The sequence below is a fragment of the Coffea arabica genome, chromosome 1e (genome assembly GCF_036785885.1).
Source record: "Coffea arabica cultivar ET-39 chromosome 1e, Coffea Arabica ET-39 HiFi, whole genome shotgun sequence".
Lineage (NCBI taxonomy): Eukaryota > Viridiplantae > Streptophyta > Magnoliopsida > Gentianales > Rubiaceae > Coffea > Coffea arabica.
Window position 1 is genome coordinate 12,159,686 of NC_092311.1, and position 71,206 is coordinate 12,230,891.

The following is a 71,206-nucleotide window of genomic DNA, read 5'->3' on the forward strand; positions in this document are numbered from 1 at the left end:
AATTACAGGTTACTTATAATCTATCTACATCTGCTTTTGGACAGAACTCCTGATGTCCCAAGTGTAGGAAAAATGAATCTGAGGAATTAAATGATCAAAGGACTTAAGGAAATAGGACTTACACAGGAAGTAAAACTGTGGTTAATCCAGTGGAGGAGTGGCCTTTGTTATCTTTAGAATTGTGTATGAAGTATGATGAGCTGGGGAAATGATGTCTTTAAATGTCTAAATGCCATTAAATAGATTGTGGAAATTTTGAAGGGTTAGCATGATTATGAGCATGCTTCATTGGTGGGGGATGTCATGTTGGTGTATTATACTCCCTTATTTCTGGTATTTGTGTTTTAATGTTTGAATTGATGTAAAATTTGGGTAACTTATCCAAAAACAATTGCGTTCATCAAGGGACAGCAGAGATGCTTAACCAATTGAAATGATGCGTTGAGTTTAGTATTTATATTGCAAAACTTGGCCATTGATTTAATTGTGGTTGCAGCAGTCTGCTTGCATGTGCTAGTTATTCACATCAGTTAGATGTTCTATTCTCGCAGTGTGCATTTATGGAAGTCAACATTATTGTTAATCCAGTAACACATGGAGTGAAGTCTTGCATTTGAAACATATGTACTTTGAAAACAAACTCCAATCTTTTATCAGTGTTTGTGTTATTGATTGTGCTTTATACAACTTGTAGTGTGAAATTGTACAAGAAGAAGAACATGGGCAGAGAAAAGGTTTCTGCACCTGGAAAATTTAGTGGAGTACCAACTTTAGCCTTTTTAATCTTTTCCTTTCTATTCTTTCGGGTGGCTATTCAGCTTTTATTTCTCTATTTCATTGGTCATTGTTCAATGAACAGCCATGTATTTTCTTTTAACTTGAGATTTATAACTCAGCTTGTAAATTATCTCCATTGAAGCTTCAAAATTGGCATCATTATGCTTCTTTTCTTGTATATATTAATTGATATCATCTACTCATTAAGAGCTATGCTCTTTTTTTTTTCCAAGATTTACCAACCTAAGGAAGTTGAAGAGGTCAAAATAGTTGTCCCAAAGACTGAAGAAGACAGGATGAAAGAATATCAGACTGCAGCGAGACGCCTTGATAGTGCTAAGTTGGTTTGTGTTCTCTATTTATGCTTTTTCTGTTGAAGTTAACCATAAGAAAGCGTTTTATTTGTTGATTATTTGTTAGTGAATGAAATAATAGATTGACAACTTTGATTGCCTAAAGCTGGTTTATTTTTTTGTTAGGGAATACTCTTGTCGCCTAACATAAAGTGCTTCCTTTTGTGTTTCACGTGTACTCTAAGTGGTGTTTGACAGTGTCCTGAATCAAATCAATCAATACATCTCCTTATCCTTCTTTGTTTGGTTTAATCTGATTAACAATCTTCTAGGTTCTGCGGAAGTTAACTACAAAGGATAACGAAGTGCGTGAACCTGTGACGAAGGATGAAATTGTAGCTGAGGTAATTTCTTCCTATCCATGTTTTCTGGATATTTTTTGGACTTGTCATGTCGATCGCTCACTTTCTTTATTTGGAGAACATATAGATTGGTGAATGCACAAGTGTCTGGCATTATAATAACTATTGGGAAGAAGTGACATCTGATTAATAGTATGACTAATTTTGAACAACCTGGTTACTCACTGTATTAAAGATTTTTATTCTTCCGCCTCTGTGTGCATTTCTTTGTGTACCAAAGATATGTGCTAATGTACAATCAAACTGCAGAGATGAGTTCTTATATAATGAGCTGTGAGTATGTTGGAATGTTCTTTCGTTTGAGCAAGAGAAAGAAAATGAACATGTCACTTAAGTAGGATAGACTCTATGTGCAGAAGTATTTTCATCATGGGCTTGAAGAGTGCTAGTTGTGTTCTTCACTGTGAGTGCTACAACTTTCTCAAATGGAATTTGAAATTTTTCGACATTAGGTAAACATGATGGTTGAAAGAGACCTTTATGCCAACTTGGACACTGCAATAGCATTAGCCCTTGGACCTTTCATTGCACTTCTTGTTAGAAGAACCTGAACATGGACTCCTGAATATTTAGCAGTTGGAAGATTTCCCTGTAACATTGCAACAAGGAAACAGCCAGGGTGATTGGTAGTGGTAAATAGGTCCATGCCCTTGTATCTGTGTAGAACGTCATACAAATCTTAGGGGCAGATACTTTTTCACTTAGTGCTGCATGATGATGCTCAAAATGCTGACATTTATCTGCCATCCCTACCCTTGACAACAACCACCACCAGCACAATTGCTGGAGTGTAAAGTCAAAAACTCGAAAAAGGAAGAGTTTGGGATGTCTGTTCGATGAAAGTAGATTTGTTAATTTTGAAGGTTAAATTGCTGCTTAGAGCCATCAGCATTATATGGTTAGCGTGAAAAACAAATCTCTCAAACCCTTGTTATATGCTGACTCTCTTTGATGGCTTGTTAGGTTGCAAGACAGCTCTCAGTGCGCATTGAACCTGAAAGTTTGCATCTTCCAACTCCTTTGGCAGCTTTTGGAGAGTTTGAGGTTCCACTGCGCCTACCAAGGTCCATTCCTTTGCCAGATGGGAAGCTTCAGTGGGCTCTTAAGCTCAAGATTCGCCGAAAATGAAGGGCCTTATTTGCACTAAAATGCTGTGATGGAAATTATTTTGAATTTCAAGATCCAAAACCTTTTGCTTCAGGCAGGCTAAAGTGGATAAGTCTGTAACTTGGCTCTTTGATGTTGTATCCTTGTCCTTAGAATGGGGTGCAATCTGGTTGTCTAGGGAAACTGCATGCGAGTTGTCTCAAGGACAGGCTTGTGAATGAAAAAGGTTTCTAGGTCTGAATTCTCTTCATTAGGGATTCATACCAGTTGGTCGCTAACATCACTTCCTGCTTCTGATCATGGAATCATGGGCCTAATTGTTTGGTGATTGCAAAGCAGAAAGTTTTTGCTCCTTATTTCCTGCGAGAAGGACTAGCCTATGACACTACGGAATCGAATCATTTGCTTCTTGACCATTATATTGACCCTGTCCTAATCTGGTTGGTACAGGAACATATAGCTTTTAGAGCCCATAATGATTGCTTAATGTTCATTCTCCGCCGGAGCTTTGTCTCGGAGTTTGGACTATGGAATTATGCGTGTATTGTCGTTGTTTCGCAACCCAATCTTTTGCATCTATTTTTGTCGTGCCGTGTAGGATTCCAGATGATATCTAACTTATTCTGTTCCTTTTCCCTTTTGACAAAAGTTCCGTGCTTGAAAGAAAACCTTGACAGTGCTGATCCCTTCTTGTTGTGAGTGCAATGTATCTAACTTATACTCCCTCCATTTCACTTTGATAATCCTAATTTTTTTTTTCATACAGTTTAAAAAAAAAAGTAGTTAACTTTGTTGGAACATTAGGGGGAGTGTCCGCGCATCACGCGGGTGTTTGGTGCCTGTGGGGAAGGAGGTTTTTTTATTGAACAAATAATAGTACATTGTGAAAAGAAATAAAACTTAGTATGAAAAGATAAACGATATAATCAATCAATTTACACAGCGTTACAATAAAATTGTGTCAAATTGAAGGTCGTTGATAATGCAGAAAGGCAGAGCAACACAGAAAGCAAATTTTATTCCAGAATTCCCACCAAGAGTTCTTTCTTGCTGTTGCTCCAAACCTATAAGATTATAACCAACCCAGGCCAATTGGAGTTAGGCAACGCGAAAAATGCTATCTTGCAGCTAGATAACGCGATAAGAGTCGCTAATTGTAGGTACTAAAAACACACCGATAAAATTAAGGGAGGAACTAAAAAATTTGGGGGGATGAAATCTAACCTCACGCTGAACCACCAGGGGTAGTTGGGACTAAAAAACATTCTGAGTTGAAAAGTATGAAGCCAAGTAAAATTATCCCAATCCTAGAATGCGAACAATGAGAAACTGATAATCAACCGTTTAGGCATTAACATATCAACGGTTCAGCAATTGAATTGGGTGTAATTAATGACGAAATAATAGGTAATTTCAGAGTTGAACTTAGATGGAAGAGAAAACGATGAGGCAAATCGGTCTAGACAAAGGCAAAAATGAACTCCTGACTCTGAAAAGGGATAAACTGACCAATGTTTGTGGCTCATAAATGCAGATTATAAATGATAGAGAAATGGATTCCTACCATTGATAGAGAAATCGTTGGCTCATTTCCTAAATCCGATTGCTATTCAAACGTTTCAGACAAAGCAACATCTCAAACGGTTATCTGCGGCTGAAAAGGGGAATTATTGGTAGCTAAGGGATATTCCGATAATTACACCAACACACAAGCATATATGGGTTGTACAAAATGCAAAAACGGTTGCACACTAATTACACATTCCATCAATACCCAGATGGCTCATCAATGACAACTTTAAATGTATTAAAATGGGATCATTTCAGTAAACATATTCAAATACATGCTTCCTTAACTTGTACCTAAAACTTTTAAACTAATACACAATATTTCACATTCCCAGAAAGCCCCATCTATGCGGTTGAAATTCAACCTATTCTTTGACCAAAACTCAATCTTATATATTATAAGGAATCAATTTAGGTAGCTATTTTCTTAGAATACCCTCATATTAATTAGAGTACAACTTTATGGGAACTTGAATTGATGGTAAAAAAAGAATCAATTCTCATTAAATGGGGTAGGTTTATAGTAACAATAACTTACATTGAATATGGGTATTTTAGAAAAATTAAAATATAATTACATTTTTCAATTGAAAAGTGGACTGCAATTTGGGACAAACGAAAAAGAAAAATAGAACTATCAAAGTGGGACAGAGGGAGTATTAGAGATCCTAGTTGGTTCATTTGACGGTGCTGATGTGAAACTTTCTATAGCATAGGATGAACCGTGAACGACACTTGTTAATCCCCAAAAAACAAGGAAGGAGAAGCCGAGAAGATGGACTATCATTTCAAAGCACGAAGTGATACTTTAAATGCTAAAATATGCTACTAAATATATTGCACTCCATGCAATATGGGACCTCTTAATAATAAAAAAGAATTTGTATAAATAATCTACACATACTTTTTCTTTACCACGCAGCAAGTCCATAAGGGCTAATTTCACCTTAAAATATTAAATGGCAATAGTTCACCATTAGCACGTTGCCAACCTAATAAGAATTCAGGTATGGATCTCCATTGAAAAAGTGCAACGATTTGTAGAAACCATTCTAAAAAAAAAAAGTTTGTTTAAATCCACCAATGTTTTTGTCGTGCTATATAAGCATGTGAATAAATTACAAATTGTGAGAGTTACATATAGCCTCGTTTGACAAATGAGTTTTTGGATGTTTGTCTAAAATTTTACTTTAATTTACTTTAGAAGTTGTGGAAAAAAATTTTAAGTAGTAAAACTTTTTTTCTTTCCTTTTTCTTTTTTTTCTTTGTTTCTTTTTCCTTTTCTTTCCTCTCCTTTTCTTCTCCCTCACCTCACCACTTGCCGGCCGCCAACGTCGGAACCGCCACTGGCAGCCACTACAATTATTATTATTTTTTGCTTTCTTCTGTCTTTCTTTCTCTTGTGACGCCCCCACTTCTCCCAAGAGCGAACCCAAGGGTATCGGCGGGACGTCTGCTCAACTCTCGTCAAGACTTGGTACAATCCATAATTCAAAAGTTTGGAATATTTCAAATAACTTCAATACATAATTAAAGTATTCCAAAATATCTCACACTTACAATTAGTTAGCTTTCAAGCTTAAATACACCCAACGGAATAAGTACTATAACTATCCGTTATAATACAACTTAAAATCTTCAAAAAGAAAACAATCTAGCACTATTCACGAGCACTCTTGGTCTCAAACCCTGTTAAGGAAAACAAAAACGTGAAATGAGCTACACAGCCCAGTGAGGTTCCAAGACACTCTAGCAGGTCTAATAAATCAAGTAATTTGAGCATACCACACGTATGGTTCAAGATTTCACATTAGTACATTAAAATGCGACGGTTATCATGTACAAGTAATTTGAGTATATCACAGGTATGGCTCAGGGTGGCACGTTAGCATATTAGCATGAAACAGTTATCATTATGTGAAATAAACACACATTGAAGGATACGGTGTTCCAGTGGAACCATTTCGGTCAACTGTATCTTATAACTTCAGAATCTCCTCGGTTTGTTTGGCCATCACCTTATCCCTCCAATGGTAGTACTCGAGTATACCGAAACGGTGTCCCAAGATTCTAACCTACCCGACCGAACCCAACCCTGACTCGAGTAAGTCAGTAATCAAGGGCAGGGCCCAATTCAACTTAGAACTTACAATATGCACAAGTAATCAAGTAAATCGGTAAACAGTAAAAATTTATCAATTTTGTAGGTCGAGTGAGATGAAATACACACTCGCCGTAAAACTGTGGAAAAGTTCATATGAACACGTAATTTACGGTAATCACATAATCAAGTAGTCAAGTAATCAGGTAAGCAGGTAATCAAGTAAATAATCAGGTAAACGGTGAGATTTATCATTTTAGTAGGTCGTCCATTGGCCGTTTCCCACTTTTACTACTTAAGAGTCGAGGAGATTCACTCCAATTGACTTATGCAGCCATAGCATAATTAATCATTGAAACACTTCACGTAAATATGCATTTCAAGTATTTCATGTCAAATAATTCAAGTACATTTTACTAAGTGAAAACGAGTGCGGTAAGATACACACTCGACTCAAAATGGTGGAAAAGTCCATAGAAACAATTATCGGTAGCATTTAACAATTAAATACATAATGACCATGGAGTAAACATGTCATAAAATTATTCGAATCACGTATTCCTATATGGAACACTCACCAACCAAAATAAGTGAGTAAAGAAAGTCGTCAATAATCCATTTCGGGATTCTCTTCGAGACCTTCTTGATCGCCTGAAGAAAAGTGACCAAATATCACCCTCACAATTTCACAAATTCCTTATCAAACAAGAAATAATGCATACTTGCTTTAGAATTCAAGTCAATGTCTTCATAAGGGTTTTATTTTATCGAAAGTTAAGATTCAAAAGTGTGGATTTTAAAGTTACTGAGGAAACTCATATCTTCTACGAAATCGGGTTCAAAACGATAGATTAATATCAAGATAAAAAGTCAAGTATCCAAAATTTCATTTTCTAAGAAATCGGCAAATTTTGGCTTTGTGCGTCAAATTTAAAAAAATCATATCTTGCACTCAATAGGTCAAAAAATGGAAAATCTTATACCGTTGGAATCTTGTTTCAAAGTACAAAAATTTCCTAGAAGAACTTTTCTAAGATTCAAATTGGACAAGAATCATTTTTCAGCTCAAAGAGGCTGATCTGAACAGGCAAGATAGTTTTAGTCATGTTTTTTGGCAAACTTTGGAAATTCGGAAAAATTCACAAGAAATGAACTAGCCTCCGAAATTTGTACCTCAATTAGAATTCCAATCAAGGTTTAAAACACAACAAACGGAACTGAAATCAGAGTTTTGAGTGTCAAAATATAGTAGTTCAAAGTTGGTCGCAATTTATAAACTGTTTTGTCATTTTCCAGGTTTGAAAGGCTATCTTTGAAGTATCATTTGGCCATCGATTTGGCATTGGAAATACACCAAACTTGATACACTAAGTCTTCCATGTGTGAAAAACATTTCTACCAAGTTTCATACAAAAACTCCCACGGGAAGGCAATCATTAAAACAACTAAAGTTCAAAAAATGTTCCAAGCCTAATCTGCCTTCTCACGTTTCCTTCCTTTTTAAAAAACTTTGATCCACACCATCAACCTCAATTAATTCAAATGTTGTAACCAGGGTTTCATAAATATCCAATAAGCAATTTAGAGATAATTGACATCAAGGTTTTTGAAATATAACTTCTCAAATCAGATTTGACCATTCAACCAAGAGCAAAGGAAAAATTTTCCAGATTTGAAGAGCAATTTTGGGACATCGTTTGGGTATCAAAATAGTCTTAGAATAACACCAATTTTGGAACACTAAAACTTCCATATATGAACTATATCTCTACCAAATTTCACGCAAAAACTCACGTGGAAAGGCAGTTAACAAGATGACTGAAGTTTGTGAAATTTTCAAAGCAAATCTGCCAATTCAAGCTTCTCTTTTCTTTTCAAACACTTTGTATCATGAAATCAGTCCAATTTGATTCATTTGTGAAACCAGTGTTCTAGAAACATTCGATAAGTACTTGACAAACAATGGATATGAAGAATTTCGAAACAAAACCTCCCACATCAAGCTAAACCTGTCGGCTAGCATGAAGGAAAGGATTTTTCCAGATTTCCAACTTTATCACATTTTCAAAATCAGGCCATAACTCACTCAATTCAAATTAGAATTGAGCGTGGTTAGTGGCGTTGAAAACCAGATTCATAAAGATACAATTTCTTAGAAGAAATCATTTCCAAAATCTGTCCACGGCTAGCTCATATTTGGGCACAAATTCGCTGCTCAAAACAGAGCTCCCAGTGTAGATGCGAAACAGGACAGTCATGTTCAAACAATTGGTATAGACTACTCAGGTAGAACTAGGATGTGCATTTTATACCGTTGGAAATCTGGGAATGTCTAGTTTCCAGTGCCATAAATGGTACTCAATTTCGATATTGAAACAAAAAGTTATAGCCAAAACAAAAACACTGCCAAAGCAGTTATGGGAAAATTTCCAGTTTTTACTGACTTCCGAAAACACATCATTTGGTCAACTAAATCATGAAATTTTTTTGATGAAACTTTCTACACAACCCACACAACATGTATACATCATAAACAAGTCAGTAGAACCACAAAATTTTGCTCTAAGGGTCATGGACATTCACAGGGGCAGAAACGGAAAGTTTTCCATCTTCACTCCCTTTGAGCTTTCATCCATAACATCACTCATTTCTACTAATTTAAACACTAAACCAACATTAATAATATCAAAACACCACAAATCAGTCCATATATCCATTGTGGGATTTCATAGAGCCCACTCCAACATTTTTCATCCAAATAACAACACCCACATGAAGCTACAAGTTTCATATCAAAGATCCATCCACTAAAACTAAGACTAGAAGATTAGATGATTACCTCCTAGTTTTTGAGATGAAACGAGAAATTTTACACCTCCAAGACCCAAGAAAAACCAGCAAGATTATGCCTTTCCCTCAGCTGAAGTTGCTCTACAAGTGAAGTGGAAGTTGTATGATGATTTGTGAAGGTTTTGGGAGTGAAATGGAAGCTAGAAGATGAAGTTTTTCCTTCCCTTTGTTCCTTCTTGGTGACTGGACGAAAATGAGAGGTAAGAGATGAGAGAGATGAGGGTTTGCTGATGGTGAAGCTTCTTGGAGAAGCTTGGTAATTGTGGCATTAATATGGCACAAAAGTCAACTCTCAATAGTGCGCGTACGCGCGCATTTCGTGCCCGTTTCCTCTCGGATTTGTTTCACTTGTGCACTAAACTCTAATGCACTTCCTTTAACACTATAATTATTCACTCTTAGTAGTCTAGTATAAGTTTCTTAAGTCTTCGTTTAACCATTCCAACTCGATATACGCGAAATTCCAATTCGCGCGCAAGAAGGCGAAATTTACGGGAAATTCATATAACGATTATATAATTAACTACTACTAATGAAATTAATTATAAAATAACCATATTAGAAATAAAACATGAGTCCTCAATTCTCCAAGATTATTACACTCTCAGATTGAATGTAGTCTCGAAAAACGTATACTCGCTATTTTTCACTAAACGAACCCTAGAAAATTAAATTTCTTAACGAGATGGTTTAAAAATATAATTGGGACATTATTCCATATAAATAGATTTAAAATGGTTAAAATAAATTATTCAGAGAAAAAGGGTGAATAAATAATTAATTAAGCCATTAATATAGAATTATAAGTGAGAAAAATTCGGGTTCTCACATCTCTTCTCCCCCTCCCTCTCCTCCTTTACCTTCCTCTCCCCTCTCCCCTGCCACCCTCCCCCTTCTCCGCCTAGTGGCCGATGACAGAGGTAGTGGTGGCCTGGTAGGTTGAAGTGGGGGAGAAAAAAGGAGAAAGGAAGAAGAGAAAATTTTTGTGTGTTTTCGGATATTTTGAAGTGTGTAGTTTAAAAATTTTAAGGAGTTTTTTGAGATTACTAAAACTAAAATTGTTAAAAAATTAGTAGGAGATAAACTTGGGTAAAAACTCATTTGCCAAACAGGCCCATAATACCAGATGACATATTATATATGCTAAATAATGAATTGTACAATCATAAGATATTAGTCCAATGGCCATTAGGAGGGACATAAAGTTTAGATTCTAATCCCCAATCGGCATTATTTCAAATTATGGAATTGTCTATCTATTGTTTTAATGCATTAATGTGGATTAGAGGTCGTTTCTTCCTCTCCTTATTCCTTTCTATTTGGATAGTAGATTATTTGGGATAATTTTGTAAAAAAATAATGTAATACTTTTTTGATATGATATATGTAAAATAAAAAAAGTTGTTAGAAAGCGTGTTGATAGTGCAAGCAAATGAACAAATTGGAAGTATCAAATCACTCTATTGCTACAATTTTCAAATCCAACTAGAATTTTGCCCGTGTCTTATCACAGTCTTTTTTATTTATTGTGAATTTATACAATTTAAATACAAAAATTAACAACAATCCTGCATGTTCATTCATATTAACTTTAAAAAATTAATGTATTCAAAATGTTCAATTATTTACTAATTTTTAAAAATTTGTTTACATACTTTTTGTGACAGCCCCACCTTCCCCTAAGGCGAACCAAAGGGGTTAGCGGACTGCCTGCCCAACTCTCGCCAGAACTAACGGTGCAGTTTAGAGCGATCTTTTTCGTTCCGGAACTTATAACGCGCGTAAACAAAGCAAAAGGGCAAAATAACCCAAAATAAAAAAAAATGAAATTCGAAGTCGGCCATGAATAGTAACCGACCCGTCAGAACGCAACCAAATATCAAACAAACATTCACATCTTGAACTTTAGCAATTACAATCCAAAGTGACATACAAAAGTTCTCAAAAGTTAATATATACACGGTTTGCCAAATTGAAAGTGAAAACGGCCCTAAAGATACATTTAGGGTTTCACTTCATATACAATACAAAAGAGATATGCATCTAGTTCATTCGGCAACCATCTATCAAGATTCAATCCAAAAAGAGTCATATTCCTGTAAGGAAAATAAAAGGAACGGTGTGAGCTAATTGCCCAGTGAGATACTATCACTTATGCACCCAAGTGCATATAAGCATCAAGCTTTCATTCAATATAGTAAAAATAAGCAAAGGCACACGTCAAATATAGTGATAAAAGGATACAGATGGCTCTCAAGAGCCCTTTCCTCGTTTGCATTTCTTGATCAGACGTCATTGACTCTCCGTCAATGTTCAAAAGTACCAACCGTAGACTCCACTTTACTTCCACTCCTTCCACCTAACATATCCCTACCGGGCCCGAAATCCAAACACTTGCACTTTGGTTTTACTCGAGTAAACCGGAATCGAGAGTCTCGCATACTACAAGATTCCATATAACACTTCCCCAAGGCATATCAATTGGCACGACCAAGCCCTCGCCGGCTCGATTCAATCAACTACCAATGGAGTTGAGCTCATTGATAACAATTGTAGTCGTTGGATACTCGTCCAAACGACACCAAGCCATGTACTTTCATTTCAAGTAACACTTCGTGTAACATTTCAATCACATGATAACAATGCTATAAAGCACATAGTGAGAGTGATAAAGTACACTTTCACTTTAAGCAATTAACATTCAAAGCACCAAGTTCAAGTATCAAAGCCATATATTAACATACAAGTGAGTAGTACACTCACCAAGCTCGCAAATGTGGTTTCATGCACTTCCGTCAAAAGAACGTTGTGCACCACCGTCACGCCCTAAAACATGCAAACAAGTACAATGAGACTCGATAACAAGTCATAAACCAAGGCCAAACATGACCCCAATAGGGTTCCATAAGCATATACAAACATTAGAGGAAACCAGAAAATTCGGAAATGCAACTAGCTTTGGCCCGGAAAAAAACAGTTTTTGACCTCATTTTACGGTAATGGCACCAATTTCACTACGATTATCGGATGAAGGTGTACGATACACCAATTCGAAGCTAAAATACAGGGCTACAACATCACAGAAGGTCACTCAACCCAGTTTTGAGTGCAAACAGGTAAAAAATGCAAGATACTACATCAAAACCGTAAAAACAGATTCACAAAACGTATTCTAGCGGAAACATCATAACTCAGGCTCTCCAAGTCCAAATCCAGAAATTCCAAAACCATATGAAAGCTAAGAAACAGGGTTACATTTCATCAGAAGGACTCAACAACCAATTCGGAAGCAATTCTAGCCAAAACAACCAATTACAGGCGCAATTCTTACATTCGGGTAAAACCAGAACAGCAATAGTAATTTCGACTTTTCTCATTCTACACTAGTCCGATTGACCTGAAATTTTGTAGGCACCTCTAAAATGTCATTCCATACAACTTTCATGTTTTAAGCTAAGGCCAATTTGGCCTCTAACTAGGAGCTAAAAATTCGGGCAGAATGCTCCCACTAGAACCCTAATTTTCTGAAATTTCTTCCAAACCAGAAATTGGTTGCAATTAATCATTTTTTCCACCTCCTCGAGTCATTATATACCATTTCTAATCATCATAGATAGCCACACAATCATGCTTATATTAAAACAGAAAAATCTCCAAAAATAATAAAACTTCATCACTTCAACCACAAATCAAGAAATAATCCATAAACTTGCATCTCATACTACCACTAAGCATGATTTAAGCATCAATTAAGGGAGGAGGGTGGTTCTTCACAACTCACCTTAAAAACAAGAGAGAGAGAGCAATTGGTCACCTTAACTTTCCAAATAACTTCACACAACAACTCACAAAAACTAATTGAAGAGGTTTTATGGAGAAATTGCAAGTTTCAATGGTTGGTTTTGATGATTTGGAGCAAGCTTGAAGAGTTTTCTTCCTTGTGCTTAGAGTAAGAGAGAGAGAAAGAGAGGGTCGGCCACTTATGGAGGATTTTTGATGATTTTTGGTTTATTTAAATCAAATGGTAAGACCGTGAATAGTGGTCTTAAAGGTAAACCACTCAAATGGTGACACTTGTCACCTTTTATTAAATACTTACCTAACTTGTCTCTCTTATACCAATCCACTTAGCCTCCTCTAATTATCTCTTAACACCCGGTAAATTAATTCCAGTATCCAAAACTTAACCTAGTTGGCCGAATTTTTCCGAACTTTTCGCACTAGTGGGTCCTACGTCCGGTATACGCTCTTAATTTCTCAAAACCTATTCGATACTAGAAAAATCATCTAAAAATTATGTCTGCTCCTTAAAATTATCTAGAAATTTTCATAAGCACGAAAATGCAGAAAACAAGCCATGAAAGATTCTAAAACCGAGAAAATGGAAAATTACGGGTTCTCACACTTTTACTATAATATGATAGTATACATCAAATAATGTATCCCATATCAAAAACTTGGTAGTTATTCTTTTTTATAATATTCTTTTAGATAATTTAAATTTTTATAATGACCATAAACCTAGAACTACATATTCACATTTAATTAAGTAGAAAAGATCCAGCAATCTACTTTTTGCATCAATAAATATTTAGTTTCTAACAATACTGATAGCTCTATCAGTGTAACAGTTAATTCTCTACTTTGCACTAAATTAATTCAAAATTAAGGGAAAAGGAAGTAATTTATGAAATATGTAAGATTTTAGTAATTGTGATTCGAAAAAGGTTTTGCTATAATTGTATGTAATAATTTGCTAGAATGTAGATATCATTAAGACAAGATTAGTTATTTTCAAAATTATTTTAGATATCATTAACATAAGATTAGTTATTTTTTAAAATTATTTTAAAATTAGAGATAATTTTAAACATATAATACAATATTCAACTAGATGCTTGCCTATGCCTTGGCACGGTCCTTTTTTATTTATTGTGAATTTAAACAAATATAAATAATTTAAATGCAAAAATTAACAATAATACTACATGTTCATCTATATTAATGTATTCTAATTTAAATATATTTTAAAAATTCATGTATTCTAAATGTTCAATTATTTATTAATTTTTAAAAACTTGTTTACATACTTTCACTATAATATGACAATATACATCAAATAGCAGTGTGCCCCATATAAAAAACTTGGTAGATATTCTTTTTTTATGAATATTCCTTCAAATAATTTAAATTTTTATAATGACCACAAATCTAGAACTGTATTTTATATTTAATTAATTAGAAAAAATCCAGCAATTACTTTTTTTATCAATAAATATTTAGTTTCTAATAATATTGGTAAATCTGTCGGTGTAACAGTTAATTCTCTTTTTTTTCACTAAGTTAATTGAAAATTAAGGCAAAAATAATGAACAATTTGAATACTAATCAATAGTATAGTGGTGAAAAGAAGTAATTTGGGATATGTAAAATTTCAATAACTGTGCTTTAAAAAAGGTTTTACTATAGTTCTATATGTAACAGTTTGATCAAAAAAAAGAATCATTAAAATAAGTTTAGTTGTTTTTTAAAGCAATATCATTGAGATAAGACTAGTTATTTTTTAAAGTTATTTTAAAATTAGAGATAGTTTTTAAACTTATAATGTAATCCAAATAGAATTCAATATGGGTAAAACCCAAGTGATCTATAACCCATTAATTCTCTATAATTAGGTATGTCACGTAGGAGTAAGAAACAACTCTAATTAAAATAGTTACTTTCATATATATACTAAAGTTTGCCCATGCTTTAGCATGGTTTTTTTTATTTATTAGGAATTTATACAAATATGAAAATTTTAAATATGAAAAATTAACAATGCTACATGTTCATTCATATTAACTTTAAAAAATTAATGTATTCTAGATGTTCAATTATTTACTAATTTTTAAAAATTTGTTTACATACTTTTACTATAATATGATAGTATACATCAAATAATGTATTTCATATCAAAAACTTGGATAGATATTTTTTTATAAATATTATTTTGGATAATTTAAATTTTTATAATGACCATAAACTTAGAACTATATATTCACATTTAATTAAGTAGAAAAGGTCTGGCAATCTACTTTTTGTCATCTATAACTATTTAGTTTCCAACAATATTGGTAAATATGTCGGTGTAATAGTTTATTCTCTTTTTTACATTAAGTTATTTCAAAATTAAGGGAAGAGATGATGAATAATTCAAATACTAATCAACAATATGGTAGTGAGATCCGAAGAAGAAGTGGATTTAGTGAGATCCGAATGTAGCAGCGATAGAAGAAGAAGTTAGATTAAGTGAGATCCGAATGGAAGAGGAGGGAACGGATGAAGCCCAGTCCCGATGGAGTCATGCGCAAACTAAACTATTGAAATGTTTAGCGGGCAAGAGACGTTTTGGAAACAAAAAGCTTGGGTACGATGGTTGAAGGAGGGAGAGTCGAACACTCGGTTTTTCCATACTGCCTTGCTGGACAAGTACGCCCGTCTCACAATTCGCTGGATCAAAGATTCACATGGATATCTACTCAAGGAGGAAGCAGCAATCGGTCAAGAGGCAGTTGAATACTTCAAAGATTTGCTCTCTGTCCATCAAGGATCCAATGCTGAGGTGGTGATGGAGGAGCTATTGGCTATAATCCCTCCACGGGTCATACAACAACAAAACGCAGAACTCACACAGGAGGTGATGTTGGTTGAATAAGCAAGCCATTTTTCCTTTAGATAGCATTAGTGCAGCGGGAGTCGGTAGATTCATGGGTTTATTTTACACTACCTACTGGGAAATAATATCTAGGGACTTGCTGCAGGCGGTTAGGGACTTCTTTTGTGACATCCCCATCCCAAAAGGTGTTGCCAACACCTCAATTGTGTTACTCCCAAAAAATGAGCAACCGTCAACCTTCACGGACTTTAGACCAATAAGCCTTTGTACCTTCTTCAACAAAATCTTCACCAAGGTCCTAAGCACTAGAATGAAACCGCTTATGCTGGAACTAATCTCCCCTGAACAATCTGCTTTCGTGCAAGGGCAGGAAATATCTGATAACATTCTCCTGACCCTGGAGATGTTGGGATCGATTGACAAAAAAGTACGGGGACACAACATGGTTCTAAAAGTAGACATAATGAAAGCCTTCCATGTTGCTATGCAAATTTGGCTTTAGCCTTTGGTTTACGTCCTTGGTAATGAACAACATTAGAGGAGCATTGTTCTCAGTACTGATAAATGGTAAACAGCTTGGTTTCTTCCAAAGTGCATGGGGGATTAAGCAAGGGGACCCTTTCTCCTCCTCCTTATTTTTACTGGTTGCAGAGGCTTTGAGCCACAGGGCTAAAGGGCCTACTATCATTAGCCAAGCTTTTGCCATTTAGTTTACCACGGGGCTGCTTCCCAATCACACACCTAAGTTACGAAGCCGATGTGCTCATTTTTATGAGGGGACAATGGGCGGATATCAAAACCATGCTAGAATTTCTAGACCTATACCAAACGGCCTCATGGTAAAGAGTTAATAAAGCCAAGACTTTTTTCGTAATATCTTCGAGATGCTCTACTACTAGGTTAGGGCTGCTTTCCCACTGGTTGGGAATGAGATCTTGTCAACTGGCTTTTCAATACCTTGGCTGCACAACCTCCAAAGAATGGTTGCACAAGACGCATTTCAAGCATCTAATAGATAAGATAAGGTCAAAGCTTGTAGGCTGGAGGAATAAAGTTTTATCGGCCGGAGGTCTTATGATTCTGATCAAGCATGTTCTCTTGGCTATTCCTAAATACATGATGGCCACTTTGGAGTTCCCCAAAAAGTGTCCTGCGCCACATGGAGAGCATATTCGCCACCTTTTTTTGGGGAGAGTTAGAGGGAAAAGACAAGAAACATTGGAGGGAATGGAAGAAGCTATGTAAGTTAGTGAAGGAGGATGGCTTAGGGTTTATGAGTCTAGAAGATGTGATGAGAGAATTTGGAGGCAGGCTTTGGTGGCATCTTCAAACCACCTGCACGCTTTGGGCTGGATTCATGATTGCAAAATATGGGCATTATGCTCATCATATCTCCTAGGTGGAAATGACTTCGTGAGGCTCAAAAACATGGAAGCACATGCTCCGAATTTGGGATTTTATCGAAGAGAGCTCACAAAGATTGATCAAGGATGGGAGCAGCTCTTTCTGGTTCAAAAATTGGTTGGGAACGGGCCCCCTCGCTGATGAAAAGACCGATATTCCCCAGCTGACTATGCGAATTACGGATGGTTTGGTTGATGGGTCTTGGAGATTAGGGGAAGCCAAAAATGTCCCGTTGGCCAACGAGCTGCATGGTGTACTATCATCCCGACTGACTCTCTCCCAGGGGGAGGATTTGCTAGCTTGGTGTCCCTCACCTAACGGAGATTTGAGCATCTTCTTAACAATCCAGAAGCTGTCCTCCCGGGGCTCTGTCACATTTTTCCGAAGGATGATCTGGGATAAGCGTATTCCACTACGAGTTTCCATTTTCATGTGGAGGCTATTGAACTCTCTGCTCCCATTTCCAGACATTTTGAGAAGGTTCAGCTTTCATCTACCTTCGAAATGTCTCGTGTGTCCGAATGAGGAATCCTTGGAACATGTCTCCTTGACTTGTGAAAAAGCATTGTCAGTGTGGAGGAGCTTTGAAATGAATTTCCATTTAAATCCTTCCCTGGCGGATGACGTTGTCCTGAAATTGCAGGGTTGGTGGGTCCGCTATGGGGGCAATAGCCTGCTAGCAGAAATAGCTCGATTGTTGCCACGCTGATTTTTTGGGAGCTCTAGAAAGCCCTGAATAAAGCTTTCTTTAAGGGGACTGTGGTTACCGCACCAATGCTAGTTAAACAAATTATCACTGACTTCAACTAATCGCCCGAGTCACGACATTTATATGTACTATGGCAGAGGATACAAGAGTACTGGGGCTACATCTTGTGCCATTTCTGCAGCACCCATACAAACCGTGCACCATGATTCTCAGGTACATTTCTTTTCCCTCTCCTTACGTGAAACTTAATGTGGACAAGTCTTCAATTGGAAACCCAGGTGACTCGGGGGAGGGGGACTAATTAGGAACGCTTCTGGGGACTTCCTTCACGGATTCTCATCCTATTATGGCTGGCAAACCAACATGAATACAGAAGCGATGGTGCTCCTCGAAGGTTTACATCTCTGTTTGGATCAAGGACTTACTCAGGCTATAGTGAAACTCAATTCTTCAACCCTACTAAACGTCGCGACTGGAGTGGCTGAATGCATGTGGCGCATCTTCTCCGTGGTCTCCCAAATCAAGGCTTTGCTGAATGCCAGATCCTTCATCCTTCAACACTGCTATAGAGAGTTGAATGCTGCTGCGGACTCTCTCACAAAACAGGCGAGTACGTCGCGCTCTTCATCCACTTATCATGCTCCCGGCTGCCCCTTTGACATTCGTGGCCTCCTCTCTCTCTAGATAAATCGAGCTTCCCCTACATTCGCACTACAAAATAGGACGGTACCTACTGTATTTTTTTCTTATTTGCATCAAGACCCATCCACATATATGTAAACGAGCAAGTACTTATTTATTTCCGCGCACATGCTAAACCCATTGTACCTTTCTTTCCATTTTGGGTGGTCAATAAAACACAAGGGGTGGCGTAAAAAAAAAGAATGAAAGCAATTTATGAAATATGTAAGATTTTAATAATTGTGATTTAAAAATGGTTTTATTATAGTTCTATGTGATAATTTGATAGAATGCAGATATCATTAAGATAAGATTAGTTATTTTTTAAAGTTATTTTGGATATTAATAAGATAAGATTAGTTATTTTTAAAATTATTTTAAAATTAGGGATAATTTTTAAACATATAATATAATATTCAATATGGGTAAAATCCAAATGATCCATAACTCATTAATTCTCCTCAGTTAGGTATGCCACATAGCAGTGAGTTTCTCAACTCTAATTAAAATAACTACTTTTATCATATATATATATATATATATATATATATATATATATATATATATATATATATATATATATATATAGGTATCGGTTTAGAAAACATGTTGATAGTGTAAGCAAAAAAAGTTTGGCAAATAATCTCTATCCAAGCAATTCAACTAGAATTTTGCCCGTGCCTTAGCACGTTCTGTGACAGCCCCACCTTCCGTTAGAACGTACCCCAAGGGTCAGCGGACCGCCTGCCCAACTCTCGTCAGGACTCACTCACTCACATTAACTTCAGAGATATCATTAATTGCAAAGTAAGGACAAAATTCTTCGAGAAATATTACAACCATCCAACTTCACAAAACATTCATACTTAGGTGTACAATGAAACAGATCAAAATACAAATAACTCAATCACCTCACCAAATATAAATAAGATGGCAATTACTTAAAATGAGGGCTACAACTTTTGAGCTCACTATTCTTTGGATGCCAAATCAATAGCACTATAATTCTTCAAAATAACACGAACACGCTACAAATCATCCGAATATACAAACCAAAGTACAAGCCGAAAGCTAAGAACTTGAATAACTAGTACTATAATACAGTATCGGCCAAATACAAGTTTAAAATTCCTAATACAATTAGTACTATTCTTGTCTCTCTCATCCCGTACCCTGTTAAGGAAAACAAATAAAGAGATGAGCTAGAAGTTCAGCGAGATTCCAAGAAAACATGCAGTCAAATTGGCAAAATATCTTTCATATATCTCAAAATCTTAGAACGAAAATAGTAAACAGTTACAAACAGAGTCATTAACAGCTCAAACATTCAAATAAGCAATTTTGCACCAGCAAGGAAGGATATGTTACCGATACGGTGGCTTCCACCAGGTTCTGGGCAGAGCGCCCACCCAGGATTCAAACATTGATACAGCTGATGTGCACCCGCTAGATTTCAAGCGTAGCACTTAGTCCTATACAGTGTTCCACTTGCAGCCAATTTCACAGTAACATCTTCCAAGTCCGTTGACATTTGAAATATAGTAACAAGTCTAGTAGAATACCGCTTATCTCCAATCTCTGTCCACCGATCAACCCCCTATCGGGCTCGAACAACAAGATAACAGAGATGGTAACAGAGGTAGTAATACTCGAGTATACCCAAGTAAGAACAAGTATGGTCGACGAGATAACTCTTCAATCGATTTAATCAAGATAGAAGTACTGAGACGGAAATGAGAGGCAACTCTCACTCGAATTGAGTGTGGTACATGCTGCCGCTCAACACTTACAAGTCAAGCACAAGCGCAAACACAAGTACAGGTCAATCAAATTCAAGCAAGTACAGGATCATTCAAGAAGGGGAGGACGAGTGTGATAAAGTATACCCTCGCTTCATCAAGTTCAATGTTCAACACATAACACGTGGTATCATTCAAATCAAGATACCAGAAACATGCACTTGGCACTCACATCAATTCACTTGTAAATAAGATATCAAGAATTCAGTTAAGTTAGGTAGAGTACGATAAAGTACACACTCGCCTAAGTGGTAATAAGCCAATTCAAGCAACAAGTCATTTTTGAATCACAAGTAGCATGGAACATACAGTTGAAACACTCACCAGTTCAAAGCAGTGCAACGATAACATTCGTCTCCGAGTGGCTCTCGAATACTACCAAACCTTAAGAGCAACTAAGGTAAAAGATATTTATGGTCTAACTATCCAAAACTTAGGTGAACGAAGTTCACATTTTAGATTCAACTATGGGCCATACACCTATCCAAGTTGGCCTCTTATAACACAAGGGTTCAAAGATAAATTTGAAAGTGCAATTCAAGGAGAATCCAAGTACATACTAGGGCAATGATTCAAGTAAGTTATTGGTGTGAAAAGTGAACACTTAGACTCAAAATATGAAAGAGACCAAAAGAGGAAAATTTAGATATTTATAAGTCATGAAATTTAGCAAAATATACTTAAGATATACACACAACTTTTGGAAGAAAAACAACCAACCTTGAGTTTAAAATTGGGCAAACGAAACTAAAGAGCATGATAGAAGAACCATTACTTTTCCTCTTGCTTTACACATGGTTTTGTCAAAATTTCACCTTATACACCACCATCAAAATGAACTCAAGCAATCACGTGTAACCTAAGTCTAACCAACCCAGAATCATCTCTCTTATATCACTTATTTCACAAGAAAGGAAGTAGTAAAAATTTCATCAGCACTTCCCCTTATTTTCTTTACTTTTTCATCCAAACTCAACACCAATATTCATATCAATCCAACCTCAATCACAACGACAATTTACAAGCTATAAAGTACACTTGTTTAAGACTACAAAATCATCCAATATAACAATTTTCTAGCTCAAAAACCAAAGCTGAAATTTTGAAACCCTAAGCTGAAATTTTGAACTACAAGCTGAAATTTTTCATAGGCAAGCCAAAATAACATATAAATGCTAGAAGATTCACATGGCAAAGCTACTAGATCATAGCCAAACTCAAACCATCATATTAAAGCTGAAATTTCACCATCAAAGCTGAAATTTTTGAATCACCACTCAAACCATGAAATTTCTCATGAAAACTACCAAAATCAAACCTTAAATCTACTCATATGCAAGTATTAAAAGAGAAGATGGTTCCTTGATGTGGTTACCTTGAAACCCTAGGAAGAAGTGGAAACCAAGTGCTTCTTTCTCCCAAATCTTTCTACCAAAGCTCTTAATCCTCCCTAAAGGTCACTTTTTATGGAGTAATTTGCAAGATTTAGATGACAACTCAAGATTCAAGCAAGAATTAGAGGTTGAAGATGAAGTTTCTCTTCCCTTTTCTCCTCTCAAAGTTTCGGCCAAGAAGGGTAAGAAATTGAAGTGTTTTTTGTCAAATTTTGTTTTAGTAAAGGCTAAAAAAGGTTGTAGTCAAAGTCAAAGGTCCAAAGCTTGTGCGGCAAATGTCCTCCAACGGTTAATCATCATCCTTTTGTCTTCCTATCACTAAAATGTCTTGCCAACCTCTAATTATCCCTTAACACCTTATAAAATATTATCCCTTTGTACAAAACTCCGCCTAATCTTAAAAAATTTATTGCACATACCACACTAGTGGGTCCTACGTCCATAATGCACCACGAACTTATCATGCACTGACTTATAGTAGAAAAATGATTAAAATCTTGACTCTTTTATAAAATATATGAGAAATTAAGGAAATAAAGTAAAGTAAGAAAACGTACTCAAAGAAATAAGATAAAATAAAAATAATTTTCGGGTCCTCACACGTTCTTTTTTTATTTATTGTGAATTTATACAAATATAAATAATTTAAATACAAAAATTAACAATAATCCAACATGCTCATCTATGTTAATGTATTCTAATTTAAATGTATTAATTTAAATATATTTAAAAAATTAATGTATTCTAAATGTTCATTATTTACTAATTTTTAAAAATTTATTTACATACTTTTACTATAATATGACAGTATACATCAAATAATGTGCCCCATATCAAAAACTTGATAGATATTCTTTTTTTATGAATATTCTTTCAAATAATTTAAATTTTATAATGACCATAAATCTAGTACTATGTGGTCATCTTTAATTAAGGAGAAAAAATCTAGCAATTCATTTTCTTCATCAATAAATATTTAGTTTCTAACAATTTATTGTTAGAAAATTTGTCGGTCATATTTAGTTTCTAACAATAAATATTTAGCTTCTAACAGTTTTTATAGTCATATTAGTAAATCTGTCAGTGCAACAGTTAATTCTCTTTTGTACACTAAATTAATTCAAAATTAAGGAAAAAATGATGAACAATTTGAATACTAATTAATGGTATGGTGGTGAAAAGAAGTAATTTGGGATATGTAAAATTTCAATAATTGTGATTTGAAAAAGGTTTTACTATATTTCTATATGTAATAATTTGATAAAAAGCAGAATCATTCAGATAAAATTAGTTGTTTTTTAAAGTAATATCATTGAGATAGGATTAGTTATTTTTTAAAGTTATTTAAAATTAGAGACAATTTTTGAACATATAATATAATCCAAATAGGATTTAATATGGATAAAATCCAAGTGACCTATAATTCGTTAATTCTCTTCAATTAGGCATGCCATGTAAGAGTGAGAAACAACTTTAATTAAAATAGCTACCTTCATATATATATACACACACACACACACACACACACACACACACACAAACACACACATATATATATATATATATATATATATATATATACTAGAACTTTGCTCGTGCCTTAGCACAATCTTTTTTTATTTATTGTAAATTTATACAAATTTGAATAATTTGAATACAAAAATTAAGAATCCTATATATTCATTCATATTAACTTTAAAAAATTAATGTATTCTTCAATTATTTACTAATTTTTAAAAATTTGTTTACATACTTTCGCCATAATATGATAGTATACATCAAATAATGTATTCCATATCAAAAACTTGGTAGATGTTTTTTTATAAATATTATTTTAGATAATTTAAAATTTTATAATGACCATAAACGTAGAACTATATATTCACATTTTATTAAATAGAAAAGATCTGACAATCAACTTTTTTTCATCAATAAATATTTAGCTAATGAGGCCAAGGAATTGGGGCATTAAGCCTTACCTATACTGTGGCGACCCCACTTCCCCCTAAGGCGAACCAGAGGGTTGGCGGGCTGTCTGCCTAACTCTCGCCAGGACTCACACAAGCAAACTATCCAACTCCTTCCGAAGAATAACCTAAACTATTACAACACCGTTTCCTTCCAAATAGGCTGAAGACTAAAACCACATTAACTTCAGAGATAACAGCATTTTTAAGATAGCCAATCGATTCTTATAATACATTACGGATTACAATCCATGAAACAAATATACAGTCCAAATAACAAATTCAGGGTTTACACTTTTCCAGCTTCAAGTGGCAACCCAAAACAAAACTACATTGTTTAATTCGAATTACATTCATAACAAGTAAAGGAGATTTCAAGTCTTTCTCAAATACCAGGACCTGTCAAGGAAAACAAATAACGTGGGGTGAGCTAAAGTTCAGTGGTGCCCTAGAACATGCAATCCCGTAAATCAAACAGCGAGTAATAATTTCAACAAGATTAAACAATTAGGAAAGCGTATAACAACACAAGGTAGGATACAGGACTCTCAGGAGCCATTCTCCTCGCTTGATCAAAATTTGTCGTAGCTGACCCTCCGTCAACTTTCACTACCTAAAGTCCATGTAGATCTTTTTATTTTTCTTATCTCCGACCAACTTATCATACCCCTGTACCGGGCCCGAACGCCAAACAAGAGAGTGGTAATACTCGAGTATACCTTAGGGACTGGTCGATGAATTCATCCAACGACGTTACGTCCAACAAGAGATTAGGGACTAGTCGAGGAATTCATCCAACGACGTTACGTCCAACAAGAGATTACCAGGTCAGGGTAAGAGTCCTTTCCACCCTTAAGGTGTAGTACACTCCCCTGCCTAGTGATTAACAAGTGCAAGCAAGTATTCATGAAAACATTTCAAGCAAGTCACCACTCGAACGGCTAGTGTGATAAAGTACACACTGCTCATTTCGATGGATCAGAAACCATTTTTTTTCCAAATATCACATATCAAGTCAAGAAAGCGCTTTAATCAAGTAAGCATAGAACAAGCAGGGACACTCACCAAGAGTGAAGTCACAAATCAAGTTGGGAATCAAAATCCGCGTCCTCGCTAAATCCTAGAAAACCAAGTTTTAAGAACTATAAGTTTTCTATTCAAGTTCTAGGTTTATAAATATAAAATATTCTCTAGTATATAAATAGTTTATTTTCTCGAAATAATTCGACAATCCACTTAAGATTAAAACTAGTAAAAGTAGCAAAATATTCCGTATAGTTTCCTTAAATTACTTTTCTTTCTAAAGATGTAACTAGAGCTACTTTACTTGAATAAGTTTGCTTGCCGAAAAAGTTTTCCTCTAGAATAGCTAGCCAGGACAATTTTTAAAGAAAGAAAAGGAAATAGAATAAAACCTAGGGTTTTAAAAACTAGTGCAATCATTTTTTAAAGGTAATAAAGCTAGTTTAAGCGAAAGAAAGAACTAGCTGGTTAGCCAGGTTTTAAAAGTACCGACACTTGAATTTTTAGCATTATTGTGTTATGCTTAGTCTTTATAGCTTATAATCTGCCCAACCTCAACCAACATAACTGTTACACCATTCCAGAAAATGATCTCACGAAAAACCTTAACTAATTCGGCCAGCGACCGTATACTATTTCCAGCAATAAAACGGTTAACTTATAATGCTTTGTCCATAATTTTTCTTCAGTTTTTACTTCAATTCAACAAGTAAAAAGTGACTAGCAAGCCACAAAATAGTCTTAAGCATCCAGCATGAAAGTTTCAGCTATAATTCGAAGGAAAACTGATCGGATGCTCAATCCCCTTCTCTTGGCCAAATTTTCTCGAGTAATCTCTTCCGTTTATGTTCAAATTTTTCATGCATGTCCAGACCAAACCAATATAACCGAAAATCACAATTCAAACATCAGTTTCGCTAGGGGTTCATCAATCATTAGCCCTAGGTCTCAACAAGTTCAATTCTAATCAATATTAAGCAAAGGTAGTCCAAAACGTCAAACAAATCCAACCAAAATTTTACTCTTGCAAAAATTAATCAAATGGCCAAGAGCTTCATCAATCACTAGCTCTTGGTATCCAACAATTACTTCTTACAACAATTTAACGAAAATTTTCAAAGATTAAAAATCAATAACATGTATTTGAAACCAAGGACAAGATTTGCAACAACCTTTTTTTTTCCAAGATTGCAACCAATAATCCTCATTACACATAACAATTACAGATTAAACATTATCCAGCCATTTTTTTTTTCCAAAATATCCATTCCAACGCCAAGAAATTCCATCGGCTAAACCGCAAGTGGTTTATCCACCGAGTAACTTCCATGTCAACATTTCAGCCATAAAATCAAATGGTCACCCCAAAATTTCACATGCATGACCATCTTAATATATTCTAAAGTGAAATCAACCAACTAGAACTAATAACATGTAATTCCAGCAGTTAATTCCATCAAAAATTTAACGCTTGTGTAAATCACTTAAATAGCCAAGAACTCAACCCAAAAACATGAAGAATGTCACGGCGGCTTAACTCTCAAGCAATTCTAAAAATTCAGATTTTTTTTCTTCTTCTCTTTTTTTTTTCCACGGCTCAACAGCCACATGCGTGGCTATCTTACGATATTATAAAGTGCAATCAACAAGTATAGGATATTTTACAGCGAATCAAACTTTAATGTAACAATCTGGAACCCAAAATTTGCAAAAGAAATCTGGAAAAATTCTTTCTTCTTCCCTCGGCTAAGCTGAGAAATTCCAGCACTTTGCTTCAACATTTTTGGTCAATTCAACCAACAAATCAAGTGTTTCACATCTATATATCTTATAAGACTTTAAAACAACATATTTCATGCATTTCCAAGCATTATTTTCCAAAGAAAAATTCCCAAAAATAACTGCAAAATTCCAGTTTCACTCCCTCGGTAAATCACATAAATTTTCCAGCACTTAGTTGGTCTTAAATCCGAATTTACCTCGGTTGAATCATTGTGTTGAGTACCCACAACTAACATGCAAGGCTACTTAATGGAGTTACTATCATTTCTAGTTTAAATCAAGTTCGGACAGCAACTATTATCATCCACAATTCCAGAATTTTGTTCAACCATTCTCGGATGATCTTGCATGCAGCAAATTCTTTTGTTTCATCTTTATTTCTTGCTTAGCCGACTGATTATCTTCATGCAAGACTTAATCATCTAATTTTTACTTAGCTAATTACATTTATAAGCTCAGATTGTCACAAATAAGCAGATTAAGGACTGCATTTCCTGAACAGGCTCTCGGCAAAACCATCTCCGTCAAAATCAGATTTCTTATCCTTTGATTTCATCGTCCAAGTGCTTAACCATCACATGCAAGCTCTTAAACAATCTCATCTATCTCTAATTAGCTAGTCTAGGACCAGAGTTTACCTCAGTTTGAAGCTTAGCTCACGCAACAAGAAACTGAATTTTTTCTTTCTTGGCTCACTCTCGGTCAGCACAGGATTGCAGCCTGCCAACTCCCTCTCTTGCTCAAGCTTGCACGCGGAATGGGATGGAGGATGATCGCAGCTGGTTGAGGTTGAAGAAAGGAATGGAAGCTCTAGGCAGTGAGGAAGAGGATGATAAAACTCACGCGGTTATCTCTCACACTCACTCGCGAACAATTTAAGAAAGCAACTTGTGCAACTTCCTCCCCTCCTTCATTCGCTAACTCTCTCGGCTGGAGCAAGGAAACAAGACACCAGTTTTTTTCTCTCCACTCTCTCTACTTTTCTCTCGGCTAAATGGAGCAAAACATAGGGAAACTCTGACTAATGTTTCTCTTAAAATTGCAGTAGCTTTCACTCTTCCTCTCAGTTGAAGCTAATCAGTGAAGAAGCTAACAAAGTTTCTCTTCCTATCCTTCACTTTAGCTCTCGGTTTTTGGTCGGTTAAAGAATGCAAAAATGGGAAAGCTATTCAGATGCTCTGTTTTCTCTCTCGGTTGTTGCTGCCTAAGAAAAAGGCAGAGTTCTCTCTCTCACTCTTTCACACGGCTTTGGGTATGAAGATGGAGTGAAAGCTTTGCTCTCTATTTCTTTCTTTTATTTCCCCTCAGCCGTTAATATCAAGGTAGGAACACAAGGCTTCTTTAGTTAGTGGTTTGATGATTCCTAAGCTTTCCACTCAATCCATAGTCCACTGGTCGCATGGTGAATTTGCTAGAGTGAAGGGTTAGTTTAGTCCTTTTACATTATATCATTTATTTTACCAAACTGAAAATTTTCCTTAACTCACTTGTTAACTCCTAATCTTATTTCTATCTCCTTAATATCATAAGTTCTCACACATTTAATTTTTAGGAAATCAATAAAACAAGTAGCTTAGCACTAAAATATATTTAATTCATACCAGTTACGGTATACCCCATGTTTTTATTTGGTTCATACAGTTTGTTTTATACGTTTTAAATTTAAACGTTTAATTAATCTATGAATTAGTATTTAATAATTCTAACGGCGAAAATGGAAATAATACATGCCTGGTTAATTCGAGATGGAAGAAAGCTAATTAAATCTTTTCACATCTTGTCCGAATTTTCACTTAAGTCCTCATTCGTAATCTAATTCCGAAAATTTAGCCCAAATGAAATTTGACTACTTACTAGTATACTAATCTCGCAAAAATTTCAATTATCGAGATTTTAACATCCTAAGTGTAATTATAAAGGGTTTTGACCTAGAATCGATTCCATCTTAATTCTAAGGTTTCCGATGGCACTTAACATTATTAACACTTAAAATTAGCTATCGACATTCAAGGAATTAATATTAAGGCAATAAATAATCTACATCAAGAAATATTAATTTATCTTGACAAAACCAAGTACTTTAATATTTTGGCACAATTATATTATTTATCACATAAAAATTGTTTTTACGCACTTATTTAAAGACAAGTAGAAATAATGCTAGAATTTATTAAAGAATCAAAATGCAAGTGAAATATGCATGAATATATATATATATATATATATATATATTTTCGGGGTTCTCACATATACTATTATGGTTTATCCATGAAGATTGTCAGTTGGAATTGTAGAGGAGTAGTTAATTGTAGTTTCAGACGGAACCTCAAGGGGTTGCTTAGAAGTCAAAATTCACAATCCAAAACCCCAGAGCAATAGCTTTTCTTCTAATTTCTTTACCTATAAGAGCTAGCTCAAGTAAGTGTAACGACAGCAGCACTTGTTCTGATTTTGAATTGAAAAATCTGTCGGTGTAACAGTTTATTCTCTTTTTTGCACTAAATTATTTCAAAATTAAGGGAAGAGATTATGAACAATTCGAATACTAATCAACGATATAGTGGTGAAAGAAAGTAATTTATGGAATATGTAAAATTTTACTAATTGTGATTTGAAAAAGATTTTACTATAGTTTTATGTAATAATTTTATAAAATGTAGATATCATTAAGATAAGATTAGTTATTTTTTAAATTTATTTTAAAATTAAGGATAATTTTCAAACATATGATACAATATTCAATATGGATAAAACCTAAATGATCCATAACTCATTAATTCTCTTCAATTAGACATGCCAAGTAAGAGTGAGAAACAACTCTAATTAAAATAACTACTTATATATATATATATATATATATATATATATATATATATATATATATGAATAAAATTTAAATGACCCATAACTCGTTAATTCTTTTCGATTAGACATGTCACATAGGGGTGAGAAACAACTTTAATGAAAATAGTTACTTCCATATACATATATATATATATTTATATATATAGATTCCAATTGAAACTAGTATTGCAACCCATGCCAATGCACAAATTTACTTTTAATATAATAATAATAGTAAATGAATTATTTATAATAGTTACATAAAAAGGTTAAAAAAATCAAAAGAGTGCTATTTTAGTGTCTAATTTATATTGTATTCGTGTACCTTATCTAAAACCACAGCATATATTAAAAGTATGAACAAAGGTCACAAAAATATCTAAAGAAATACTAAAAGCACACCAAACAAAAATTGTTACCCCACTCTTCCATATTCTCTTTTTTTTTGTGTCACTTCCCATTAACATTCTCCTAATTTTCATTACCTTTTTCCTCACCTTTCTAACCCAAATTTCCCACATCCCTCCAACTCTTCTCTCTCCCACAAACTCTACCTTTCTTTCACCCTACCTTGCTTCTATTAAATTGTGCAATTTTGTACCTAATTTTGCAACCTTTTTACTTCCTATCTTGTTACTCTTTTCACCCATATATAATTGTAAATAATGACCAATTTTTCAACTTGTTCTTCAACAAATGAGTATAGGTATGCAATTTTATTAACTTCAAATGGATAACCCAATTAAACTCAATAATTAGTGGCTATTAAATGGATACATTGAGACTACCTATTTAGACCTAATTAAATTAGACATAGATTCAAATTCATTAGTAAATAAATTTAAATCACTACAAATTTAATAATTATATTCTACTTTTTACAAAGGCATATTAAATGTTCTTTTCCTATTCTTTAATTTTTAATTTTTGTTAAATTTTATCCGACTTCCTTCCTTCCTTCCATCAAAGTTTAATTAACTCATTAAGCGTTAATTGATTTCTTACATTCACACCTAAATTATTTTGAGATTCTTGTAGAGTGACAAAATTGAAACTTCTTATGATCACTACTATTGGTTCTTCTGTGTAATTTTTTTATTTTTAGGTAAAAATTTATTTATTAATGTAATGTGTTCTTATTTTTGTTGATTACAATGATATCTTATTTTGTTGCTCAAAGAATATGAGAGAAAAAATAAATAAAATTTTTTAGTGGATTGTAAATGGGTAAGATAACCAAAACCATGAAAAATTATGTCAGTTTAACTCACATAAATCACCCATTTTGATAGTTTTATCCCAACCTACAACTATAGCTCCCCAACTCTATACTCCTTTTATTCTTTAGGATTCATTACCTTACTTTTACCCTTCCCAACCCTATACTCCAATCTTTCTATTCCTTTTATTATTTAGAATTTATTACCTCACTTTTCAAGTGTTTTTTTTTTCAAATAAAGAGTTACAATTATAGTCATCAAGGAAAAGTAATTAAGTATAACTTTGGTGAAATCCTACTATTTTTTGTGACAATCACCCAAGATAATTGTTTAAACAAATATTTATTTTAAAAATTTTTGATAAACACTCCAAAAAACAACCATCTAAATGCCCCTTTTATTAATTTAAAATTGATATAAAATTTTTTTTATGTGCACTTTCATTATATGCAAAATTATTCAGATAAAGTATTGCGCATATCAAATATTATCTAGATAACGTTGTATGACAAATGTTTATTTCATAAGTTGGAATAATCGTCTAATTGGATAAGTTTAAGGCTGCAATAGGTAAAATGGGTAAAGAATGGTTATAATTGGATATGTTATCTGAATGTTTGACAAATCTATGTATATATCTAGAAGGAAAATGCTAAAAATGTTACTATATAAATGATTAAAAAATAGGACTAATCACATTTAGATTTGACAAATCAATCTTTACTAATCAAGGAATAAAATGGGCTAAAGTAATAAAGTTGTAATGGTGTGAATGATTTTAATATGGAACTAATCAAATTATCCAAATTTATTTTCTTTACTTATGGAAGGAAAAAGGGGTTAAAGTTTGAAAATAAATTATAACGATTTATTAAGCACTCATTTGAAGTGGGAAAAAAGTTTTAAATTTTTAATTTGAATTGTCATAGAATTAATTGTAAATCACTATTTCAAACTTTTTAATTGAATTTAGGGTTAATTCCACTTTGTCCCCCCAAACTTTGGATGATTACCCACTTCAGTCGCTAAACTTCAAAATGGGACACTTAAGTCCCTAAACTTATAAATACCTCCCACTTAAGGAAAATTGTTAACAAATCCTGAATGCTGTTGGTGGTCGAAGTGTCTCATTTTATAAGGATTTAGGGATTTAAGTGTCCCATTTTATAAGTTTAGGGACTTAAGTGGGAGGTATTTATAAGTTTAGGGACTTAAGTGTCCCATTTTGAAGTTTAGGGAATGAAGTAGGTAATCGTCCAAAGTTTGGGGGGACAAAGTGGAATTAACCTTTGAATTTATATATTAAAATAATTGAAAATTTTAGAAAAAAAGTACGAGAGATTTGGAAGCCATTTAAGAGGCATTCACTAATACCTCTCCTGCTTATACATATAGATATAAATACCACGTTTCCTTGTTTTGCCTAAAAATGAACCCAAAAAGCAGCCTGTTACACATGAGACATCGGCTTCGTTTGGATTTGCAATTATTTTCAAAAACTATTTTTGTCTTTGTGTGACACAAATACTGTGAACCAATAACAATTTAGTGCACAGTGAAACTGAGGCAGACCTACGTCGTTTTTGCACAAAGTCCCAATTGTGTTGTATTTGGCAGCACTGACTACTCAACCCTAAAACACAACCTATTCCCAATTGAGACAGAAAGCCGCTTCAATCTAAACTCTGCTTTTCTCTCCTTCTACTGTCGGAGATCTAAAGAAAGCTCTCCGACTGAGTTGTGTCTTTCCCCCGCTCCTCACACGTTTTCATACATTTGGCATGCCGACTCATTGCGAGAGTTCGAGAGGCATCAAGGAACTCCTCACCCATTTGCGATTCTGTCAGTCGACCCACTCCCATCGTTTGCTGATTTCGGTTCGACATCACACTGACAGATAACCAGAGTACGATGGAATTCTCATTCCTTACCTATTGAATTTGCTTTTGTGGTAAGTCTCCATTTTGTTTACTGGATTGCAAATAGTTCCATAGGCTTTCATTTTTTTTTCCTTTCCATTAAATAAATGGTTTAAATTACAATCGATCTTTGCTATTTTTAGGGTATAATCTACTCTACTATTAAACATGAGAGCAATTCATCCAAGTTGTTTGCTGCTTCTTAGTAGAAATTCAACACCCCACCTGTTTGTTTGCTGATGCTTAGCTTGCTACCCAAAAAAACTAATTTACTTTTGTCGTATGTTTTCCCCTTTTATCTTATTTTGAAAATGTAAATTATGTGCTTTTACGCTTAATGTTTCTCATACTTTGCATTGGAGATTTTATTGTTCTGGTTGGCAGTGGCTTCTCATCTTGGGGTTGTGCTGCCAAGTGCCAATGGTTTGCCAATAAGCAGTGCCGTAAATCAGCTAGCAAATGATTGCACAGACAATAATGTTTCTTGAATTCCAAGGTCCTAGTTAGTCTCAATTCCGACCTGTTCCCCAGGGAACAATTAAAACCCAACTATTACTGATTAAATCCCTGATCAGGCATATCATTGACTGCTTGGTTACTTTAGCGGCTTATTGAATCTCAATCAATTAGTGCAAAATACTCCAGCTCAGTTGTTACCAGTATTGAATTTGAATCAACAAAACAAGCAAGAAATATTTCTATGGCTGCAGATTATGCAAAATCATAGTACCATGGCAGGTTGAATATTAGTATTTGGATAGGAGGTGGATTTGTAGCTTGAGTTAGAGCTTTCTACTGTGGTTTTCCATATCACGTACAAGGATTTTGTCTTGCCTTATTTAATTGCAAACTGAACTCATGTTGCCATAATATTCTTCTACTACTGTGTTTTTTCCTCAATGTCACTGGCTGATGCTATTTAAGGCATGTAATTTTTTTTCCAACTTCTGATACACGTTGTAGGCTGTCTAAATTCATACTTCGTGGAGTGCTAAAAAACAAGTTGATCTGACTTGTATGGTTGCCGCCATTTAAGGCTACATGCCCCCTATTACCCGCCGTGCTACCAAAGGTATATTTGTTTAGTTCCCCTTTGTTCAATGCCTTGCCTATAGATAGTAATTTTTTTTCTTATCAAACCAGCATTGAAACTGAATAGCATCCAGACTACTCGTTCATTCATTTCTGCTTGGGGGGAAAATGATTCGAAGCAATGCATTTCTAACTACTACAAGGTAATTCTTGCTCCTCCTACTGTTTTGTTATTATTAATTATGTCCTCTCTGTATCTTGAATAATCATGCCTGTTAATGCATTTCTTTGTTTGTTTCTAGATTTGTTTATGGGTTAATTAAGATGAAAAAACAAAGGCACGGATGTTCGGAGCGTGTGCATTTCTCTAGGGAGCACGAAATTTCCGTTGCCCAGCACCTTGTCAACATGCATAGAGTTAATGAAATTAGGGACAATAATATTTCTAACTATGTAGTTCCCGAAATACAATGGCGGGTGAACGACCAATATGGTACCTCCTTTACAAATGATAGTATAAGAGACAAATACTATGCAATGCGAGAGTTAACCAAACTGTACATTTCCTTCAAGAGGCGGGGAATGAGATTGGATTGGAATAGCCAGAAGTTTACATTCCTTATGGACGATAACAAGTGAGTTGAGATGGAGTAGGTATAACTATTCTAATAAAGAATAGATCTGGCTGCACGTTTTTTTTCCTATTCTGGGGTAATTCGTTAACTCCCTTTTGGCTGTGTTTTTTGTACAAGGTGAACCCAAAATTTTTAAAATTTTAAAATGACTGCTTAGTCTATCATTTACTTGAAAAGTATTTATCAATCAATGTGCAACGGGAGACTTCAACTCTGGTTTCAAAAATGACCCCCGTACTTCAACCAAGGAGCAAGAGATGGAGACTGATGTATGATGTGCATGGGGAAAGGGCAGGTTGGACCATGCTGACTACGATACTGATGTACAAGTATAAGGGGCAAATGAAGAGAAAGGGAAGAAGGGTAAAGAAAACCGGAAGTCTGGTGATGCATCAAGCGGTAGTCCTATGTCTACTGCCTCCGGTTCAGTGACTGATAGATATTTTGGGGCTCTTGACACCATTGAATTACTTGTTAGTCGAAAGAAGAGTAGCAGCATGAGTGTGTCAGTAAGCTCTCCGATCAAGCATCGTTCTGGCTGAGATGGATCGAAAAAATCGGAGTACAATGTTGCCATTGCTCAACTTTGGGGATTAGAGAATGTGGCCTACGTAACCAAAATAGCCGCTGCTGAAATATTGAAGGACCCTCAAGAGCTGGCTATTTGGAATTTAGCTGGATCAGACGCCGATCGCATCACCTTTATGAAGCGTCGAGGCTGTCTCCTGCCTGAACATAGCACTCAGGAGTCCCCTCCCCACCCCCATTATAGTCGTTTGTGCATTGGGAGCACTTCTTTAAAGCTAGCCATCGTTGCCTTTGTTTGTTTATGCTTGAGACCGTTGGTTGTAGCATTTGCTACCAGAGCTCTGAGTGTTTTTTCTTGGTCTGTCATTTGTTTCTTTAAATTTACCACGCTTTGTGGCCATGATTTTGTTGAGTATTTTATAATTCTTATATTTCAGACAAGTTAACAATGAGTTGTCAGGTTTTATTCATAATGTTTGTGGCCAAATCAGCAGTTGCTCTAGTATGTTTGCATATTGCCGGCCAATACTTCCAAGCATGACACTAACTCCATTTGACTTTTATGATATCATTTGCTGCTAATACTGGCTTGTTCGTTGGTATTTACAAGGCAATTAATGACTTGCCTTTATAAGAACATATAATTTCAGATATTAACTATTTCACGTGTATAACACTTTTTAAGTCTTATGATTTATTTTTCTATTAGTCTTGATCTTGATTTATACTGCTGCCACAAACCTTGCAGATTCATCTTTGACGAAACTGAACCAATAACACTTGATGGAAAATGATTATTATGCATATGGTGGGGAAACTTCTGACGAATCGGACGAGGAGGAGCTCTTTTTGACCTTCGCCATGTTTGTTCTTCTAAGATTGACCTTATTCGACCCATACCTAAACCTTTTGCAGCGGCGACGAATTCGAGATGGTTCACGGTCAGGTGTTCAATGGGTTGTTGAGCTAATAAATGGCCATCGAGATAGAATATTCGACAACCTTCGCATGAAAACTCCTCTTTTCCTACAATTACGTGACTTATTCCTTGAACGGGGCTATTGGGAGTCGCAGCCTACACAGCAGGTAGGAATGCATGAGTCTGTCGCCATTTGCCTTTTGTGCTTGAACCATAATGAGCGATATAGGGTGCTAGTCGAGAGATTTCAACATTATTCCGAGACAGTGGATCGCCATCTACAACGCTGCTTTCGATCTCTTGTTCGATTGGGATGCGACTTGGTCAGGACAATAGATTATCACACAATTCATCCAAGAATACAGAACAGTGCGCTGTTCTGGCCATAGTTTAAGGTTAGGAATTCAAAGTCCTAGTTAGTCATTATGAAAACCTGTTAAATATGTAACACTGGTCCATGTGATTAGGATTGCATTAAAGCTATTGATATAACACACGTATCAACTTAGTATAGAGTCGAAGACATGGATCATTACCGGAACAGGCATGACGGCTTATCACACAACATTCTAACCATGTGTGATCATAATATGAGATTCACTTATGTCAGTGTAGGGTGGGAGGGTAGTGTCCATGATTCTAGGATCTTACGAGATATTTTACTTGATCCTAATTGTGCATTTCCAATGCCACCAGCAGGTACGTGAAAATTAAATCATAAATCCTGGCCTAATTGAGTTTTCTTACAACTAAATTTGAGTTGTCACAATGAACATAACTATCTGTACATGATATGCAGGCAAATATTATGCGGTGAAAGCACTTTTCAACAGACGCCATGCATCGTTAAGAAACATTATAAAACGCGCATTTGATGTCTTAAAAAAGCAATTTTCGATACTAAAGAGGCTCATGCAGAACTATTTGATGGCAACACAAAATAACATTATCCTTGTTTATTATGTCTTGCACAACTTCATACGCGATCATGTTCCTAATGACGCATATTTTGTTGAAAAAGAAACTGTTGCAGTATTGACAGATAATTTAGACTAAGACAACCAAATGTTTGAACCACAACCACTTGATATGTCGACACAAGGAATTGCTGGCTGGAATACAGATAGAAGAGCAATAGCCGATCACATGTACTATCACCAATATTAGTAGAGCCCAATTGATCTCTCTCTCGTGGGGCTTTCAAACTAGAAGGGGGATTGTTGTTGTCTTTGTAATAATTAATGTTTCCACAGACAAATTAAATAACATGTAGTTTTGTGCAACCACCGTTTTGCTTATTTTTAATTGTACCATGAACAAATTAAGTATTTTAGAAAGGATATGCAACTAAGATTGATTAAAAATTTAACTGCTGTTTTTCAAAAATAGTGAATCCAAATACGTTTATTTTTTAAAAATAATATGTTTAGGAACGACAGCAATCCAAACAACATTTACTGTTTTCCAAAAAATGAACAGTAAAATTTTTGAAAAATACCCCAAAAAATAGCTAATCCAAATGTAGCCAACATGTTTGGATTCGTTGTTTTTAAAAAATAGCAGTTAAATTTTTAATCAATCTTAGTTGCATATCCTTACTAAAATACATAATTTATTCGTGGTACAATTAAAGATAAGCAAAACGATTGTTGCATAAGACTACATGCCATTTAATTTGTCCGTGAAAACATTAATTATTACAAAGGCAACAACAATCCCTATTATAATTAGAAAGTCCCACGAGAGAGAGATCAATTGGGTTCTACTAATATTGGTGATAGTACATGTGATCGACTATTGCTTTTCTATCTTCATTCCAGCCAGCAATTCCTTGTGCCGACATATCGAGTGGTTGTGGTCCAAACATTTTGGTTGCCCTAGTCTAAATTATCTGCCAATACTGCATCAGCTTCTTTTTCAACAAAATATGTGTTATTAGGAACATGATCGCGCATGAAGTTGTGCAAGACACAATAAGTAAGGACAATGTTATTTTGCGTTGCCATCAAATAGTTCTGCATAAGCCTCTTCAGTATCGAAAATTGCTTTTTCAAGACACCAAATGTGCATTCTATAATGTTTCTTAACGATGCATGACGTCTATTGAAAAGTGCTTTTACTGCCCGCTCCTGTGGGGTTCCCCATGCGCCCTTAAAGGGAGCTATAAATCCTGGCATATTTATGTATGTCGCATCCACTGCATAATATTTGCCTGCATATCATGTACAGATAGTTATGTTCGTTATGGCAACTCAAATTTAATTGTAAGAAACTCGATTAGGCAAGGATTTATTATTTAATATTCACGCACCTGCTGGTCGCATTGGAAAGACACAATTAGGATCAAGTAAAATATCTCGTAAGATCCTAAAATCATGAGCACTACCCTCCCACCCTACCTTGACATAAGTGAATCTCATATTATGGTCACACACGGCTAGAATGTTGTATGATAAGCCTTCATGCCTGTTCCGGTAACAATCCCTATTTTCGACTCTACACCAAGCTGATACTGTGTTCCAACAATAGCTCCAATGCAATCCTAATCACATGGGCCAGTGTTACATATTTAACAGGTTTTCATAATGACTAACTAGGATCTTGAATCCCTAACCTTAAACCATGGCCAGAACAGCGTACTGTTTTGTATTCTTGGATGAATTGTGTGATAATCTATCGGTCTAATCAAGTCGCGTCCCAATTGAACGAGAGATTGAAGGCAGCATCGTAGATGGCGATCCACTGTTTTGAAAGAATGTTGGAATCTCTCGGCTAGCACCCTATGTCGCTTATTATGACTCAAGCACAGAAGGCAAATGGCGACAGACTCATGAATTCCCACCCATTGTGTAGGGTGCAGCTCCCAATAGCCCCGCTCAAGCAACAAGTCATATAATTGCAGGAAAAGGGGAGTTTTCATGCGAAGGTTGTCAAATATTCTGTTTCGATGGCCGTTTATTAGCATACAATCCATTGAGCACCTGACTGTGAACTATCTCGGATTCGTCGCCGCTGCAAAGGATTTAGGTACGAGTCGAATAAGGCCAATCCTAGAAAAACAAACATGGCGAAAATCAAAAGGAGCTCCTTCTCGTCCGATTCATCAGAAGTTTCCCCACTGTATGCATAATGATCATTTTTCATCAAGTGTTTTTGGTTCAACTTCGTCAAAGGCGAATCTGCAAGGTTTATGGCAGTAGTATAGATCAAAATCAAGACTAATAGGAAAATAAATCATAAGACTTAAAAAGTGTTATACACCTGGAATAGTTAATATCTGAAATTATATTTTCTTACAAAGTCAAGTCATTAATTGCCTTGTAAATACCAACGAACAAGCCAGTGTTAATAGCAAATGGTATCATAAAAGTCAAATGGAGTTAGTGCCATGTTTAGAAGTATTGACCGGCAATATGCAAACATACTAGAGCAACTGCTGATTTGGCCACAAACATTATGACAACTCATAGTTAACTTGTCTGAAATATAAGAATTATAAAATACTCAACAAAGTCATGGCCACAAAGCGCAGTGAATTTAAATAAACAAATGACAGACCAAGAAAAAACACTTACAGTTCCGGTAGCAAATGCTACAACTAACGGTCTCAAACATAAACAAACAAAGGCAACGACGGCCAGCTTTAAAAAAGTGCTCCCGATGCACAAACGACTATAACGGCGGTGGGGGAGGGGGCTTCTGAGTGCCATGTTCTGGCGGGAGATAGCCTCGATGCTTCATAAAGGTGATGCGGTCGACGTCTGATCCAGCTAAATTCCAAATAGCCAGCTCTTGAGGGTCCTTCAATATTTCAACAGCGGACATTTTGGCTACGTAGGTCACGTTCTCTAATCCCCGAAGTTGAGCAATGACAACATTGTACTCCGATTTCTTCGATCCATCTCGGCCAGAACGATGCTTGGTCGAAGAGCTTACTAACACACTCATGCTGCTACTCTTCTTTCGACTAACAAGCGACTCAATGGTGTCAAGAGCCCTAAAGTATCTACCAGTCATTGAACCAGAGGCGGTAGACATAAGACTACCGCTTGATGCGTTACCAGACTTTCGCTTTCCTTTACCCTTCTTCCCTTTCTCTTCATTTGCCCCTAATACTTGTACATCAGCATCGCAGTCCGCATGGTCCAACCTGGGCTTTCCTCGTACACATTGTGCAGCAGTCTCCATCTCTTGCTCCTCGACTGAATGCGGGGGTTGTTTTCGAAGCCAGAGGTGAAGTCTCCCGTTGCGCCTTGATTGACAAATACTTCCTCAAGTAAATGATAGACTAAGCAGTCATTTTGAAATTTTAAAAATTTTGGGTTCATTTTGTACAAAAAACACAGCCAAAAGGGAGTTAATGAATTACCCCAGAATAGGAAAAAAAATGTGCAGCCAGATCTATTCTTTATTAAAATAGTTATATCTGCTTTATCTCGGCTCACTTGTTATCGTCCATAAGGAATGTAAACTTCTGGCTATCCCAATCCAATCCCGTTTCCTGCCTCTTGAAAGAAATGTACAGTTTGGTTAACTCTCGCATTGCATAGTATTTGCCTCTTATACTATCGCTTGTGAAGGAGGTGCCATATTGGCCATTCAACCGCCGTTGTATTTCAGGAACCACATAGTTAGAAATATTATTGTCCCTAATTTCATTAGCTCTATGCATGTTGACAAGGTGCTGGGCAAAGGAAATTTCGTACTCCCTAAAGAAATGCACACGCTCTGAACATCCGCGCCTTTGTTTTCTTATCTTAATTAACTCATAAACAAATCCAGAAACAAACAAAGAAATGCATTGACAGGCATGATTATTCAAGATACAGAGAGGACATACTTAATAATAACCAAACAGGAGGAGGAACAAGAATTACCTTGTAGTTGTTAGAAATGCGTTGCTTCAAATCGTTTTCCCCCTAAGCAGAAATGGATGAACGAGTAGTCTGAATGCTATTCTATTTCAATGCTGGTTTGATAAGGAAAAAATTACTGTCTGTAGGCAAGACATTGAACAAAGGGGAACTAAACAAATATATCTTTGACAGCACGGCGAGTAATAGGGGGCATGTAGCCTTAAATGACGGCAATCATACAAGTCAGATCAACCTGTTTTTTAGCACCCCACGAAGTATGAATTTAGACAGCCTACAACGTGTATCAGAAGTTGGAAAAAAAATTACATGCCTTAAATAGCATTAGCCAGTGACATTGAGGAAAAAACACAATAGTAGAAGAATATTATGGCAACATGAGTTCACTTTGCAATTAAACAAGGCAAGACAAAATCCTTGTGTGTGATATGAAAAATCATAGTAGAAAGCTCTAACTCGAGTTACAAATCCACCTCCTATCCAACTACTAATATTCAACATACCATGGTACTATGATTTTGCAGAATCTGCAGCCATAGAAATATTTCTTACTTGTTTTGTTGAATCAACTTCAATAATGACTGAGCTGAAGTATTTTGCACTAATTGATTGAGATTCAATAAGCCGCTAAAGTAACCAAGCAGTCAATGATGTGCTTGATCAAGGATTTAATCAGTAACAGTTGGGTTTTAACTGTTCCCTGGGGAACAAGTCGGAATTGAGACTAACTAGGACCTTAAAAATTCAGGATGCATTATCGTCTACGCAATCATTTGCTAGCCGATTAACGACACAGCTTACTGGCAAACCATTGGCACTTGACAGCACAACCCCAAGATGAAAAGCCACTGCCAACCAGAACAATAAAATCTCCAATGCAAAGTATGAGAGACATTAAGCGTAAAAGCACATAATTTACATTTTCAAAGTAAGATAAAAAAGGGGGAAACACATGATAGAAGTAAATTCGTTTTTTTGGGTAGCAAGTTAAGTATCAGCAAACAAACAGGTGGGGTGTTGAATTTCTGCTAAGAAGCAACAAACAACCTGGATGAATTGCTCTCATATTTAATAGTAGAGTAGATTATACCCTAAAAATAGCAAAGGTCAATTGTAATTTAAATCGTTTCTTTAACGGAAAAGAAAAAAAAATGAAAACCTATGGAACTATTTGCAATCCAGTAAACAAAGGGGAGACTTACCACAAAAGCAAATTCGATGGGTAAGGAATGAGAATTCTATCGTACTCCAGTTATCTGTCAGTGTGATGTCGAACCGAAATTAGCAAACGACAGGAGTGGGTCGGTTGACAGAATCGCAAATGGGTGAGGAGTTCCTTGATGCCTCTCGAACTCTTGCAACGAGTCGGCACGCCAAATGTATAAAAACACGTGAGGAGCGGCGGAAAGGCACAACTTAGTCGAAGAGCTTTCTTTAGATCTCCAATAGTAGAAGGAGAGAAAAACAGAGTTTGGATTAAAGCGGCGTTCTGTCTCAATTGGGAATGGGTTGTGTTTTAGGGTTGAGTAGTCAGTGCTGTCAAATACAACACAATTGGACTTCGTGCAAACGACGTAGGTCTGCCTCAGTTTCATTGTGCACTAAATTGTTATTGGTTCACAGTATTTGTGTCGCAGAAAGACAAGAATAGTTTTTGGAAAAAATTACAAATCCAAACGGAGCTATTTGTTTGTGAATGATAGCAATCCAAACAACATTTACTGTTTTCCAAAAAATAAACAGTAAATTTTTTGAAAAACATCCCAATAATTCAAGCGTGCATCTTTAAAATATGAGCCCAAAAAGATGTCACACACGAGACATCTTTGAAATGAACCCAAAAAGCAGCCTGTAACACACGAGACTTTTCCAACTTCAATCCAGTTGAAACACGACTTATCCTCTACTGCGGCGTAATCTTTACATTACATTAGATGATTTGAATCCTCCTCTTCAGCTTTTCTACAATCTACGCTAAAACTTGAATCGGACTACTAGCACTCTAGTAGTAGAAGATCACAAGATTCTTCCAAAGAATGGCTCAGCAACCCAATATAGCCATCATTGGAGCTGGGATTTTTGTTAAAACTCAATACATTCCCAGATTAGCTGAAATCTCTAATCTCTTTGTACTCAAAGCTATTTGGAGTCGGTCTGAGGTTCTTTAAGATTTCGTCTTCTTTTTCTTTCGTTACTGGTAATTGTTATCATGCATTTTCTTGAAAGAAAAGGGAGGAAAATGGTCGTTGAGAAGGGAAGAATTTAGTGGAAAGTTTCCTTTTTTTTCCTTGGATTTACTTTTCAATTTAACTTTGGGATGAAATAGCAAAAGGGATTTTCTTGTTTCACGCATTAAATCTATTTCGTTGCAAATTCTTGGAGGTTTGTGATGGAAGCGTTTTGTAATTGTGTTTCTTGCAAATGTGATTTGAGGAAAGTTTTATATATTTGCAATATTGTTTTTTTTTTTTCAGTTTTGGGAACTTGCATCGGGATTTTGACTGAGAAATTCTTGCAGGAATCAGCTAGAGATGCTGTTGAGGTTGCTAGAAAGTTTTTCCCGGAAGTGGAATGTAAGTGGGGTGATGGGGGACTTGATGAGATAATCAAGGACAGTTCCATTATTGGTGTTGCTGTAGTTCTGGCTGGCCAGATTCAGGTAAATTTGAATGTTCCCTATATAAATTATTTGTCAATAAAAATAGGTATTTGGGGTGTTAGGTACCGGAAAATGGTACTACTATAATTTTTATTTGACATTTTCTAATTTTGCCATGTTTTTTATGTTTGCATCCCTCTGATCGTAGTTTTGATTTAGGTAGCATTTGTGTTGTTGTGATTGTCTGGCGTATTGTTGCAGATATTTGATAGCTATTTCTCCCGCTCCCCAAGAGTAAAGAATGTAGCTTGTTTGTTTTTTGGAATAAAGAATTTTGCTTAGTTAGCTATAAGTATGTTAAAGTCTACCTGTCTTAAACAAAGTTTGTCTTGCTGTTGTCTGAATTTGAAGGTAGAGACAAGATAGTTCCATTTATTGTTTTGTAGTTTTCATTTTATGTGTTTACTCATGAAGTAAAATTTACTCTATGGAAAACTTATGTACATTCTTTGTAAACCAATAAAATGTTCACATTTTACACGGATTTCGTTGGTCTGCAAATGCTCTCATTTAATAACAAATGAATGTAAGGTATTGATTTAAAAAGGTCAGTTGAACAGAAAAGTCAACAAGAATCTTCAACATAATATGTTGGCAGTTCAAAACCCATTGAAATTTGACATGTTAGATTCTAAAAATTCACCAACTTTGTTTCACAACCCACTGCAGCTTTTCGTTAATTTAATAGCGTGTAATATGGGTCTTATTGTTAATTAGCGATATTACTATCATGGATGAGAACTCTTGTTCCCTATTTGGGTGTCAAACTTTGTAAAAACCACAGCAATAATCTGTAATTGGTGTTTGGAATTGATGACCAGAAACTTTAAACATGTACTTCATATAAAACTAATCTGCGCTATTTTATTACTGCAGTTCATGGTGTCATGCTACTAAATGCCTTTCGTTTATCCATGTAAATTAACTCATGCAGGTGGATATGTCATTGAGGCTGCTGAAAGAAGGAAAGCATGTCCTTCAAGGTAGTTTCAAGTTGAATTCTATCTCAGCAGGCATTTTTTCTTTTCTTAATATATAGACATTATGAAGCTTTTGTATTACAATTATAAACACCATAATAGTGTACTTATGTCTTGAATTTTATTCCATCTACTGTTAACTTTTGTACAGAATAATAGATTTTCTAGTCTTGTTCAATCAACTGACAAGGGGATGTTCTTTTCATGCACATTTTATTGCTTGGAAAAATGTTGGTGCTGAAGAGAAACCAGCTACAGCTTGTAAGTAGAACAGTATCTAAAAGCATATATCTCTTTCGTTCTGCAAATTCTGTTGCACTTTACCTCTTGAAAGTTGACAATATAAAAAGTGTTGCTCATGATCTTTAAGTGAAAATGTTATATATTCCATACCAGCATCTATAGCAATATGAAACTGCATAATCTTATCTGTTTTAGCTAATACGTAGATAACAAAGAGTTCTAGAGAGCAAAATTGGTATAAGCACACAACATCTTGTTCTAGACAACCATTTGGCACAAAGATTAGTACAATTATGATACTCTCACTATCTGAACTGAGGAATATCTTCTATTCTCCACCTAAGAGTAAACTCACACTTAAGATAATATTTTAGGTTGTCAGCCTATCAGGCCAATAATAAAAACTTCTTGGGCTCTCTTACACTTTGCGTGGAGTTGGAAGTATCTATTCTAGTTTCTTCTACTTGCTCTTGTGATGTCTTAAACGGCTGAAGAACAGATCGGCACAGAACTCCTTAGCCTTTGCAGATGGGTAATGGAGTCATCTTAGGGAATTTCTGTAACTGAAATTTTTATGGCAGCATTTATATTTCTAGATCCATTTTCCCCCTTTTCTGTAGTACATCTTATTTATACATCTACTTCAAACACTTCTCTTTCATCAACAACCATCGTTCTTGCTGATTCAGTTCAGCAGCCTAAGCGAATGCTACATAAAGTATCTATATTACGCAAATGGCGAGTCACCCTGTCTGCATGGAAGGGGAAGCTAGTCATATCTGGCAGCCACTTGGTTGTTTCTGTTGTATCTCCTTCATTGTCTTAATAAATGATGTCATCTAGCGCCATATGGGATTCAAGTCCCACATTTGGTTTTGATACTATCTCTATAGGTAAATTCCTTTTCAAACCATAAAATGTCAAAAGGAAAACATTGTATCCAACTATTCAAACTTTGTGAAGAAAAAATGGCTGCCATTGTACCCTTGAATTTGCCATCCAAAGCCTGGAACAGATGGATGGATGTATTGGTGATGCCATAATTCATAAAGTTTAGAACTACCCTCCATGTCTAACCTTTGGAAATAGTTCATGGAGTCAGTGAGATGGCCAGCTAAAATAAAAGAAATTATTGAGAGTGTGGAAAAGGTAATTATCGACTACGTCCATATGTCAATGTATCACTCTGTAGATTGCATTTCCATGTTTCAAATATCAACTATATATTTTACATCTTGAACAAGTCCAAGGAAAAAGCACAAGTTGCCAGAATATGCAGTTGCAAAACTTGTAATGGAGTCCTTTCTCAAGAGAACCTTTTAATGAAGTTCCCCCTTCCACAAGCAAGAAGCAGTACTTGCTGTGATATAAAAAGAAAAAAGGAAGCGATATGGGCCAACTCTTGATTGTTCCACAGGCTTCTAAGTGGGAGGTCTTGAACCTAGGACCTCCTACTTACAATCCCTACCCCCTTACCACGCAACCCAACCCTCCCCCCTTCCGCAGGCTTTTGTTATTTTTTCTCGTTACAGTTGGCTGCTTCACAGCTAGAGTGAAGGTTGCTAAGTCAGGAAACTATATTCAGTTGGTTGTTTGGAAGTTCCCGAAGGGCTTGTTATCAATGAATGGAATATTACTGCATATTTGTCAATTTTGTCCTTAATTCATTCCAAGCTAAATAAACAGGCAGTAGAGAGTCTTTTTGTAAATAGTGCATCTGACCCACTCATCGCTTAGTTGCTGTACCATTTCTGGCATTTTACTAAGATTTATAACCATGATATTCATTTCATATAAACTTGACATATCCATATTTATGTAGCCATTGATGAAGCGGAAGCTGCACTGTCCTCCTACCATTCTTTGCGGACCCACTTGCCTTTTCAACCTGTTTGGGCAGTTGCAGAAAATTATCGTTTTGAACCAGCTTTTGAGGAGGTTGTTCTTTTTTGCATACTGGACTCCATTTTTTATTTCGCATCTTTCGTAAATAAATGGTAATTTTTATTTGTTATTGTAGAGCAAAAAGCTAATGGCTGAAGTTGGAGATGTGATGAGTATCCAAGTTATTATTGAAGGATCAATGACTAGCTCAAATCCGTACTTCTCAAGTTCTTGGAGACGCAACTTCACTGTAAGTATGTTTTTAGCCAATCTTATCCCTGTGCCTTCAGGTTATGAATAACCATTCCTTTGTTTGGTATACTGATTCATGGAAGAACATTGTCTTGCTCGATGTTTTATTGACACGTATAAGCAATTTAAATACACAAAAATACTCCTGTCCTAAAATTGGTTTAACTCTAGCCAGTCTGGTCCTTTGTGAATTCAGAACTATCACGTATCTGCATAATCTATTTTAAGTTCTTGTCTGCTGATGATTACTGGCTAGAGATGATTTATTTAGACAATTTCATATGGCATGGGATGAAGCTTTTGTTGATTTGACTTGTTTTCTACTTGCTGCTTTATTTACATTCTGGCAGGGTGGTTTCATTCTTGACATGGGGGTTCATTTTGTCGCAGGATTGAGGATGGTAAGTTGATTTTTTCACTCTGAGGAACCATTGTTGATCTAATTTCCTTGTATGTCTAGCATTATGCACTTTAGAATTCCAATGTGATGCACTGGAGTTGTTGATTATCACTTTTTCTCTCTCCATTTTATATTTAACAAATTAAGTTCTCTAACTCTTAAATCTATCAAGGGTTTTAAATAATCCATCAGTTGTACTTGACATTTCTGGAAAAGAAACTAGGTTAACTTTAAAACTCAACCATGTTTTCCAAATTGTAATAGTTTTTTTCTGGATAATAAAGGAGCTGTTATCTGAGTACTTTAGGAAAGAATAAGTACAAAGAGTAAAGAAAGTCGGAAGGTGGTTGGTTTGAGGTAATATGAAGCAGGATTCCCCATTTGAAATTCTTCTATCTGGTTCTCCCATAAATACTCAGCTACAGAAATTACTGCAATAGGTATCAGTACTTTGGCAGAGAAGAGCCGGTCTTAAATGTTGCTATAGTCAAGAACATAATTTCTGCATGGTCAGTGAACTCGTAGATAATAACCTAATAGATTTCTTAATGGAGACCAATTATTTGGATTAGGATTAAGAATCGCACTCACACTGGGGAAATGAAAATGATTCTCGACAAAAAAATAAACCTTTATATTTGCTTGTTATAGTTCCTTTCACACTTGACAGGAACTTTGACTTTGTCTTGGATTCGGTGCTTTAGATTTAGATAGCTTGATAACCTATAGGATGTACAAAGGTACAATTGAAATTTTAATTATTGCAGTGAATTCATATACAGACAGCTGTTTATTGCATTTCTGAGAGACTTCTACTTGTTACCTTTTCTTCTTTTGAAATTGTAGCAGCAGTAAAAATGTTACTGTAAACCTGCAGGGTGCTTTGGGTCTGTTTCTGGAATCATTGTCAATGATTATCCTGTTAATATGGTGTCTTTTATTTTTCCACTAAAATTTTTCTAAATATATTTCCATTAACTCACAGCACAATTCTCTTACAACCTATAATGCATCATTTAAAAATAAATTGCTGTTCAAGTAGGAAAGGAAGAGGAACAGACTAAAACTGCAACCTATAATGCATCTTTTAAAAATAAATCAAGTTCTTACCCACAATAGTTACATGCTTCGTGATGCAATATTTGTTACTTTATCTGCCTAAATAGTTCCACAAGGTACTCAAGCATAAGTTGCAACAAATCATTTTCTATGCTACAAAGTATTGCTTATAGGTGTATGCTTTAATTTGATTTCTGCTTTCTGAATGAGCAGCTTGTTGGATGTGAGGTGTCCTCGGTGTCAGCCTTGACTTCTCATGTAGATTTGACTTTGCCTCCCCCTGATAACATCTCATCTACGTTGTAAGTTTCTCAAGCATAATTTGATGACAGTAGTGATGGAATAATAGCTGATTGGGAATTCTTGTCTCTTTAGTCAACTGGAGAATGGCTGCACTGGAGTTTTCGTGCTGGTGGTATCATCGAGATCACCAAAGGCATGCAGTAAATATATGCCTCTAAATCACTCATTTTCCACTCATTTTGTTTGAATAAGTTCTTTGTCTACAGAATACCTTGATTTTTTTACTGTATCTAATGCAATAGTTATGCCATTTTTCATTAGATACTCTGGCGAGTTGTGGGTCTAAATGGAACACTTCAAATTGAGAGGGGTAACCAAGATGGAAAGCATGGGTACTTGGTAATCAATGGCTTCTTGATATCTTGTACTATCAAAATTCCTAAGACCTAGGATGTCAGCTTCTTATTTTCTTTAGGTATAATTTCAAAAGCACTGCAAGCTTTCCCAGCTTTGCCATTTCAGTTTCTTGATAATGTGGCAGGTTACTCTTTACCTCGCTAATGGGCAGAATAAGAGCTTCTTCCACCCATTTAGTGGGGTTACTGAAGAACTAAAGGCTTTCCTGTCCGAAATTTCTCAGGCTACTCTAAAGGTAACTCAAATAGTTAAACTTTTACTCGATATTATGTAAATTTTTTGCTGAAGTAATTCTATGTTCTTAATCGTAGTGTATCATTTGAATTATTTGTCCCAATGTGTCACATAGCTCGACAACGTTGTTTGACGATCTTTTCCTTTTCTGGGTAAAATGTTATGTCATTGTCTCTAATTGTTGGAAAAGTCTAATTTCTCCCTCTAGTTTGCGAAACATCATCAACCCCTTTGCTTTTTTCAAACTTAAGATGAATGACTTCTGTTTTTATTGAATTTTATGTGGACATAGCTATAGTTTTCTAAATATTGCCTTATAAACTATTCTCAAGTGTCGTTTTTAAATATTTTTGAGCAATCACTAGAACATGTAAAGTGGTTTTCAACCAATACCACCTTTCCTGTGCCTCAACCTTCTTCAAGATCCGTCCCCCAGCCCTCTTCACCAACAACTGCTGCAGCTCATGGGAGTAGGAAGGTTTCTACAACATTAAACAATAATATTAACCTATGCACTTAACAAACTTTTTTGTCCTATGGAGTATAATGCTTTGATAAAACTTGATTCTTGTCCATTATCAACATTTCAAACTTAAATTGCAGGAAGCCACTTAGCACTTGCTTTTTCCTTGGCCACAGCTTTATTGAATGTGCAATGGATATCATGTTATGTGTTGCCTCTAGCTGTTGGCAAAGTCTAATTTCTCCCTCTAGTTTGTGAATTGTTAACCCTGCACCTCCTCTATTGTTAAATCTTAGGATGAATGACTTCTGCTATCTTCAATTTTTATGTGGTCACTACAACAGTGTACTGAAACTGCCCTTTTAATTATTCTTAAGTGTACTTCTAAAACATTTTTGAGTCATTTGTGAGCAATGTGCACAAATAGTTTTTAACCTTACTTCTCCAGTGCCTTAACCTTCTTCAATAATTTTATTCCCCTGCCTGCTTCATAACCACCTGCAGTGGCTCATGAAAGTAGAAAATTTTCTACAACGTTGAACAAAAGTATTCACTTTACTTACAAAATTTTTTGTCTTAAGGTTCATAATACTTAGATTTAACTTGATGCTTGGAAGTTATTAATAATTCAAACTTAAACTGCGGGCAGCTACTCTCTCAGCTATGGTATCTTAAAGATTTTATTGGTTGGGCACCTTTGATTCAATTTGTGGAGGATAAAACACTTATGTCTAATTCTTGGTGGAGTTATAATCAATATTTAGGAGACATTTACCCCTTTGTCGTGCTTGTACTCTCTCTCACAAGCAAGATTTATGTGTATTTTAATGTAAATTAGTGAACGGTATAATTCATGTGTAATGTACAATCCTTTTGATTGTTGCAGAAGGATAGTAGCTATGAAGTGGAACGCCGCTTGTCATTTGTGGAAGGTGTCAGGGATGTTGCTGTTTTGGATGCAATGCTTGAATCTGGAAAGAGGCAAGGCGCTCCTGTACAAGTGAAGAGATTTTAGATTCAAATTGTTGATTCACCTGTCCCACTATAGCATTGAGTTCCATTAAGATCCTCCAGCTAGGAACAGAGCGCATATTAAGAATAAAACTAGTCTGAGTCTGGAATCTCTCTCTTTACCTATAGATACACAATTTGAACATGCATGTACTTGTACATGTAAGACTTACAATGTCTTAGTGGCTAGTCACCTTATAAGGAAAGGCATGTTACTCGTTCGCTGTTTGCAGATTCTGTCCTTATTGCATATTATTTGGACCGTAAATGGAGCAACTTCTTGATAAGTTACATCATTGGAGAGTTTTGTGGAGTTTTAGGAACTGCAACTTCTGTGACATTCATAAGCAAATTTATTCTGCTAGGGATTGAGTTGCATAAATTGGTACAGTTACTTAAGTGGCTTGACTGAAAGATGCAAAGAGAATATTTTGTCTGAAAACAAACCTCTGGTCCAAAGTAGAATCTTCTCCCTAAATTTAGCTTTGACATTTACAATCAGGACTTGTCATTTAGTTGTGGCACAAGGCATGATAATTGTTGAAGATTGTTGAAGAGTTATTCTTTAACTGAATGAAGTGGAATGACTAATTAAGAACTCTATTTAGATAGAATCTGATATTGGAGCTGCCATCTTTATCCTCTGTCACGTTATATCTTGTAACCCCCTGGTTTTCCTAATTGGAGTATCGTGATATCTGAAGTCACTGCATCATTCTCTTTGTACCTAACTAATTGTTGTTATTTAGTGCTTATGAGACCTTTCTTTTAGGGTCTTTAACCTGATAACTGGATTGAGGACTAATTTAGTGTTGTGGTCCTAGAAGGTGAAGAACAGTTACTGTGCATGTGCTGACATTGGTTGCTGCGTAGATGTTGTTTCCTATCAGGCTTGCATGTGTTCAATTTTACTGTGTAATGTGACTACATGCTAGGCAAATTGCAGACAAACTTCTTTAAGTTGTGGACTAAAGTAATATCTCGTTTATGCTCTTTACTAACGTTTTATGAGAACTTGACCGCATCTAAGACATTTCAGGGAAAAGCATCCCCAACAATTTTGGACTTCTTTTCATTTACCTTCTTTCACCTCCCCTGACTTTTACTTCATTTGTTTATTCTTTTTTGGTAAATTGCATATCAATTGCCTTGCAACACTAGATAAATAAGTGGTGTCCGAAGTGTTAAATGGGGAAAGCAAATAAATGCAAGGTAGTAGGAGAATATACATGAATTTGTTATAGATGGAAACCTAGTGCAGAAAAAGTCCTTTTGCCCTCTTCCCATACATCCCTTATCCCCAACAATCCGTTGCCCAGCGCCATGTCAATAAACCCCTGCCAAAAAGGTAAGGAGGGAGAGCAAAGTCTGCAAAAATTAGAAATTGGGTTAGTGTACTGGATCGATCTTGGAGAGAGCTTGTATGCCTGGCAAACCTAGGAGGGCAATGGTTCAAGAGACATTAAGCATCTGGGGTTTGTAGAGGAGGTGGTAAAGGAAGGAAAGAGCACGGATCAAGAAGATACAGAAATTTAAGCAGGGTAGGAGGATAGGGAAACAGAGGAATGTGTCTATATAGTAAATGGTGATCTTTAAATAACCATTTTCAATAATTAAATAGCCACATGCAACACAACACTACGTTAAAACATGAAAAACATGTTTTTAATGTGTAGTTTAGTTGGAAAATAAAACGAAGAATTGAGATAGTAGTAGATCAAAGAGTTTAAAATATGTTACTTATAGTTGAATACAGTATCCAAGTGAATAATCTCTTTCTTTTTTTTAATGTTCAAGGATGGTTCTTTTAAATGAAGAGTTTAGTTGTTCACGAGCAAAGTTGCATATATTTAAACGACAAAGTTGAAGAATATTATGTTTCAAGTGTTAACTTTAAGGTGAAACTATTCTTTCCAAACACCATATCTCCTCTATTTTTAACTTAGTTGCGTTTCACATAAATTCTGCATATGATAAACAATTTCCAGGAATACATTGCTTGAATATGAACCTGGTTCTAACAAGCTTACATGCCCATGATTTTCAAAAACAATTCTTTGCAATGAAATTGGGTGTTGAAGGACCCTTGGAAACATAATGGGTAAAATATGTCAATTTATTAGCATTGGATACTGAAAAGGGAAAATCGTTCAAAACGTCCTTCACACTTTGTAAAATGACTTTTTTCGTCTCTCACTTTTAAAAGTGTAATTTTACGTCCCTTACAAATTCATATCGGTCAAATTTGGTCTCTACCTAGGTTTTCGACTAATTTTTTGTCGGAATTCATCACGTGATTATTTTTTGGGGGTAAAATTGTCAAATCAAAATTTACATAATCCATCTATAGTCCCTTACATTTCACAAAATGAATTGTTTCGTCCCTCACATTCACAAAATAAATTTTTTCATCCCTCATGTTTCACAAAATGAATTTTTTCATCTCTCATTGACCATGTACACAAATAATTTTTTTAATTCATGTATATATCTATTTGATTTCACATGAACAGTACGAATAGTATATAATATATTTCTATTTGATTTTACCTAAATAGACTAATTGTAGTTGTACATATACTATTCAGTATATATATATATATATATGGGTTTAAATCTAATAATTTTGTTTTAAACCCATATATATTTATATTTGATTTCACCATGTAAATTTATTTAATATTTGTAACCTTTTCTATTTTGGTAATAATTCATTTATTAAGTTATGTAATAAGACCATCTAATTAATCAGTGTTAATTCGAATTTTATAGTCATGCTAACAAATTGCAATTAAATTTGAAATTTTTACTCGCTACCTTTAAGACCAACAGTTGAATTTCTTACCTTATGATTATTTTAAGATTTAAAAGTTTCAATCACTTACTTCATTTTGTCATACTTTTCCTTTGTTTATTTTTTCTGTCCAAATTTAATTCAATATAAATGCTTAATAATGTTTAGAATTAAGTATCTTCTTTGTTTTCAATTTTCAAGTAAAAGGAATGAACATGAGTAAAAAAGTAAGAATTTTTTTAAACCCCTGTATATATCTATTTCAATTTCACTTGAACAGTACGTGCAGGTGAAATCAAATAGAGATATATGACATGCTATTCATATTGTTAAGGTGAAATCAAATAGATATATATTAATTTTTAAAAAAAGTTATTCGTACACATGATCAATGAGGGATGAAAATTTTATTTTGTAAAATATGAGGGATGAAAAAAATTTATTTTGTGAAATGTGAGGGACAAAATAATTCATTTTGTGAAATGTGAGGGATTATGCATCTGATTATGTAAACTTTGATTTGACAATTTTGCCCTTAAAAAATGATTACAAGCAAGGCACGTGGTGGATTTCGATCAAAAACTAGTCGAAAATCTAGATAGAGACCAAATTTAACCATTATGAATTTGTAAGGTACGTAAAAGTACACTTTTAAAAGTGAGGGATGCAAAAAGTCATTTTGTAAAATGTGAGGGATGTTTTGAACGATTTTTCCTACTAAAAATGACTAGACCAAATGTGTCATCCAAACAGACCCAAAATATAGAGGATTAAAACTGTAATTTGCTCTTAGTACAATCATAAGCATTGAATTGTTTCAGCTAATACCCTCACTTCATTATTAGCATTCTTTTCATCCCAAACTTATATTTCCCTAAATTCTTGTTTCAAAGGTGAACCCCCTGATGGTCCTACAAATGTTTATACTAAACTTTGCAGAATCTTCATCATAAGCTTCTTAATTACTGATGGACATTTTTTTGATAAAAAGTAAATTTCATTAATAAATTACTGAAATCGTCCCGGACGAATTGATGTACATCATTGATCTAATGTAGATTAACTGCAAAAATTGATGGAATGCTAATTTGTTGGCTAAAAGATAAGATTGGAATTGCATGGGATGAACTCCAATTGAGCATGACGATGACATGTATATAGTGTCTAAACCGACAACACCTAACACAACTTCTTTCTCATAATTATTTCTCATCTGTAATTGAAAAGGACATTGGACAGCTACACAAGCCTCTACATTTTCTTACCAGCCTATAATAGAAGACTATAGACTATATGGAAATGAATGCAGCACGTTACCACTTGAGTCTTGAAGTTGATTTTGGACCCATGAAAGGTCCAATTCATAATTAATAAAACTTTTAATTCAAAGTATGGAACGCTTTGATTTCGTAGTAAACGACATATAATTAGTTGAGCTGCCTATATGGCTTTTAGATTGTGTATATGCTTAGGTTGTGTTACCTAATTTAGAAGGTCTAAGTTCCAAAGTGAGAAATGAGAAATTGAGCACTCAATAGATCTTTAATTCATGTATGTATTACATGGTGTACTAAAAGAGGGCATTAAGTGAAAACCATATATGGTGTAGTATTAAGCCAGGACAAGAAGAATGGTCACTCACATTTTCGAATTGTCCATTTTTGGTTTCTCATAGAGAAAGTGATGCATATTTGTCCCCAAAATGTTAAAAATCTAAGAATTTTGATCACTTCTTTGCATAAAAATGTTATGATGACACCACTTTATATTTTCAATTTGAAAAGCCAAGCTAGAATGGAAGGAACATATGATGGCAATAGATGGCTATTTTGTAGAAAAAGTTGCCTGTTCCATTTATTCTTAGGGTGTAAGTTGTATATTTTGGGATTTTTTTTTGCTTTTTTGTCTTTTGTTGGGGGGGGGGGGGGGGGGGTGTTATACAAAATGGGATTTAGAATTGCATTTTTGAATTTTGGTATTTTTGAAGAACAAAATGCATCATTTTTCATGTAACAGACTAATCCAACATAAGCTTATCAGAGAAGAAGCCCCTTGGTGACATGTGCCTCTGTTGGCTTTCCAATTAAGATTAGTTTTGTCTTCTTCTTTTTGAGTGTGACTAGCAAAAACGTAATGATATTGATGAGTTAAATCGTGGTTGAATTGCTGATTCAGGAAAGAATGGTGAAAATGGAAATGGCCCTCTTTCATTTGTCTTCTTCTTTTTGAGTGTGACTAGCAAAAACGTAATGATATTGATGAGTTAAATCGTGGTTGAATTGCTGATGCAGGAAAGATTGGTGAAAATGGAAATGGCCCTCTTTCATTTGCTTAAAGTATGTTAATCTAAACTTAATTGTGTTAGTGAAAAAGTAATTTTAGATATATTAGTTTGTTTTTCAGTCTATGGTTGATCTAGTCCAATCCCACATCCACAAAATATATATACACACACATACATACATACATATAGATATATACATACACACATATATACATGTGTGTGTGTGTAAAATTGAACATACTAGTAGAAAGCATGGAAGGAAAGCTTTTTTTTTTTTGCAAAGGATAGACCTTGCACATTAAAAATTTATGCACCTTCAAAAAAAAAAAAGAAAAAGAAAACGTTCAAATGTTATGGACAAATATATCTCCTCAAATTTGAGCTCTTTTATTCAGAAATTAGTTTTTAAAACCGCTTTTAGAAAAGAAAGCCCCCATTAACAAGACTATAATTAAACATAATAAATGAAATGCATTAAATGAACTACTGCATATTAAAATGCAATACCCTTCTCCACTTCTTCTTTTTGCTGTCGTATTTGTTTAACATGCCTTTTTTTTCTTTTTTTTTTGCTCTTTTTGAGCTTGCCTAATATGTCATATATTACACGTTTAATGAAAAAGAAATGCATAAAGTGCATGGGGACTTGTTTAATATGGCAAGGAAATTTAATAAATTAGAAAGTGTCCTGTCTCAGCTGACCCTTAAACCTTAATGCCAACCCTACTTTATCCGTATCATAATGAGTTGACAACACTTCTTCCAGATTGTTTATGGTAAACAAATTCTTGATTCAAGGCAGGGCGGTGCTATGCTTTGATGAATATGTGAAATTTACATTTTTGTTGGGATTTTCAGAGATTGGACATCAGACCAAAGACCAAAGACCAATATAAAAATTTTAAAAAAAAGACAAAATTTACCTTATCATCATCATCATGCAGACAAATAAAAAAAAAATTGTACCACCAAAAATGCAAAAAAGACTATGCAATAAGGGGACAATGAATTCGTCATCACATATGGAGGGGAATTTTGTACATCTGACATAAACTCTTAACATACTACCAATATCTTGCCATATTCCAAAAGGAGGATACGTCTCTGGTTCAGGTTAAAAGAGTGACAAATGATAGCTAGTTTGGTGTGATGACTTGGTAAAATTGTGACCTCTGAGTGAAACGAATTTACTTCCAAATTGCAAATTAAATAGTAAGAATAATTAGTGCCAAAATTATCAGCATGTTCAATAGGATTATTTTTGGATAAGAGTTAGTATCATGTGCTAGAAAGACGAGAGCCAGGTTAGGTGCATGTGTATCTTGAGGAGATTCATTTATATCATACCCCACTGCATTTAGTTTAGTCCACTATTCCTAGTTTTAATTCTCTTTAACTTGGTCCTACTTCCCTTTTGTTACCATTTCCTACCAGAACAGATGGAATAAGTCTTCTTTGATGAGTATTTAGTTGTAGCTGCTCTGAACAACCCTGATTTTCTCTCAACAGTCTTACAACTTAAGTCACCCGCTTAGTACCCTCTCTCAACTGCAAGTCTCTCCTCTTTCATGTAAGCTGCAAAGGCAGAGTTTTAGCAGAAACTTTTTGCACTCTCTTATCAGGATCAAAAAAGATACCATCTCCAACTTAGCTTGCATGAGTGTTTTACATTCAACATTGGAGTTTGAAGCCTTTGTTTTTTCTTTTTTTTTTCTCTGTTCATTTTATGTTGCATGCAACTCTCTCCCTGTATCTGAGTAGCATGTTAGATGCACACCTGTTCTATATTGAATGAAGTTTAATTCGTTGAAGATTTTCAAGTATATTGAATTTATGTTGTTGCAGCCTCGTTGATTTAAATCCAACTTGTGTCTGATCATCTCCGTTTTATTGATTGTGTAGGTTTGGGAGGTGTCCTGCAATCAGTTAGTCAACAGATCCATCCAGAAGGTGTTGTTTCTTCTCTTCATTTCTGTTATTGCCAGTTCTGACCCTAAAGTATCTGAGTTCAATTAAACCTTTACTCCCTTGATTATTGAGCTCATGTCCTGAGCAATAGAGAGCAGTTCTTCTATTCAAACTAAGATATCATTTGATCAAAAACCATGCTACTGAAGTATCCGGACATTCGCTGAGAAAATCTTTTCAAGAACTTTCGTTAAATTAACTGGATTTGTGGCAACTCTGTCTTGATTAAACCGCATCCATTTGCAATTTGATATTCTAATTGTTCAGGATTCTTTAATGCTCCTTCACTTACTGATTTTTCTTAATCTAACATGAAAATTGAGAATGCGTTTGCAGTCTCAAGAAAGCCAAACATTGAAAACAAGATGTTTACAAACTCCGATGCAGTTTGACAGCGTGAGAAAGTAGTGGAAGGCATTCTAAATCCAAATCTGGGTCTAAACTGTGTATAGCTTGTGTGTATTTTGGTGCTAATAACAAGCAAATGAAGCTTCCGCAACCTGAAGAGTTTGCTCTCAAGGAGACTGCTCCAAAAATTGCTGGCTCAGGAGCTATCATTGATGGCGATAAGCTTACTTGCACCTATGACCTCGTTGAGCAGATGCAGTACCTTTATGTCCGGGTAGTCAAAGCTAGGGATCTACCAGGGAAGGATGTCACAGGCAGTTGTGATCCTTACGCGGAAGTGAAGGTTGGGAACTATAAAGGAGTTACAAAGCATTTTGAAAAGAAATCCAATCCAGAGTGGAATTATGTATTTGCTTTCTCTCAGGATAAACTTCAAGCTTCATTTGTTGAAGTCGTGGTAAAAGATAAAGATGTTGTGTTGGATGATTTCATTGGCAGGATAACATTTGATTTTATTGAAATCCCGAGAAGGGTTCCACCAGATAGTCCCTTGGCTCCACAATGGTATAGATTGGAAGACAAAAGGGGCGACAAGCTCAGGCATGGTGAAATCATGCTTGCTGTTTGGAAGGGAACTCAAGCAGATGAGGCATTTCCTGATGCTTGGCATTCAGATGCAGCAGCAGTTGGCAGAGAAAACGTTTCCAAAATCAGAGGGAAGGTGTACCTTTCGCCTAAACTGTGGTATCTCAGAGTCAATGTAATTGAATGTCAGGATCTGAATCCAAGTGATAAGAGTAAGCCTCCCGAAGTGTGTGTGAAAGTTGTCCTTGGAAATCAGGCTCTCAGAACTAAAATGGTAAAGAGTGTAAATCCGATGTGGAATGAGGATTTGATATTTGTAGTTGCTGAAAGATTTGAGGAGCAATTGGTGATGACAGTTGAGGATAAGGGAGAAGTCTTGGGAAAGTGCCTGATTCTTCTCAACACTGTGCACAGGAGATTTGATAATAAGGCTGTCCCATCAAAATGGCATAATCTAGAGAAACACACGGTTATAGAAAGGGAGAAGAGGGAGGTTAAGTTTGCAAGTAAGATTCATTTGAGGATCAGTTTGGATGGTGGATATCATGTATTTGATGAGTCAACACAATATTGCAGTGATCTTAGACCTACTTCAAAGCAGTTGTGGAAGTCCAGTGTTGGTCTTTTTGAGTTGGGAATTATAAGTGCCAAAGGATTGTCATCAATGAAGACCAAAGATGGAAGAGGAACAACTGATGCTTATTGTGTTGCTAAATATGGACCAAAATGGGTTCGAACTAGGACGATCATCGATAGCTTCTCCCCTAGATGGAATGAGCAGTACACATGGGAGGTATTTGATCCTTGTACTGTGATTACAGTAGGGGTATTTGACAATGGTCATCTTCAAGGAGGGAAAGATTCAAGTATTGGCAAGGTAAGGATCAGGCTATCCACACTTGAGACAGAACGCGTTTATACACACTCATATCCCCTCATTGTCTTGCTACCTTCAGGAGTGAAAAAGATGGGAGAAGTTCAATTGGCCGTGAGGTTCTCGTGTTCATCATACTTCAATATGCTGTACAAATATACTAATCCATTGTTTCCAAAGATGCACTATGTCCATCCATTGTCAGTGACTCAGCTTGATGTCTTAAGGTACCACGCAATTCAGACAATCGCAATAAGGCTCGGCCGATCAGAACCACCATTGAAAAGAGAAGTTGTGGAGTATATGCTGGATGTTGGTTCACACTTATGGAGTGTGAGGAAGGCAAAAGCTAATTTTGTCAGGGTAATGAATGTTCTGGGTGGTTTCATAGCAGTTGCGAAATGGTTTGATCAGATATGCAAGTGGAAAAATCCTATTACCACCATTCTGATTCACATTCTTTTTGTGATTTTGGTTCTTTTCCCAGAACTTATACTCCCTACTTTCTTCTTATATCTTTTCTTCATTGGGGTTTGGCGATACCGCTGGAAACCAAGACACCCTCCCCACATGGATATTAGGCTTTCTCATGCTGATGCAGTTGGACCTGATGAACTTGATGAAGAATTTGACACATTTCCAACCACCAAATCATCAGATAGCGTAAGGATGAGGTATGATCGTCTAAGAAGTATTGGTGGCAGGATACAAACTGTGCTCGGCGACCTAGCAACCCAAGGGGAGAGATTTTACTCTCTTGTAAATTGGAGAGATCCTAGAGCATCAGCCTTATTTTTGGCAGTTTGCTTAGTTGCTGCCCTTGTGCTCTATGTTACCCCATTCCAAATTGTGGTACTTCTTGTTGGATTTTATGTGTTAAGACATCCTAAACTTCGCCAGAAGCTGCCCTCAATATCATCCAACTTCTTCAGAAGGTTGCCAGCAAAAACAGACCACATGCTATAGGCACAATTCCAATGCTGATTATTCCAATTCTTTCAGTCATGCTGGAAAGGCTGTAAGATGTAAACATTATGCATGCAACTTGTTCTGCATCTATCTACTATTTTCCTGTAAATGATCTCAGAAAGATTTGTTATTAACTTATATCTGGGAGCCTTAAATTTTGACTAAGTAATTGCTGTAGTTAAACTTTTAAGGGGTCCAGATAACTGTTTTGGTCACAGTAGGTGCTGATTAACATTAGACCATTTATTTCTGTGATTTGGTAAATTTAAACTAAATTATCTTGCTTACTTTGCATTTCAGGAATAGGTGAGCATGAGGTGTATGTTTTTCCGTGGTAGGAAGGATACAGCAAGAATAATCTCGTAAAATTTATTTTACTCACCTACTATTTTTTGACACATGAAGGATTGCACTGCACCTAACATTCTTGTATGGGTCATTTTGGGCTAGGTCACATGTATACTCTTTGGGTCAAATCAAAGCCACTCAATTCACTTAACAAAAATTGCAAAATGTACACACGGTTCTTGTTAATGTACAAGAATTTTTGCAAAAATTAGAAAGAACGTATAAAATGAGAAACTTGGTTGAAGATGTGCAGATTAACATAAGTTGGTAGGATTACATCAAATTGTTCGACTTTAAGAATAAGTTCAAACATTCATGAAATCATTATTTTTATCAAAAAAAAAAAAAAAAAAGAATAAGTTCGTACAAATTCATTCAAATTACTCTTTACAGTGTTCATGCATTTTAAAAAAATGATTCATCTTCTATACATTGACAGTATAGACACTTTCACCATTGGATGCACGACACATAATCCAAATTTGAATTTGAAACCCAAATTTTGCATATATGTCGTGCATCTAGTCGTGATAGTGTATACACTGTCAGTGTATATAAGATTTACTCTTAAAAAAAATTTCGTAAATTTTCAACCATATCTTTTACATTCTATAGTGTTCTTGCATTTTCGAAAAAAATAAATATTTACTGCACAGGTTTTAACCTTCTTTTGCAACTTGTAAAGCTCTCTTCAGGTCAGGATGACCAGGACGAAGTGGACTCATGAATTGACTAGTGTTTATGGGCTTTCCAAGTATAGTTCAGGCTATTTAGCTCATGCTCCAATAGAATTATGGGCCTAACTTAGTTTGAGTTGGATCTACCTGGCCTGTTTAATGTAAGGCCTACCAAACGACACGTAAATTCAGCCCAAACAGACATGACCCATAATCAGACTATTAGAGTCTATCCATGGGGCACAGGGATTAATATTTTTTTTAAAAAAATTATTGAATATCTTAATTCTGCATCACTATCTGGAAACTGTTTGCCAGAAATTGGACAAAATATTTACGTTTGCTGCTATAAAATTATTAGAAACCGAAAAGTGGGTATTCCATCAAAGAAATGTGCTTTGAAGAAATTTCGGTTGTCATTGAAAGCATTTAGATTTTGGAGAATATCTCGTCACTGCTATATACTATGGACTTGTTCTTGGTTAATTACTTAGTTGAATATAAATTCTGATTTTGGATAATCAGTTTTATATTTTTTTTACTTTTGCATTCAAAATATAGATTTTTTAATTACAAAAAAATTAAAATATATAATCAACTAAAAAATCACTTTTTCTGATTCTAATGATTTTCTATAATTATTTTTCATAATCAAATTTTATAAAATCTAAAATAATGGAAAACAAGGCCTATATAGTAGTAGTACTAGACAGCAAGTAGCTAACAATTGAATTAGGCCTGGTCAAACCAAGAACAGAGAGATATCAAAGCCTAAGGTATCGCAGACATTCTATACATGTATAAAAAGCACTTTGCAATTGATTGTTGGGAAATTTTCATCTATCACGTGGAGGGGTAAATTTGGACATGGGAAAGTACAATAGAAATGATGAAGCGCAAAGTACAACATTGTTATGCTTGCTTTTGTAGTTGTTAGCTATACTACTCTTTCGAGTGGGGTTGTGGCAGACTACTGGGAAATTTGTGTGCGCTATGTCTAGGGATAATTTGAGGCGGGGAAACGTGCGATGGAAATGATTTAGCTACGAGTACAATATTGTGATGCTTCCTCTAGCAGTGTTTCTCTATATTACCCTTGGCAGTGATTATCACTTTCTTAAATTAACAGCTTAACAGCTAAACTATTCATTAAGTGTGTCATTCATACGAATACAACAAGGATGTCGATAGATGAGAAACCAGGCAGAATGAAAGACATGCAATTCAATTTGAATAAAGAATGGGGAGAACTCAAATGAGTGAGTAATTGAGCTCTAGTTAAGAGAGTTTTAATGCATATTAGATGAAGAATCATTCATGTAACTCATTAGGATTGTAACTGCAGCACCTTTCCTCTTCTTTTACAATTCTTGAAATTCTAGATGATGGAATGAAACTGATGTAAAGAGTGTGGTTTATTGAAATCACTAATTGATTTATCTTAAAGAGAGCTTTAATGTGGACTAGGTGAAGAATCATTTCTATTCATTTACCTAAATAATTGTAATGCCTTGGAGCTTCATAACAATAATGAGGGTTTTGGGTATTGAAGAATGTTGGTTCAGGTGTTTGTATTCCATATCTTTTTATGGGAGTTCGCACAGGTTTATTTTTTCTCTATGTCTATTTTTTTTTATACTTTTTTGTATTCAACTGGTACATTAGATACTATGAGTTTTGTACTGCAATTTTTCTCATTAGCTATTATATGAATATGAGCATTTCATTACGAAGTAGATGATACCTGTGAATGTTGAAAATTTGACTTTTCTTCTAACTGTGCTTGAAAAATCTGATTTTCATAGGTGTAGATGGTTGAATTGTGAGGAAAAGTTATCTGTATACTAGAATTTTGACTTAACGGTAAGATTTAAATCTTCACTCACAATTAGTATATGTGAATTGTTGATTCTCATTTTGATGTTGATTCTCATTTTGGTGTAGGTAGTTGAATCTTTATACCTTGCTTTAACAATCACTTGCACAAAAAAAACTGGAACTGTGTTAGGATTTAAGGTTTAGTAGATAAGCTTAGCAGACACTCTTTTGCTATTTGTTAAATGGTTGTTTCTCTATTGGTTGTGAAGAATATCAAGATCTTGTTTTGCTGCATGCACGGTGATGTTCATTAATGAGATACATATGTTGTGATTTGCATATATGACTCATTTGCCTTTGCCTTAGTTAATGTTATTGATGGATTACTACAGCTGACAAAATTGGTGATTTGCTTATTTGGTTTCTCTCTATTTATTTGAACTTGCATTTGTTCATTGGAATTGCTGCTGCTTAGAGGTTGTTTAAACTCTAGAACCATTAGGTAATCGTTGTACTTATGATAGCAGATTTTAAAAAGTTATCTTACTTGCATCAAATTTTAGAATTAGTGGCGGATTTAAGGTGGGGGCACTGGGGGCACGGCCCCCACTGTCCTTCTTAAATTCCTATAATACCTGTAGAATTTTGATATAATTTTAAATGTGCCTCTAGAGTTTTTTTACGAAGGAAGTGAAAGAATTACGTGATCCTCTAAATTGGTTCATAAACTAATATTCTAAAAGGATATGTGGGCCACAAAATTCCATTTGAAGTAAGCTAAAAAAGGGATTTTCATTTCAGCTTGTTGGTGAATATTTTTTTTTTCCTTAAAAAACTAGAAAAAGAGTAGGTAAAAAATTTTAGTATTGCTTTTGGCCCCACTGAAAATTTTTTCTGGCTCCGCCACTGTTTAGAATGGATGGATGTAACAATAAACTGAATGCTAAAAAACAGCTTCGGAATGAAAGAGCAAGAAAGAGATATGCTTCGTTATTTGTTGAACGAAAAGAAAAAATTCATGAGAAACAATGTCAAGCTCATAGTAAGCGTAAAATGGCAAAAAACAAAAAAAATCACTAGATCTGCTTTTCAAATTGTCACAAAGAAGAATGGTGTATATCTCATGCCAGAGGTTTTGTTTAGAAAAACAGTTGATATTGATAAAATACCAGTATCATATAATAGCACTCGGCTGTTTATAAAAAAAAAGTATGGTGTTCTTTTCTCATAACCCTTTTTTTTTTTTAATTCATAAGTTTACTCATTTCACCACACAGGTTACCACCCCTAGATGTCAATATTGAAAGTAGGCATTTCATCAGTTGGAGACAACACTAACTCCAAGAAGCTAGCTGACTGAGCTGTAGATTTTTTGCATTGCAACCTTCATGACGAAATTGTCATGGACTAACATGGTTCTTCTGAATCAATCCAACTGTTGGTTTTGGTTTGTCCCAAGGCACAAAGTGGCAAAACAAAAAAGGCCAGCTGGGTACTGCAATTGCTAAGAAATTTCGTTTCAATTCGTTTGGCAAGAGAAAAGGAGAGAGTCTTGGATTTTGCAATACATTGAGTCGCAAAAATTTCAGCAACGGAACAGCAAGTTTTGTCACTTTTAATTTGCATGGTGATGTAACATCAATATACATCAACTTCTATTCTTGGGATTCAATCCTTAGGATTCTATTTGTTGTTACTATGACCTAATTGGTGGTGAAATTTTGCTTATTGAAAGTTAATTGAGGACCCTTCAAAAAAAAAAAAAAGTGAATTGAGGACTTAAATATAACCTTAATTAGATTTACACAATATTTAATGCTGGTCTAACTTTGGATGCTTTCAATGTTTACGAATTGCTAGCTAGGTACCCACTTGTAGCAAATATTTATGTGCAAAATGCTGGTTTCTTCGAAAAAAGATTGAAAAGTTTCTCTTATCAAAAGAAAAAAAAGGACCAATTTGTTCAATGTGACAAGGTTTTACGTTTGGGATTGATTAAATTCTCCATTGGGGTGTTTTGGTTAAGGACTTTAACACTTACTCTCTACAATTACTAGTGTCAATTATAACGTATAATATACAAAGTAAAATAATAAAGGTAGTCACTAAAATAAAAATATACAAAAATACAAAAAAAAATTTAACACTCAATGAAAGTTGTGTTCCACAATAATCTCCATCATTCAATTTCCGATAAATCTCAATTTGCAAATAGTTCCATGCCCTTTGTTTTTTTTTTTTTTTTTTTGAAAAGAGTTCCATGCCCCCTTTGTTGACTTCCTAGTACTAAAGGTAAACTATACAGTCACAGTTGGTGTTTTAACGTCAAAGCAACTTTTATCAAAAAATGACAAACCTACTTCCCACTTGTAAAAGATTGTCACATCAGAAAGGATACATTTATAATTTTGAACGAAAATTGGTCTTACATTAAAATAGCAACTATGGCATTATCACCGGCCAATGATCAAGGATTATCGGTTTCATCTTTTTATTTTTTTTCTTAACTGTTAGTGAATGAAGCCCGTAGCTGGCCAGCTGGAATGGGCAAAGGAGCAAGAACGGCTATCAGTTCAATCATTCCTAAATAATGTAATATAATCTAAACAAGTTGTAACTTTTTTTTAACTGATTGTATAATCTTATAATAAAAGTGTAATATCTATTACTCTTTATCTAGGTTTCATATATAATAATTGTATATCTGTTATAAAATTTTATAAATAATTTACATAGAGTTGCAAATTATTCATACAGAGTTGCACCGTTCACAAGTGGTTGTATTGACAAGTATTCTTGTCCCCTCTTCTAGCCGAAATGGTAATCAATAGTGACTGATTCGACGGATTATACTACCAATATTTATTATGCCTCCAAATAATTTATCAACGATAAGTTTGACTTTAGGGCCATATGGGGTATATTGGGCTTTTAGTTGGAGACTGTACAAAACTTCAAATCACTGAATTGGGACTACAAGGCCCGCTCATCATCATCCGACTACTGATATAATACAAGATTTTCCTTAACTGAGAGGATTTTGAGTGGTAACACATCCAAAAACGTAAGCTCTCTTTGGATTCTTCAGATTTTTAAAAATTAATTTTTTAAAAATTATAAAAATTTTAAAAAAATATTCTAAAAAATAGTTTAAATTTTTTTATGTTTAAAAAATATCTCAATATATATTTTAAAAACTCTACTACTCTTAAATATTTCAAAATATTTAATAAAAATATCTCAAAATATACTTTAAAAACTCTGCTACAGTAAAATTTTTCTAAAATATCCTAAAAAATAGCTGATCCAAACGAAGCCTATAGTTAGCTGTAATGCAATATTTCCTATTATCAACGAAATATATTACAAGAAGAGAGATTTTTTGACTATTCAAATGGGTATGCTTGGAAAAACAGGATGAAGACTAATAAAATAATTTTATTTTCTTTGAATGTGAGGAGTTAATTATGGGTGCCGTAGTTTAGAAGTAAAAATTACTTTGATGGCGATACATTAATGATCCTTTACAATAGTGATAGAATGATCATATATGCGTATGGAAAATTTGTGAGATTGTGTATACACCTTTTTTTTTTTTGGTCAAAAATTTCAGAAATATGAAGTGTTTGCTTTTAAGAATCAATATTTTCCACAAAATATGAAAGGAACGAAATAAAAATCATGATTAATATTTTCAAATTTTATCATATTCAAGGAGTTAAAACGCTTAAGTTTCCAAACTCTCCAGCCTCAAATCCACTTGAACCATATTCTATCTACTTTAAAGGAGAAAATGAGTAGTAAATAAAATCTTTTGCCTCTGGGAGTTCTACATTTTAGTTTTAGATTTGGATGCTGCATGGTTATTTTTGTGAGAACACATCCAAACACCTAATTCTGTGTCATGTAAAATTTCCTGTTTTTAAGGAAATATATTACGAGAATAGATTGTGGATGCTTGGAAAACGGGATGAGGACTAATAATAGTATGAGTGTGCTTGAATATAGTATTATTTGATTTAATAACAGTAATATTTTTTTACAATATGATAGATGTAAGATAAATGGTTTATAAGAAATGTATTTAAATGTAAGTAAAATTATATATATGTGTGTGTGTTTCCCTATCCAAACTTACGTGTTTTTTTTCCTTGGATGTAATGTGGAGGAGCTACAAGTGCCGTATTACCACAGGAAGCTTGGTTTGGACTTAAAATTTACTTTGATGGCGATGCATTCATAATCCTTTAGAATATTGATAAATGATCATACGTGTACGGAAAATTTGTGAGATTGCTTATACACTTGTTTTTCAAAAGGGTCACAAATATGGAATATTTGCTTCCAAGAATTGATATTTTCCACACAAAAAAAGAGCGGAAATTTCAATTCCTACCGTAATCAAGGGGCTGAAACGCAAGATTGTCAAGCTTTCCGGCCTTAGATCTGCTTGAAATATATCCTATCCGCTTTACAAGGAGAAAAGAGCCGCGGTAAATAAAATCTTGGGATAGTTTCAAGAACCTGTCTTGAGGATTTTTATAATATCACTCAATACTCTTGAGATTTCTAAAATCTTACTTATCTCTCCTGTTAGTTTGATGAGACCACACATTCCATCAAAGGTCATGAATTGATGATATAGCTCTTGCACTCTTAATAACTGTTTAACCAAAAAGACCAAATAAAAAGATAATTTTAAAACCAAAAAAATACAGACAAACCATAATCAAATGGCCATCCAATATTGATTCATATTGATGGTGGGATAGTAAAGAAGGTGGTTAAGTTGAATGGTCATCCAATATTGATTCATATTTCTTTGCATCCAAGTGGTAGTTGGAAAGTAAAGAAGGTGGTTAGATTGAGAATTTAGTGAACGGGCACCCCTTGCAAAATTTTGATAAGTAATTAACACTTTAGAAAATTTTGCTACATGGATTTGAGGAAGCCAAGTAATTTCTTTTAGGATGTATATTTTAATACATGATGTTATTCAAGCTATACTCAAATTTAAAATCTTAAATAATCTATACTCAAAATTTATAAATAAGCTAGTATTGAAAAGATTAATCTAAAAACAATCTCACAACCAAATATATAGCTAGAATTTGTCCATGCTTTTTTTTGTGTGAATTAAAGCAGCATCCATTATGCTAGGTAATAGTTGAAATTGCTGCAAAGTTACTGCTTATTGCATTTATAATCCCTAATAGTTTCATATTACGTTTTATCTTTATTTTAATTTTTATTGTTGCTATAAGTTTCATAAATAGGACAACATAAGGGTAGCGTTGCAACTAAAATACCAAATTGGCTGGCATGTTATCAAAAAGTCAATTCAAGGGAGATAGGTCAAGGGTACTAATTAAGTGATATTATGAGGAATTTCAATTAAGGTTTTTTGAAATTATCCCCAAAATCTTTTACGTTTGGAAGTTTTATATTTTGGTTGTGAAAATTGCATGTTGCATGGATGTTTGGCCTTTCCTTTTTTCGTCTTATAGATATGTTTAGGGATAATTTCAAAAACCTTCCCTAAGGTTTTTGAGAGTCTCACTGCCTTCTCCTGAGGTTTGAGGTTTCTAAAATATCATAAACCTCTTCTGTTAGGTCATTGGTGTCCAATTTGTGACGCCCCGAAAAAAAATGAGTTTGAGAACCCGGAAAATTTTCTAATTTTCTAGGGTTTATTTTATTTAATCGCCCGCCTTTTCTACATTTTCTTGATTAGAAAAATTCCCCAGATAAAGTTTATGAGCAAATATAGTTTTCAAATGATTTTTCTAGTATCGGTTAGTTTTTGAGAAATTAAAAGCGTATTTTGGACGTGGGACCCGCTAGTGCGGTAAACGCAATATATTTTTGACAACTTGTAGGAATTTTGTATTAAGTGATATTATTTTACAATGTGTTAAGATATTTGTATTGGAGAGACAAAAAGATAAGTTTTAAACCTAAAGGTGACAAGTGTCACTTTCTTACTCAAGGGTGGACTTTGACCATTTTACTACCTTTACTAATTGATTAAAAACTTGACCCAAAATTCATCTTCTTCATAAGCTCCTTGGCCGAACCTCTTGGAGACAAAAAGAGAGAAAAGCTTCCAATTTCTTCCTTCTATTTCTTGCCCAATCTCACAAACCAACCGTTAAAACCGTGATTTGCTCCATAAAAACCTTTCTCTTGGTGGTATTAAGGTGTGTGGTGAAGTGGTTTGAGAAGCAAATGTGCTAAGTTGGGTCTTTCCTTGGGTTTGCATGGTAAGTGACTAAGGAAGCTTCCCTTTGATCTTGATAATGTTCAATTAGTTATTGGTGGTGGTTGAATAAGTGATTTTATGGATGATTTCATGATTTTGGTTGAAATTAGTGAAGTTTTATATTTAATTAGGATTTTTCTATTCTCATATGATTGTTATTATGTGGTTATGTATGATGATTGGAAATGATAGTTGAGGAAGCTAGAAGGTGGAAAAAGTGGACAATTGCAATCAATTTCTATTTTGGAAGAAATTCTGGAAAATTAGGGTTCTTGGTTCTTCATTCTGTCCGAAATTTTAGGTTCTAGATAGAGGCCGAATTGGCCTTAGCTCAAAACATAAAAGTTGTAGGTATTGATGTTTTAAAGGTACCTATAAAATTTCAGGTCAATTGGAGTAGTGTAGAATGAGATAAGCCGAAATTACTATTGCTGTTCTGGGTTCATCAGGATGTTAGAACTGCGTCTGAAATGGGTTATTTTGACTGGAATTTTTTTGGATTTGAGTGTTGAGGTCTTCTGATGAAATGTAGCTTGATGTCCTAGCTACCATATGCCTTTGGAATTTATGCATTTGGACCTGTTTAGACTGAGTTGTACTGATTACAGCATAGTGTAATTTGTAAACCTGCAATTACGGTTCTGGTTTGTTATTTGGAATATTTGACTTAGTTGTGCTGGAATTTGGACTGAGTGACCTTCTGTAATATTGTAGCCCTATCTCTTAGCTTCAAAACGGTGTATCTTGCACCTTCATCCGACAATCGTAGCGCCTTTGGTACCATTACCGCAAAATGACGTCAAAACTGTTTTTCTGGTTTTGAGCTTAACTTTCATTTCCAAACTTTTCCCTAGCTTGACTTGTACTAGTACTACTTGGAGCTTGCTGAATGACTATTAGATGAACTTGTTGTTGTGTGTGTACCTTTGGGACTGGCTGAGGAAATAATGAAGCCTTGATGGCTGGAAAAGTAAAGAAATTTAGGGGGAAGTGCTGTCCGAACTTTGAAGGGATTTGTTTGCATTGAGTTTGTGATCTAAGACTTGGATTTGAGCAAGGCAATGTTATATGCTGGATGATTTCTGAGCCATGGAGGTGAGTGACCCTAAACTATTTCCAAAGTACTTGTGAAATGTTTCTTACATTATTTACTTTTGAACTGTTTCCAAAGCTACTTTTGAACTGTTTTCTTGCATATCATGCGTGCTTATATGAAAGTGTTCCTTGTTTGATATATTTCCTTGACTTCATGACTTGTATTATTGATTGATAACGTGTTATGTGCTTTGAATGATTTCCAAAACGAGCTTTCTAGGCGAGTGTGTATTTTATCGCACTCGACCTAAATCAATGTGAAAATTTCATGATAAATGATTAAATGCTACTTGCGCATGAATGTAAGCCTTTTGGGCTGAACTGGCCATTGCCCCTTGTTACCGGTCGTCTCGAGCCAGAAACGGACTCGATCGGGCGATTAGGGACCTGGGTGAACGTTTGGTATACTCGAGTATTACCTTTGTAGGTTGGTGGAGGTTGGTGGAAAATAATGCAATGTCAAATGAAGGACAGGAGAACGAATGTATCCTTTTCACGAATGTTACTATCGCTTTCCATTGTACATGTTTCTTGAATTATTGATACTCCATATGACATCATTGAAATGAACTATTGTGAAACCGATTTGATTACTGATTTTTCTGGTTACTTGCTGAGCTTTTAGCTCATCCCAAAAATATTTTATTCCCCTCCACAGGGCTCGTGGCAAAGGAAGGACTTGTCGTACTTATTCACGTGAATGGATGGCCTTTATGTTGTACAATTTGAATTTGGATTCATTTGATGTATAGTTGGGAATTTGTTTCCGCTTCGCTTATGATATGTAATTTTGGAGAATTTGATGTATATTGGAGATTTATATTGTAATTTT

General features: G+C 34.9%; 8 protein-coding genes and 1 long non-coding RNA gene across 13 annotated transcripts in view; 7 read left to right on the plus strand and 2 right to left on the minus strand.

Moving 5' to 3' along the window:
• LOC113701256 (uncharacterized) overlaps positions 1–3,178 on the plus strand; it is a 4,246-nt gene extending 1,068 nt beyond the window's left edge. The window contains exons 4-6 of the mRNA XM_027221830.2: positions 1,011–1,121; positions 1,403–1,474; positions 2,456–3,178. Coding sequence (XP_027077631.1) covers positions 1,011–1,121; positions 1,403–1,474; positions 2,456–2,620 — 348 coding nt within the window. The 3' untranslated portion in view covers positions 2,621–3,178. The remainder of the gene's footprint in view (positions 1–1,010; positions 1,122–1,402; positions 1,475–2,455) is intronic.
• A 12,308-nt stretch (positions 3,179–15,486) lies between these two features.
• Positions 15,487–16,279, plus strand: LOC113692127 (uncharacterized). Its single transcript, XM_072069472.1, has 2 exons — positions 15,487–15,798; positions 15,923–16,279. The coding sequence occupies exons 1-2, from the start codon at positions 15,487–15,489 to the stop codon at positions 16,277–16,279; spliced, it is 669 nt and encodes a 222-aa protein (XP_071925573.1).
• Positions 16,280–18,020: 1,741 nt separating this feature from the next.
• LOC140016141 (uncharacterized) lies at positions 18,021–18,574 on the plus strand. Its single transcript, XM_072069477.1, has 2 exons — positions 18,021–18,168; positions 18,264–18,574. Exons 1-2 carry the CDS (start codon positions 18,021–18,023, stop codon positions 18,572–18,574), a joined length of 459 nt encoding a protein of 152 aa, XP_071925578.1.
• Positions 18,575–32,177: 13,603 nt separating this feature from the next.
• On the plus strand, positions 32,178–35,178 carry LOC140021309 (uncharacterized). Of its 2 annotated transcripts, XR_011825131.1 has the most exons (4): positions 32,178–32,551; positions 33,483–33,591; positions 33,663–33,754; positions 33,854–35,178. It is a non-coding gene; the product is annotated as an uncharacterized lncRNA (long non-coding RNA). The 2 variants fall into 2 exon arrangements; XR_011825130.1 differs by having other exon boundaries at positions 33,663–35,178.
• A 979-nt stretch (positions 35,179–36,157) lies between these two features.
• LOC140016143 (uncharacterized) lies at positions 36,158–36,689 on the plus strand. Its single transcript, XM_072069483.1, has 2 exons — positions 36,158–36,332; positions 36,433–36,689. Exons 1-2 carry the CDS (start codon positions 36,158–36,160, stop codon positions 36,687–36,689), a joined length of 432 nt encoding a protein of 143 aa, XP_071925584.1.
• An 821-nt stretch (positions 36,690–37,510) lies between these two features.
• LOC113692121 (uncharacterized) lies at positions 37,511–38,053 on the minus strand. Its single transcript, XM_027210489.2, has 2 exons — positions 37,945–38,053; positions 37,511–37,845 (listed from the first exon to the last, which is right to left on the minus strand). The coding sequence occupies exons 1-2, from the start codon at positions 38,051–38,053 to the stop codon at positions 37,511–37,513; spliced, it is 444 nt and encodes a 147-aa protein (XP_027066290.2).
• A 1,047-nt stretch (positions 38,054–39,100) lies between these two features.
• On the minus strand, positions 39,101–42,079 carry LOC140008612 (uncharacterized). 2 transcript variants are annotated; one of them, XM_072053442.1, is made up of 3 exons: positions 41,710–42,079; positions 40,511–40,602; positions 39,101–39,885 (listed from the first exon to the last, which is right to left on the minus strand). In XM_072053442.1, exon 3 carries the CDS (start codon positions 39,819–39,821, stop codon positions 39,306–39,308), a length of 516 nt encoding a protein of 171 aa, XP_071909543.1. In that variant the 5' UTR covers positions 39,822–39,885; positions 40,511–40,602; positions 41,710–42,079; the 3' UTR covers positions 39,101–39,305. The 2 variants fall into 2 exon arrangements, with proteins under 2 accessions (XP_071909543.1, XP_071909538.1); XM_072053437.1 differs by having other exon boundaries at positions 40,511–42,079.
• Positions 42,080–42,206: 127 nt separating this feature from the next.
• LOC113701248 (dehydrogenase FPY6) lies at positions 42,207–50,648 on the plus strand. Of its 2 annotated transcripts, XM_027221809.2 has the most exons (12): positions 42,207–42,666; positions 43,026–43,166; positions 44,101–44,149; positions 44,390–44,407; positions 46,212–46,327; positions 46,410–46,523; positions 46,876–46,926; positions 48,198–48,286; positions 48,360–48,420; positions 48,549–48,626; positions 48,769–48,879; positions 50,228–50,648. In XM_027221809.2, the coding sequence occupies exons 1-12, from the start codon at positions 42,544–42,546 to the stop codon at positions 50,354–50,356; spliced, it is 1,080 nt and encodes a 359-aa protein (XP_027077610.1). In that variant the 5' UTR covers positions 42,207–42,543; the 3' UTR covers positions 50,357–50,648. The 2 variants fall into 2 exon arrangements, with proteins under 2 accessions (XP_027077610.1, XP_071909549.1); XM_072053448.1 differs by lacking the exon at positions 44,390–44,407 and having other exon boundaries at positions 42,395–42,666; positions 50,228–50,489.
• A 6,198-nt stretch (positions 50,649–56,846) lies between these two features.
• Positions 56,847–60,389, plus strand: LOC113701241 (FT-interacting protein 3). 2 transcript variants are annotated; one of them, XM_027221795.2, is made up of 3 exons: positions 56,847–57,000; positions 57,333–57,380; positions 57,735–60,389. In XM_027221795.2, the coding sequence occupies exon 3, from the start codon at positions 57,883–57,885 to the stop codon at positions 60,169–60,171; it is 2,289 nt and encodes a 762-aa protein (XP_027077596.1). In that variant the 5' UTR covers positions 56,847–57,000; positions 57,333–57,380; positions 57,735–57,882; the 3' UTR covers positions 60,172–60,389. The 2 variants fall into 2 exon arrangements, with proteins under 2 accessions (XP_027077596.1, XP_071909559.1); XM_072053458.1 differs by having other exon boundaries at positions 57,333–60,389.
• Positions 60,390–71,206: the final 10,817 nt, after the last annotated feature.

Coding starts and splice junctions, on each gene's coding strand:
- LOC113692127 (XM_072069472.1), top strand. CDS start 15,487: ATGTTTAGCGGGCAAGAGACGTTTTGGAAACAAAAAGCTTGGGTACGA. Junction 15,799..15,922: donor ACGCAGAACTCACACAGGAG/GTGATGTTGGTT, acceptor GACTTGCTGCAG/GCGGTTAGGGACTTCTTTTG.
- LOC140016141 (XM_072069477.1), top strand. CDS start 18,021: ATGGCAGAGGATACAAGAGTACTGGGGCTACATCTTGTGCCATTTCTG. Junction 18,169..18,263: donor GTCTTCAATTGGAAACCCAG/GTGACTCGGGGG, acceptor ACATGAATACAG/AAGCGATGGTGCTCCTCGAA.
- LOC140016143 (XM_072069483.1), top strand. CDS start 36,158: ATGGATCATTACCGGAACAGGCATGACGGCTTATCACACAACATTCTA. Junction 36,333..36,432: donor ATTTCCAATGCCACCAGCAG/GTACGTGAAAAT, acceptor CATGATATGCAG/GCAAATATTATGCGGTGAAA.
- LOC113692121 (XM_027210489.2), bottom strand. CDS start 38,053: ATGAGATTCACTTATGTCAAGGTAGGGTGGGAGGGTAGTGCTCATGAT. Junction 37,846..37,944: donor CTTTCCAATGCGACCAGCAG/GTGCGTGAATAT, acceptor CATGATATGCAG/GCAAATATTATGCAGTGGAT.
- LOC140008612 (XM_072053442.1), bottom strand. CDS start 39,821: ATGGAGACTGCTGCACAATGTGTACGAGGAAAGCCCAGGTTGGACCAT.
- LOC113701248 (XM_027221809.2), top strand. CDS start 42,544: ATGGCTCAGCAACCCAATATAGCCATCATTGGAGCTGGGATTTTTGTT. Junction 48,287..48,359: donor GATAACATCTCATCTACGTT/GTAAGTTTCTCA, acceptor TTGTCTCTTTAG/TCAACTGGAGAATGGCTGCA. Junction 48,880..50,227: donor TTTCTCAGGCTACTCTAAAG/GTAACTCAAATA, acceptor TGATTGTTGCAG/AAGGATAGTAGCTATGAAGT.
- LOC113701241 (XM_072053458.1), top strand. CDS start 57,883: ATGAAGCTTCCGCAACCTGAAGAGTTTGCTCTCAAGGAGACTGCTCCA.